The sequence below is a fragment of the Brienomyrus brachyistius genome, unplaced genomic scaffold (assembly GCF_023856365.1).
Source record: "Brienomyrus brachyistius isolate T26 unplaced genomic scaffold, BBRACH_0.4 scaffold41, whole genome shotgun sequence".
Lineage (NCBI taxonomy): Eukaryota > Metazoa > Chordata > Actinopteri > Osteoglossiformes > Mormyridae > Brienomyrus > Brienomyrus brachyistius.
This window is the reverse complement of record NW_026042316.1, coordinates 1,915,222-1,987,310: the sequence shown is the minus strand read 5'-3', so window position 1 is coordinate 1,987,310 and position 72,089 is coordinate 1,915,222. Positions and strand designations below refer to the sequence as shown.

The 72,089-nt window shown below is 43.7% G+C and overlaps 3 long non-coding RNA genes across 5 annotated transcripts; all 3 read right to left on the bottom strand.

Annotated features, from left to right (window-relative positions):
* Positions 1–26,045: 26,045 nt before the first annotated feature.
* Positions 26,046–26,996, bottom strand: LOC125722749 (uncharacterized). Its single transcript, XR_007386571.1, has 3 exons — positions 26,800–26,996; positions 26,265–26,311; positions 26,046–26,109 (listed from the first exon to the last, which is right to left on the bottom strand). It is a non-coding gene; the product is annotated as an uncharacterized LOC125722749 (long non-coding RNA).
* A 7,557-nt stretch (positions 26,997–34,553) lies between these two features.
* Positions 34,554–43,498, bottom strand: LOC125722731 (uncharacterized). 3 transcript variants are annotated; one of them, XR_007386550.1, is made up of 5 exons: positions 43,192–43,498; positions 42,338–42,403; positions 41,809–41,850; positions 35,505–37,031; positions 34,554–35,026 (listed from the first exon to the last, which is right to left on the bottom strand). It is a non-coding gene; the product is annotated as an uncharacterized LOC125722731 (long non-coding RNA). The 3 variants fall into 3 exon arrangements; XR_007386551.1 differs by lacking the exons at positions 34,554–35,026; positions 35,505–37,031 and adding exons at positions 40,333–40,959; positions 41,064–41,185 and having other exon boundaries at positions 41,370–41,850; XR_007386549.1 differs by lacking the exons at positions 34,554–35,026; positions 35,505–37,031 and adding an exon at positions 40,333–41,185 and having other exon boundaries at positions 41,370–41,850.
* An 8,272-nt stretch (positions 43,499–51,770) lies between these two features.
* Positions 51,771–53,104, bottom strand: LOC125722741 (uncharacterized). The gene is made up of 3 exons (XR_007386563.1): positions 52,968–53,104; positions 51,953–52,074; positions 51,771–51,790 (listed from the first exon to the last, which is right to left on the bottom strand). It is a non-coding gene; the product is annotated as an uncharacterized LOC125722741 (long non-coding RNA).
* Between the last annotated feature and the right edge of the window lie 18,985 nt (positions 53,105–72,089).

The window sequence follows — 72,089 nt, the reverse complement described above, 5'->3', positions numbered from 1 at the left end:
TGCTGTATAACGTATTGTGCTGTACAATATAGATGTATTGAAATAGATTCGACTGTACTCATATTTAAACCCTGCTGATCATACATGTCATGCCCGGCCCGTCCGCTCCTCATGTGTGCCACGCCCCCTGATTACCCACGTGTGCTTCCCTGATCGTCTCCAGCTTTGTCTGTTACTTTGATTAGTCTCTGTGTGTTTTAAGTCCTGGTCTGACCTGTTCCCCTTGTCCGTCATTGATGTAAGTTAGTGTCCTATGTTACCTGATGTTAGCGAATGTCCGTGCCTTCGTTTCCATTAAATCCCTCATTTGCCCTGATTTGCGGCTTCTAGCCTGTTTCTTGTTTGCCTGCCCGCACGATCGCCGTTCCGTCCGCCTTAGATCGTGACAATACACACATATACAGCAAATTTGCCAGTGTTAAATTAACACTGCATGGTGTTTAATTAATTTTCACCAAACCAGTGTTGTTGTATATTGTTAAATTGTATTAGCTGTTATAGTGTTCAGTTGACACCATAGACTGTTAGATCACTGCAACTCCACCTCTTCCTCAGATTCTAAGCCCATATAGGTGGCACACAGGTGCATAATAGGTGGCCCCTATCTGCCCCATTTTAATGTGCACACAAGAACTCATATGAGGATCATAAGAACTGTCCTTATTTACCAACCATCATGAGAAAGACTCTGACCAAAAAGGCCCCCTCAGCCTTTTCTTATTGTGCATCAAAGTCTTTATAGCTCAATGCTGATTGTTTTTGAAAACCAAAGACCCATGTGTTAATTAGTTAAGCGGCACCTTGCTTTTTATTGCGTATGGTTTTTACGTTAGTCTTTTGTCAGAAAAAAGTTTGTACTTGTATCTTTCAATTGTAGGTGTGGTGTATTTGTTGATCTAAGCCGATTTTGGTCACCCATTCTGACCTTGGTTGATTGGCTTTATATGTGGAAACATGTTACAAGAGTTGCGAAACCTTTGCTATGCAGCTCCTGGTACCACCCACTTCCCTGTAATGATGCTGGATGTTTATTTGCATACCATGGTATGGTACAGCCTTTCAACAGATTTGTATTTTTTTTATCCACCATGATGGTGTTCAATAAAGCAAGTATAAGAAATATTAGTAAAGCTTGTAGGGCAGTTATTAGAATTATTTTTCCTGGGGTCTGCTTTGGTAGGTTAGTGAGCGATTGATGCTCTCTGAAGAAGTGTTCTTGAGCTAGATAGAAATGCCATGATAAGGCAAATACTAATGGATGATAAATCTGAGTAAAACCATCTCCCAGGAAAAATGTCAGTATTGTATGTACTTGTCACATTGAACAGAATCCACATAAATTCCTCTGGGATCACACACCTATCATAAGTACTATACTATTCAGACCACCTGGCACACATCAATTCAAGCATAGGAAAAGGTCTAGATTTGTAACATTAAAATGTGGTAGAGACTAATATCCATGACATACCATCCTAAAACATGGTGTGTTCTAAAATTTAAGCCCAATAAACAATCTGAATATTAAATGAGCAAAATAATTTGATTTGTTCTTCTATCCAAAGTTGTGGTCTAAAAGTAGCAAGGCCACCACCCATTATATCTGCTTTAGGGAAAATGCACTCCTGTAGCCACTAGGGGAGCCCTCACCTTCTCTGAGCCCTGCTAATAATTATGTCATGCATTCTAACAAGCTTTATAATCTGTGTTAATAAGCATTACTTTTACACTAACACTCCTGCTGAGAGACTAATTTGATTACCAGTCTTGGCCTTATCATTAGGAACACATTTAGAGAATTTGCAGAGTGCTGTTTCACAGTGGATTCTCCCTGGTTTTCCCCAAGAATGGTACCATACATTTTATTCACTTGCATACTGCAGATGATTGCAAGAAAGCTTAATTAGTTTACTCTTATACCAGTGCAAGGAAATTGTTTAATACATGCTTAAAAAGGAAATTAATAATTACATTTTTAAAACATTCATTCTATAACCCAATCCCAACTTCATAGCACTTGTAAGGCAAGAATCAAGAAGAAGCATGTATTCAGCTTACCAAAACACAGTGTGCTGATCTTCAGAAAAATCAAAGTTAACATTATTTAAAGTTTACATACCAAGAGACCTTATTGCTTTTTTGCTCTTTTTCATGACGGTGGGTTAATCAAACACAGTACTTAGCTGCCCCAGACATAAGCCACCCATTATGCACCTGTGTGTCACTTATATGGGCTTGGATTCTGGGAAGAGGTGGAGTTTCAGTGATCTAACACTCTATAGTGTCAAATGAACACTATAAGAGCTAATAAAATGTAACACTATACAACAACACGCATTGCACTCTACAAAGTGTTAAATGTAACGCTGATTAGGTGAGAATTATAAAAACAGTATGCAGTGTTAATTTAACACTGGCAAATTTGCTGTGAAGTTCACACAGAGCTTTCGCACTAGCCACAAGTGGCTACCGCACACTCTCACACGCCCCATCCACCCCCAGCAGTCACTGCGACAGAGTGAGAGAGGGAAAGAGTGTTAATTGGAAGAGTGAAAACAGTGAAAAAGAGAAGGACAGAATGTTCCGCTTGTCATGTTAGATTTAGCAAAGCCTAACACACACTCGGCAGAAACTGCCCCTGTGTCAGTAACCCAGTAACCCTACCTTATCAATTACACAGCTGTGTCAATGACGCTTTTTAAGACTTATGTTTGATTAGAAGTGTAATCCACCAATCAGAGATATACATGCATGCACCAATCAGAAAGCTGCACTTCTGCTTGCCTTCAGTTACACATACATCACATATGCAATCTAACAAACCATTGCCACTTCTGTACATTAAACACGAGGGTTTAACCTTCTTCACTCTGATGTACCAAATTAAATACAGGAGAGACTTCATACTAATCTGTAGAAAATAATCTGAATAACCTATCAAGTCAAGAGCTTTAGGATGAATGATCTAAATAAAAAGGTGAAAGTGAAAGATTTTGCCTGACTTTCTCCAGCCTTGTCTGAAACTTTGTCTTTATCTTACAGAGGTGTTAAATGCCGTTATATCATTAAGGAAGGTTTACTGTTGATCACTTGAGATTACAGTCTTCATGTACGTCTTTTTATTCATACCTCTTATAATGTATAATCAGTTACGCACTTGTATGTGGGAAGCTGAAGTACAGCCTTGCAACATTCATTACAAGTTCATTACACCTATATGACCAGAACATTTTTCCCCCCATCATATTAATGTGGATTTTGATAAAAATGTCTTCCTTTTAAATTTATATTAATGTATATTTCAGTTAACCAAATGTCAGCCTCACTGTAGGTAACAAAGGAGAGACATTTTATACCCTCACAGACCAAAAACAAGGGGTTCAACATGTGACGACTACACAGTAATGACTGGCTAAGATGTTTCTGTGACTAATATAAACTCACCTTGTGTAGGGCAAGTACAGCAGTACGCATAGGACGTCAGGACTCACACTGAAATTCCCTACATTTGGATATATTATGTAACTCATGGTTTTGTAGGAATGTTGATACACACATATACAAAGATATCATATATGAATTTGGATTTGGGACTGGAGAGGCTTGTAGTACAAATTCTGCAAAATTTTTATAATGGTTGTTGCAAATATTATGTACAAACTGTGACAGAAACTTGAATGCAAACATGGGTTTTGTTGGGAAAATATCATGAAATACATTACTGAGGAAACTGCGGTTTCTTTTACTCCTATTTAATACTATTAAGCAGAGACATCACAAGGAAAAGAAACTTATTTATAATGATTTATACAGCAGACAATAACTACACATACAAATATAGCACAGAAAAATCCAATAATACTATCGGACAAAATGGCCATGGAAATGTAACAGAGAGCTGTGAGCTGGAGACCAGAGTCTTGACCTTAAGGAGTCAAATAAAATATTTAATTTCTCTGTTGTGCCACAAACCTTACAGATACACTACTTTTCAAAAAGAAAAGAACTTACTTCCTCACACATTTCTAAAAGGATGTATTTGTCAAATCCCTCCAGCTCACTGAGAAATAACACATCAAGAGCACATATGGCCTAAATAAAGATATAACATAGACATATAATACACTGGGCGACATTTTAAAATGTTTTGTTAGGTGATTTAACAAAAAACAAGTGCATGTTCTACAGTTTTTTCTGTAGTTTCAGAATATGGCTTCCAATTTGCCACCACATGTCTGGTTTTGTCACAATTTACAATTAAAGTTCAACATAAATTACACTAATGACATCAAATTTGGTGAATAATATCAAATGACATTTTTCAAACACCCTTCATAAACAAACGTTTTTAGTATATTTAGTTTTGCTCCAGTATGTCTGCTTTTTTGACGTAACTTTATTTCATATACAATGCATTGTATTCCTAGTAATGTCATATTAAATCACCAGTAACCTGTCATAGACTCTTGTACAAACAAGTCAGCAGGGTTTACAGGCAGCTTGCAGTTATGTAAACTTACAGGTATGCTGCTGCAGGTCCACTGACGCCGACCTTTGCATGCAGAACTGTGTTCCGCCTTCCGGTACTGAGTGACAGACCACCTTGAATTGTTGGACTATCTTCCAATTATCATGCCCCGCTTGTCCGCTCCTCCGGTGTGCCACGCTCCGTCGTTAACCTCGTGTGAAATCCCGATGTTATTAGCAGTTTCCACTTGTTTTCATTAGTCCTATGTATTTAACTCCACATCAAAGTATGTTTCCCCAGTCCTGTCATTGGAGTCACTACCTGTATTGCCCGACTTAAATATATAATTCATTGTACAATATAGGCCTACTATACATACGGTCAGGGGCGCATGGCGCATTCCCCGTACACGCGCGGCAATTCCTTGTTAGCAGCGCAAATGCGTATTTGTTTTATGTGCATTCACGTAACGACAAAAAAATTACCGTGCATGTTAACGTATGTGGCTAATTTGTACTTCGTTCTGGACATGAAGGCTAGAATGCACAGTGATTCTTTGTCATAACAGCGCGAATGCACATAACATAAATACGCATTTGCGCTGCTACAAGACATTTCTCATACCAGTTATGTGTCCCCTGCATATGATCTGACAGCCTGAGTCTCGCGCCAGATGCGTCAGAGTTCAACGATGCCTCATTGCAGATTGCAATACGGCCAGGTCATGGTCCCTGCCACGGCCAGCCCGAGCGACTCAAGTGTTGCTAATTTTCATGGAGAAATACATAGAGCAAATAGTCAACGAATCAGATCTGAGAGACAGTGTAATTTCTGACCAATCAGAAATGAGTGGGCCAGGCTGCCCGTGGGCCTGGCCGTCTTGCATCCTGTAACGAAGCACTCTTTGCTAGGTTTGCTAAAGCTAAACTTTAGCGGTGCGCCCTTACCCTACCTCCAACCTTGGATAAAGTGAGATGCTTTTATTGTCACTGAAAATACAATGAGATGTCATTTGGAGCAAGCCTGTAGACGCCATAGTAAGCATAAAACTATAGACTAACACTTATAGAGTATAAATACAGAAAAAAAACATTTAAAGGCTAAAGATACATACACCAAAAATAAAAAAGAATAAAAATGAAGAAAAAAATTCTGGTGCTGGAAGCAAAGAAACCAGTAGCACATTGTAGTGATGAGTCGGTTGCGAACAAAACGGCTCTCGGAGCCGGTTCTTCGAAGTGAACGATTGGAGCCGGCTCCTGCCTGTGAGCCGGAGTCAGAGCCGCTTTTTTTCTTTATTTTTTCCACCCGCTCGGATTGGTCAACTACACGATGTGTGTCTGCACTGAGCAGGAGGGGGAGGGGCGGTGCTACAGGGTGCGTTCGACTTGGGCTTTAAGTCTTAAGTCGTCTTGCTCTCGTGAGATTTTTGTACCATGTGACATGGTCACGGATGGTAACATTTTGCAGCGCCGGCTGAAGTCGGACAAAAAAATCTAACCATGATGCATTGCGTTGGGACCACAATGCACTGCTTTAAGCAAGCACTGCAAATAGCTGTGTGAAGTCGAACGCACCCATAGACAAATACAGCAATCACACGCACTGAGAGAGAAACAGGAAGGAAGGAGATGTGCGCGACAAAATGAGTGACTGTAGGAAACGGAAAGTAAAATTTGGATACATTTCAATTGCATTGATAATACAAAGGCAGAGTGTAGAGCTTGCAAGGTTAAAATCTCATATCGAACAGGTTCTACAAATAACCTGCATTGGCACATGAGAACTGTACATCCATCAGTGCAGTGGGAAGAAAAAAGACAAGCAAGTGAACCTGCTACTAAGGAAAGTGACAGTTTGTCTACTGCAGTTTGTCAATGTCTACACCGTCATCCAGTACAGCACCACAACCACCTAGACCTACAACCTAGAGCTCTATGAGTTTCTGCAAACAGAACACAATTGATGAGGAATTGTCTAAAATAATTGCATGTGATTTCCAACCATAGTAATTCATTTCACTAATAATTTTACATTATTTCTGGTAATAAATTCATTTAAGCACCAAAGAAAATCTGAAGAGTCACTTGGGAGTCGAAAGAGCCGGCTCTTTTAAGTGAGCCGAGCCAGAAGAGCCGGATCTCTTAAAAGAGCCGGAATTCCCATCACTAGCACATTGTTAGATATTACACAACAACAGCGTAGCATTGAAAAGCTCCGGGCCGCTGTTTCTGCATGCACTGCCATTTTGGTTTTTGACTCTGTTTACGTTGGAGTGGATGAGTCAGATGGCTGAAGATAGAAGACAACACTGCCATCTAGTGGTCAGGGGTTTAAATGCCAACAGAAAATGAAAAAGTCTGACAAATTTTTGAACTGATTAGCTGTGAATTTTGTAAAACAGCAGAGGCGGTTGGCTGGAGATGCACTAATGATCGGCTTGCAGGTAGTAGAACAATGACCAGCTGAGTCTTTCCTCAGTGTTTCTACTTTAAATAGCAAAGGGTATCATAACACACTTTAGAGTACTTGGTACTTCACTCATTCTTCTATCTTGGTGCCATGTTTCACCATCTCTATAAGTGTCATCAACATCAGTGAAAAGGTGTCTGGGATGCTGACCTTAGAAGCAGAGTTTCAAAGAAGAGCTGAGGAAAGGGGGGGAAAACACCCCCCTTTGAAAACCTCTGAACACTAGGGGATAAGAGCCTTAATGAAGGAAAGATCAGCAAGTTGGTGTGAAGCACTTAAACAAGTTAGTTAAACTTGGCATAAGAAAAGACAGACAACATAGCAGAGAATGGTTTCAATCCATCGACCTCTGGGTTATGGGCCCAGCTCACTTCCTCTGCGCCAAACTTTAAACAACAAAGGGCCTCTGGACACACATAATGGTACTTAGTGCTTCTTTTCAGAGACCCTAGGTTATAAAGCCCCCGTGAGGTGCAGCATGAGCCTTCCTCAAGCGATGCCTAATGTATGCATGACAAGCAGGTAAAAGCTGTTGGCCATAGACAAAGTGAGACCCAGCAGAGGACATGGCCGTTCTAAGCCTCAGACCTGGTATGGTGATGAAGCTTCCTGTTACACTTTCTACTGCCTTGGTTCATCGCAACAATCAATATGATAAAGAGAAGGAGTCATCCTAGATGGGACTCAAACCCACCCCTCCACTTTGGGATCCCCAGTACATAATGGGGAGCGGGGGGGGGGGGGCATAATGAATTCTGAAGGTCCCCGTAGCCCTCAGCCCACTGGGAAGATGCCCAGTACGGAAATGACAGATGCTAAAATAGATGCTAAAGACTCAAATGGCCTAATTGTCAGTGTTTGTTATAGACACCTAATGTAGCTGCAGAGGAAAGCAAAATGTTATATGACGACATCAGGATTATGAGTAATAAAAATGATGTGGTGGTTATGGGTGATTTTAATTTACCAGGGATACAGTGGGACACAGTCTCTGGCTCTTCTGTAAATGAACTCGAGATGGTGGAAGTGGTACAGGATTGTTTTTTTACTCAGTTTAATACCCCTACCAGGGGAGAAGCCATTCTTGATCTTCTTTTCTCTAATAACCAGGTTAGGATTGGAAAATTAGAGGTTTTAGAACCACTGGACAGTAATGAGCATAACATGGTTAAATTTCAGGCTAATTTTCGTGTCGGAAGAGCAAAATCCAAAAGAAAAAAATATATTGTGAGGAAGGCAAACTTTAATGGTATGAGACTGAAATTAGAAACTGTAAACAAGTTAAATAGCAAAACGGTTGAAGAGACATGGGAATTTTTTAAAAGGACATTGTTGCAAGTGCAAGAGGACTTCATACCTGTTTCCAGCAACACTAAATCTAGGAAACTACAACCAAGGTGGTTTACTAAGGAAATTAAGAATAAAGTCCGGAGGAGAAGGGCAAAATAAAGCAGGAGTCTACAGGTTGAGTTAAAAAATAACATTAGACTCAATAAGAGGAATGTAGAGAGGAAGATTGAATTGGAAGCTAAGAATGACATTAAAAGTTTCTCCCAATGTTTTATCTCCAAAAGAGTCTAAAAGCTGAAATCACTAATTTACAGGATAGTAAGGGCTTTATAATTGAAAATGAAATTGATATAGTAAATGAATTTAATGATTATTTTACACGGGTGTTCACAGTAGAGAACACAAATAACTCAGCACCATGTAGATTCATTGAATTATTAGATTTCCAGAAGTCCTTAAGCTCAAAGCTACAGGGTTTTTACAAACTGTATCAGCCTGGATTGAAAACTGGTTTACAGACAGGAAGCAGTGGGTAGTTAGTAGAGGCATAATGTCACAGTGGACCTGCGTTCATTGTGGGATACCATAGGGTTCAATTTTAGGACCACTATTGTTCCTAATTTGCGCCAATGATATTGACATCAGTACATACAGTAAAATGGTTAAATTTGCTGATGATACCAAGGTGAGTGATGTAGCAGATACTGATCTATCAGCGGAGAGACTACAATAGGATTTAATTAGCAACTGGGCTGATACATGGCAGACGAAATTTAAAGTAGATAAATGTAAGGCTATCCATGGAGGGAGCAGAAATATAAAGTACAGATATTTTATGGGTTCCACTGAAATAAAGTTAGCTGATTATGAGAATGACCTCGGTGCGTATGTTGATGCTTTCATGTTCCACTCTCGTCAGTGTGGGGAAGTAATTAAAAAGGCCAATTGTTCCAAGTAGAACTTGTGGCCGTAGTGGAAATTAGCTGGAGAACATTTTAAAATGAATCTGAGGAAGCACTTCAATTCAATTCAATTTTATTTATATAACGCTTTTAACAACATGCATTGTCACAAAGCACTTTACATTTAACCAGCCAGAACCCCACCAAGCAAGCCTGAGGCGACAGTGGCAAGGAAACTCCCTCTAGCAGGAAGAAACCTTGAGTGGAACCTAGACTCAGAAGGACCCCATCCTCCTCTGGGCGACCAGGGAGCATGAAACTGCATTTACATTGACATTCATTAGAGTTCATATAGTTATAAAGTCCCAGTTGGTTTCATGTAGTTATATCCAGGAGTCCAGGTGCGGGTTCACACGGTGTAGTCGGCTCGGTATCAGCTCGAAAAAGAGAAAATGGAGAAGAGTTATTGCCCTACACCTAACCGGCAGGACTAAAGCAACTATGACAGCCTGGCTAAAAGAGAGACCTGGAAGGAAGCACAGGCATGAGGGTTTACAGGGGTTTTGGCGTCAAGCCACCTCCCATCCACAGCTTAAGTGATCGGCGAGAGTGGCAGGACGACAGCACCAATCCCCCCTTTCCCCTTCAATCTCAAATAACTATGAACCTCCAGATTTCCCATTCACCTTAGAAAAGAAGATTTAACTATCCAAAAGACTGGCTAAAGAGGTACTTCTTAAGCCTTGACTTAAAAGCAGAGATTGTGTCTAAGTTCCGAACACTAATAGGAAGTTTATTCCATAGCTGTGGTGCTTTATGAGCAAATGCTCTTCCCCCAAAGGTAATGTTCTTTATTCTGGGTATGGATAGAATACCTCCATCTCGTCATCTAAGTGTATGATTCGGAACGCAAATGAGGTCACCCACATACTGCGGTGCAAGACCATTTACAGCTTTATAGGTTAAGAGCAGTGTTTTGTAGTCAACACGAAATCTAACTGGCAGCCAGTGCAGTGAAAATAAAATTGGGGTAATATGATCATATGTTTTGCTAGTAGCGGTTCAATCAATGCTGGGAGCATCTCTGAATAATTTTGATGGAACAGGGTCTAGCATACAAGTAGATGAATTTGAAGATAAAATTAAGTACATCGGTTCTGACTGGTTAACCCTGGTAAATGCTTCAAATAGGGTGATTGCAGCATTAGCACATGCCGTGTCAAGGCCAGAGAATGTAGTTATTGGAATATTCAAAATGTTCTGTCTAACTGAGCATATTTTTGGTCAAAAAATTTCATAAAGTCGTCACTGGAAAATAACCAGTGGTCAGTGGTTATTAGTCAGCTTGGACACCATAGTAAATAGGAATCTAGGATTATTTTTGTTTATTTCAATTAGTTCTGATAGATACTAGATGATTTGGCGGCACTAAGAGCCTTTTTGTAGCTACCCATAGCCTCTTTCCATGCTAGTTCGAACACCACTAGTTTAGTATGATGCCACTTACATTCTGTAAGGACATAAAACTTATAGGTCCTGCAGGCCCCAACTCTGATCAGCCTGCATCAGTCTATTTCAGAGCTCCGCTGGCCCAGGCAAGACTGGACTCAACTCGTCAAACCACCCCTTTTAAGGAAGGCAAAGGCCTGCCGGCTCCTGAGAGACTGGATAGGAATAACTGGAGCAACACAGAAAAAGCAAGACCTTTCACCCCCGGAGTGACCAGAGTTCCACAATCAATCCACAGCAACAACAGCTGTCAGCCTCCAGACACAGACACCTTTTCCACTATAAACAGGATAACTCAGCACACATAGATGTTAGGGACAAATACAAGCATGTTTGGTCTCGTTTGAATAGGCATGAGACGAGGAGTATTATATTCTCAGATTTAAGGCAGTATATCTTTTCCTAAGAGAAATACAGAAACTTCGGCTCAACCCACCAAACTGAGAGAGCCTCTCACATGGTAGAACAAGGGAATTACGACCACCCCCTAAAGTGATCTGATTGGCTGGGGACTTGAGAACCAAGGTCAGCAATGCCCCTAAAATTAACCATTGACCGAAATTGGTCAGTCTTCAGAGACATGCCATCACCTGGTCTGGATACTTAAGGAAGGGCTTCAGAAGTAGTCGGGGAGTCACTCTGTAATCAGAGCTCCCGCAGAGAACTGGGCGAAAGTCCATCTGTAGTCAGATACTTTCCACAGAACTTTGTTCACTCTCAGCTGAGGAATGTGATTGTTTAATATTGTATTTGTCCAAATGTATTTACAAGTATGTGTCCACATGTCAATAATTGTATATTGTAGTATGTTTAATACATGTTGTTTCGATTACTTTATGACTGTCTGATTTGCTAACTTCTTCATAAACTTTCCAGATTGGACTTCTATCCTTATTAGGACTATGGTGGTAAATACTATCTTGCAGCCTCTGGGTTAAATCCCATTTATCCGGGCCCCAAACTCGACTGCCCAAGTTAAGTTAGATGGATACCAAAACTACACCTCTGGAGTTCGCACACGCTCAGTTACGGGCTGACGTAACCTCTGAGGTCAACACATGCTGATGAAAGGTACCGGTCTACCCTCTGAGGGGCGTACACACTATGTTCCTAGGCACCGGGCATAGTCCCTGAGACGCTCACATGGTAAGACAATGGGTGGCATCGGCGGAGTACCTGAGACGAGCCAAAAGTAAACCTCGTACAAACTACCGCAACAGAAGGTGCGCCTTCACAGCCGCTGAGGTTGACACACGTTATGATATGGGCTGCCCCCGGCTGAGCCTCTGAGGTGGACGTACGTGAGGTTTGGGTAAACATTGGCTTAATCTCCGAGGCACCCACAAGCTCAGTAATTGGCAGACACTGAGCCTTTGGGAAATTATATAGGTCAAGGGACCCGAATAATCAGAGGCTGACATTATCTTAAATGGTGGCAATTTCCGTACCTTTAAGACAAACCCTGTGGAACAAGCCCACGGGTCACCCTGTCGGCCGAGGCGAATCTGGCGGACTCCTTCGTCAGGGGTAAAATGGAGTCAGATATGTGTCTAAAAGAATATTTTGCATATTAAAAAGGGTAAGTAATTCCTAGGAGCGCTTCGAAGGACCAACACGCATTCACAGCCTTCGGCTGCACCATTGGATTCCGCCATTGGGCCAGTGGGTGGCTCCCTACAGTTCTAATTTCCGTGTCTCCAGTTTTAAAGTACGCAAGTGGTCATTATACCAAGGAGCAGTTTTATTTACTCTGTTTTTTTTTTATTTTTAACGGAGCAATTTTCTCTAGTGGAATTAAGCATAGATGCTAAATAATCCGTAATGCTATCAAGTTCAGCAGAATTCGATATTAGTTTGGTTGAAAACGATAGCTCAGGGAGATTATCGATAAAGTTACTCGCTGTATTTGACGTGATTGTACGTTTGGGATATAGAAGCGAGTCGGGGGGCTAATATTTTGAGCAAGGGAAATATTGAACGCAATAAGATGATGGTCAAAGATAATACTGGACTGAGGCAGTAGAGTTACATTATCTATATGAAGACAACTGGATCACGGGGGAATCATAAGCAGGGAAGAACACACAGGCAAACAGCAGCAGCAACATTAATGGCAGGACTGAGAAGCACATTTATACAAGGCTAAGCAGGGAGCAAACTAGAGGCACCTGAAATGAGTAACACAAGGGCAGGAAGGAGAGGTAAAACAAACGCGGAACAGGCATGGCACGTTATACCACACTAGGGAGGAAACGGGAGGTTCAGGTGGGCAGGGTGTGGCAGGGATCCGTTTCAAAATTTAATTTTGGCTTGTACAAACCTTGGTAAAAGCTGCAAAAGATCGATCAACCACTTTCTGAGCTATTGTCTTAACAAACAAAGTATCTGTTGGGGTGGCGGTGTCTGGGGAATACCATGTGTAATACACCTTGTGAAGATTTATAGGTAAAACAAAATATTTTTTGATTCTATCACACATATAGAAATTATTTTAGGTTTAAATAGTGATTTAGCTGAGTAACTAGGCTGAAATTCTATATAGTTGCAATTTTAAGAATTATTACTATTATTCACAGCTTTTAAGCATGCAGTTGGATGACGGATGGATGGATATTCAGCCACCAGAAATGCCAATTGTTGTTAAGAGGATCAAAGTCTGCAAAGTAGTATGCAGGGTTTAAGGCCAGAACACAGAATACTCTCCGACAGAAAGCATAAAGTTCACTGGGGGAATTTCTGTGGCCACTGCCTGAACAGCATGTGTGGAGAATGTTTATGAGGGTCGAGCCATGCAGAGCTGCTGGCCCTGGCATGTAACGATGAATCACAAATCAGTTAAAAATCGGTGCAAATGTATGACGATTTAAACCGGCTGATGTGGAAAATAAATCACTATTGTAGGAGTACTTCACAGTACTTCAACAGAAAAACTGGTGTAATATTACATTTGATTTCACAATGTGAGTTTGACGTCAGATGTCACTACGTATCACGTCGACTGATACGAGTTTTTGGTTTTGACCAAACGCGAGATGGCGAATGAATTTGAAACGGAGGACGGCACAGTGGTTAGTGCTGGCTTCGGTCCTGGCTTCGGTCCAGGGCCCTTTCTGTGTGGAGTTCGCATGCTCTCCCCGTTTTCACCGGGGGCTCCGGCAGCATATTAGCTTTCCGGTGATCACAAACGACGAGGAAACGGCGAGAAAAGCACAGACAAGACATAAACTGCATGCAAACATTGTAAAAGACTGATAACATACACAAACAGGTCCACTGGCACCACCGTGAGCTGAGTGAAGATTATTAAAAGGGCAAAGCACGCTAAAAAGCTGCCATGCAAACCTTAGCTTATTTATTTGATTTTTTTTTTTTATTTACTTATTTTGATTTGGGATTTTTTCAACAGTATTTTATTCAAATTCAGTTGCACTGTTCACAACAGTGTCAACAGTTCAGAAAGATAAATATAAGAATATTTTTGAATATATTTGTCTGCAGCTCATTCTGCAAAAAATGAGAAAATCGTATCGTGAACTCAGAATCGTGAATTGTATCAAATGGTGAGTTGAATGTATCGTTACATCCCTGGTTCTAACAGTAGTACTATGGTATGGTGGAGCCACATAACAGGAAGGCAGTACATTGTGAAGTCTGTTAAGAACATCATTTGCACTGAACTGCCCTCCATTGACCAGCTGTACTTTAACTGCCACAGTAACAAGGTTCAGTCTATAATCCAGGACTCTGACCACCATCCACAAACACTGACTAGCAGATTCATGAACAGCTTCATCCATCCATCCATCCATTTTCCAAACCGCTTATCCTACTGGGTCGCGGGGGGTCCGGAGCCTATCCCGGAAGCAATGGGCACGAGGCAGGGAACAACCCAGGATGGGGGGCCAGCCCATCGCAGGGCACACTCACACACCATTCACTCACACACGCACACCCATGGGACAATTTAGCAATTAGCCTCAGCATGTTTTTGGACTGTGGGGGGAAACCGGAGTACCCGGAGGAAACCCCATGACGACATGGGGAGAACATGCAAACTCCGCACACATGTGACCCAGGCGGAGACTCGAACCCAGGTCCCAGAGGTGTGAGGCAACAGTGCTAACCACTGCACCACCATGCCACCCCGAACAGCTTCATTCGCCAAACAATTCAAACCTGCAGCTTTTGCATCCCCTGTAACAGTCATTTCCACGGCAGCTGCACTGTACAGCTGTTTCTGCACTTTATCCACCACTGACCACATATCATCAAGTTTTGTCCTGCTTTGTATCGCACTGTTTCTGCACCATGTTGTCGTGTACTCCCTTGTGTTGTTATGCACCATCTGTGTTGTTCTGAGCAGTGCCATGATGCAATATTACAAAAAGATCTTGAGGAAATGCAGAGTTCTGGAGGAGATTCTCACAGATGATGGCATGTGTTTATACTGAAGAAACTGTACAAATTGCTAGACATAAAACACAGGACTGGCAACTGTGGTACGTTTTAACACCTTGATAAAAAACTTAAAATCCATAGTAAGTAGGACAACCTCATAGAACCTTTACTAGTCATTGTTCAGAAGATTAACACGGATTAAAAACCATTACTATGAAAGAACGCTAATCAGTTAAGTTGATTATGTGGAGAGAGAGAAAAAAAACTGTATTTGAAAAAGATCAACCATAGAACGAAGCTGCAGCATTGACACCCCCTAGTGGTGATTTGAAGATAGTTCTGTCTGTAGCAGCTAAGCAGTAGATTTGGCGTCAGTTGACAAACTCAGTGCTGCTCGGTTTGAACGGCAGAAGCACAAAAAAAGGGGGCATCTACTGCACGCCCCCCACCCTTGAAAATGGTACAAATTATCATGCAACAGTTTTCTTAAGTAAGTCTTTTTGGGCGTCTGCATAAACGTCCACGATGCGATTGCCCTGATTAAGAAGTGCGCGGCGGATACAATTTGGGATGCATCGTTCATCCGATTTATTAATACATAATTATTAGTATGTCTTTATTATTTAGAAACGTTACCAACAATACTTGACAAATATTTTTCATTGAGATTGATTCCCCGTCTAAAATTTTGGTGACACTTCATATTTTTAAGAGAGACGGACAATTTGACGCATGCAATTTGCAGAAATATGTTGTGCCGCTATAAAGTACACAGGCAGCATGACAAACATAAGTACTCACTGAAGCCACGACATACGCCCGGCTGGCCCAAGCGGTACCCCTAAGAAGAAGGCTTTTTTCACAACCCACGACCATCACGACGGCAAAAAAAACTGAATAGCCTAGAATTTACTTGATTACAAGGCACATATTTATTGGAGCAAGAGCTCTAACATAAAACTACCTTGTAATTATAAAATATTGTGGCTGTGAACAATGTACAAACAAGCACAGAAAGTAAAATACTCCAAAAGTGCAAAGAACCTAAATATTTTTGTTTCCACCGATTCACTCTTGATGTGCTAGGAGTCGCAGTGCAGTAGCCCACTCTTCAGTATCTGCCTTTAAGACCACCAACTGCTCTTTCTCCTCCTTCGCTCGTCGCCTCAGAGTATTGGACTTGGTAAGTAATGTTGCCCTTTTGGTTCCAGCAGCACTCTCTGCTTCCTCTGCCATGTGCTCAGCATCCTTTTGTAAACTCTCACATACACTTTCCAGTGAGACTCTCTTCCTCTTGAGTTCCTCAAGTTTTCTTTTTTGCTTTTTGCTCATCTTTCACCTTTGGTCAGAGGCGCTTTGGTTGCTCCCCCACACACTCTGACATGGTCGCATATAAGCCTCTGTGCAACAACTGTTTCCTCTGATAAGTTGCAGGTCTCCACCTCTATTTGTGGAAAACCCTCGTTCCACTTCGGCTTGCCCATAGGACAGTAGCAGCAAGTTGTTGCAGAACATCCAGAGGTCAGGATAAGGCCCACTAACTTTCTGATGGAAAAAGACATCAACTTTGGATGGTGCTGAAGGAATGAAGGATATAAAATCCAAGCCTTTTGCCTCATTGTGCAGGTGATTATCAGACTGCTGGGATATTGCATCACCTGTAATTACAGTAGGTTAGATGCAGATCAACAATGTCAATACACAGAATCACATGTAGAATAGGAAAGTGATTTATAACCCAATTTTCCTATGATACCATAAATGTGCAATCATTTTAATTTAATCTTGAGATATCTCTAGGCTCATCAAAGAAAATATGTTAACTGGGCTGATGCTTCTTTTCAAACACCAAGAGTCGGTCTTCTAAATACTGCTAAAATCTACGTGTTAACACTATACGGTTCAGGGACGGATTATGGGTTGTGTGGGCCCCTGGGTAAAACGTTCGACAATTTCGTTCGACAAGCAGACAATTTCATGGCTTTAATAATGAGTGTATTTAGCAACTATAATAGCAAAAGATAACACAAAGCTTTCTGTATTAATGGTATTTTAATAACCATTAATAGACAACACATACGGTGGAGTTTTGCCTATTCTGATGGTCCATCATCCAGAATAGTGCCTGTGTGTTTTCCCTTCAGGTGCTCGTGTATAGCGCCAGTGCTGTGTGGTTTGCCATCGAAACTTTACACAGTGTAAAACCATCTTTTTGTTAAAATAATTAAAAATAACTTGAAATTAAAAATTACATTATTTTAATACGTAAACTGATATGTCAATTTAAAATATTGATGTTGACAGATTTTCAGTGGCAGCCCTAGTTGACATCATTATTTATTTCATCCTATTCCGTACCCAATAGCATCTACATGTCATACTGCTGACACTTTTAAGTGAATATATTTTATGTGTGTATTTATGTCATGTGTCAGGATTTACGCTGGTAATGCGGGTGAGCGCGCGGGCAGAGCAGCGGGCAAGGAGCAGGCAAGCAGGCGAAGTACGGGGAAAACGGGGATTTATTCAAGGAAAAGAGCAGGGCAGGACGGAACGCTGGTACTGACATTAACAAACATCAATGACGGACAAGAAACTAAGGCAAGACATGGACTAAATAGACAAGACAGAGCAAAACAACAGGGTGCAGCTGGGTACGATCGGGGAAGCACACGTGGATAATCAGGGGGGCGTGGCACACACGAGGGTCGTACGAGCCGGACGTGACATCATGTTTATGTACATTTTCATTTCTGCTACCTGATACTTGTATGTATTATCAAATAAGGCATCAGTCTTGGATTAAACACAAGTACAGATTTCATTGTATTTTGGTACATCCTGTACTTAATGACAATAAATCTTGAATCAGTTAAAATGACCTTTGTTCAGCTGTTTTAGGTGAACCCCATGATGTCCTGTAATAAAGCTGTTCAAAATAAAGGTTGTGATGAGATATTCCTCTTGTTTCTCCTTTTTATGCATAAAACATTCATGAAGGAATCTGAATATCTGCTTGATTACTTTTGCCATTGTTAATTTTTACAGTCTTCATAACTACATCAGCAACATCGTTTAATTTTACTGTTTGTACGTAGGAGCTGCACAGTGGTTAGGCCTGTTGCCTGACACATCTGGGAGGAGGGTTCAAGTCACGTCTGTGGATCTTGCATGTTCTCCAGGTGTCATGGGGTTTCTTCTGTTTCCCCCAACAGTCCAAAAATATGCTAAGATTAATTGGAGCTGCCAAATTGCCCATGTCTGAGTGGTGTGTGTGCCCTGTAACAGGTTGGCATCCCATCCTGCGTTATTCCCTGCTTTGTGCCCATATCATCCAGCATAGGCTCCAGACCCCCTGTGACCCTGCACAGGAAGTTCACCATCCCTGGCCAGTTGTGTGGAAGTTAACAACACTTTAGTCAAACAACAGACTAACCAAGTCTCAAGCTTCAAAAAGGGAGCTGCTCATTACCTGAAGAAAAGAGGAACATAAGAAGTAGACTATAGCTCAGCTGACAACGTATATCACTCCCATTCCTTGCTGATGATGGGAGGTCACTGAGACGAGGTGAGAGAACTATATAGAAAGTCAGTTGGCTCCTGCTGACACCCAACAGTGTGACACAAAACGAGTGGCATTGCAGACCTCACTGCTAAATATGGAAAGAGGAGAAATATTTATGTAAATAAAATGTAGAGCATCTATAATAAAAGCACAGCTATTAGGTGCTAATGATCCAGTTCACACCCAAGATGCCTAAGCTTGCTCAGGTCATTCCTGTGATGTAACATGGACCGGCAGGTGCAATGTACTCACTGTGTGCAGTATGAACAAGATGGTTCCATACAGACAGGTGACCCCATAGAAGCGCATCTCCAGGTTAACAAAATCCTTCACTCAGACACTTATGCTCAAATGCTGTTCATAGACTTCAGTTCAGCTTTCAACACAATCATTCCACAGCAGCTGACTAAGAAACTGAGCCTGCTGGGCCTGATCACCTCTCTTCGAAATCGGATCCTGCACTTCCTTACAGAGAGACCTCAGTCAGTGCGGATCGGGAGCAGCACTTCCAGCACCAGCACACTGGGCACTGGAGCCCCCCACTGCTGTTAACTCCGATGACTCACAACTGAGCAGCAATGCACATTTTGAATCACATCAGCAACATCAGGCTGATGACAAGACTGTGGGTCTAGTCAATAAAAACGATGACTTAGCATATAAAGAGGAAGTGCGATGACTATCGGACTGCTGCAGAGCCAACAACCTGTCTCTGAATGTTGACCAAAGAGATGGTTGTTGACTTTAGAAGAACACAAAACACAGAGTTACCACTCTCTGCTGCACATTGATGGCTCATCTGTGGAGATCGTAGAGAGTACCAGATTCCTTGTTGTCCATCTGGCGGAGAATCTCACCAGGTCCTTCAACATCAGCTCCATAGTAAGGAAAGCACAGCAGCACCTCTACTCTCCACGGAAGCTCAGAAAAGCCCATCTCCCATCCTCACACTCTATCAGGGAACTGTTGAAAGCACCCTGAGCAGCTGCATCACGGTCTACTTTGGGAACTGTGTCGCCTCAGATCGCAAGTCCCTACAACAGATAGTGATGACAGTTGAGAAGATCACTGGAGTATCTCTCCCCTCCATCACGGATATTCACACCACACACCGCATCCGCAAAGCCACCACCATTGTGGATGACCCCACCCACCCCTCACATTATCGTTTCACCCTCCTGCCTTCTGGAAATAGGTCCCGGAGCATTTGGGCCTTTACAGCCAGACTCAAACAGCTTTATCCCCCATGCCGTCAGACTACTGAACTCTCAGGCACTAATCTGATACCACACACAGATACACTCATTAACACACTTTATTATTTAACTACTATTTTTTATCTTATTGTAGCCATGTTTACAGTTACTTTTATTTATTTTTATTGCTACCTCATTGCACAACCAAACTGCACCTTATCAGTATTGGGTTTACTGTGCTGTTTGTGCTCATTGGTGTCAGTTGTCCTCTCTTTTTGCACTGTCCAGCAATGTTTGCACAGTTTTTGCTCATTATGCACCATACAGTATGTTGCTAGGCTGTTATGTGTTAGTCTTGTGTTAATTTAAGTAGCACCTTGGTCCGAGGGAAACAGTGTCTTTTGTAACTGTACTATACTCAACTGTGTAAAGTTAAAAATAACATTAAAGACCTACTTGACTTGACATTTACTAGTAACAGGTGCTAAAGTGAAATGACTTGCTTCTGGGAAAGATCTCCAGCTGAAATTCTCTACAACAATTATGGGAGAAATATGGGAAGGACGCGGCGTCAGACCTGCCCCAGTGGGACGAATGTGGTTTTCCTAGAAACAGCAGCTTCAGTCCCAATCAGATAAGCCAGATGCGTTTGAAATTAGAGGAACGGGATCAGACTGGTTGCTCAGGTATTAATGTGGTAGAACTAAAACGGAGACAAATTGGAAGGTGTTTCAATTGTGGGAAAATGAGACAAAGCAGGCAGAGGAGATGCGGGTGGCAAAGAAGCATGAGATAAGGAATGCAGAGAATGTGGATGAGGGTGAGACTCCTGTGAAAACTGTGTATTGAAAATTAGGGCCACAGTATTGTCATCCATCCTGTCAGGGTATGTGGAAATACACTGAGGGTAAATGGCCTAATGCAGGAAGTGTCTTAATCCTATAACATCCAGCTGATTCAGGCTGTGGGGACAGTGTGGGACTGCAGTCTTCTGGCTGGGACCTTGAATAAATGAATGAATGTTACATTTATACAGCCCTTTTCTAAGATACACAAAGCGCTTTACAGAAGCACTGGGGAGCCACTTCAACCCAAAGGTGAGGCAGCAGGAGAGGGGGCCCAGGCAGAGAGAACAGCCAACAAGAGGGGTGCTTCCACAGACAGGACGGGGGCCCCGGCAGACCAACGCTGACGACTCCTGGGACCAAGTCAACAGAGCAGCAGTCGTCATTGTGACTCACCCTCATACATCCATCCATCCATTGTCCAAACCGCTTATCCTACTGGGTAGCGGGGGGTCCGGAGCCTATCCTGGAAGGATATGGGCACGAGGCAGGGAATAACCCAGGACGGGGGGGCCAGCCCATCGCAAGGCACATTCACACACCATTCACACACACATGCACTCCTACGGCCAATTTAGCAAGAGAGAACATGCAAACTCCACACACATGTGACCCAGGCGGAGACTCGAACCTGAGTCCCAGTGGTGGGAGGTAACAGTGCTAATCATTGCACCACCAAGCAGCCCCACCCTCATACATGATTTCAGATTTTTGATTTTAATTCCCTTTTCTGTTTTTGGCAACATATAAAGTGCTGTGAATGTCACTGTCAGATTCTCACATCATCCTCCAGTTGTCCCTTGTCACCCTGGATGCACATTGAATGTTTGGTAAATATTTTATCTTGTAGTGTTCCTGATTTTTTCCTGTGTTTTAATTTGCAATTCTCAAATTTCATGACTGGCATCCGTGGGGACGATTTATTAAACCTGCTAACTCTGCACTTCAATTTCAAACTGTTGGTAACATGTGTACATATTTTTGTCTGATCTTTTCACCACCAGGTGGCGATATAGCAACTCCAGAGTTATTGATGGCTAGAACAAAAAAAACACAGTAACACAGAGGTGTAGCTAAAAATTCTGGGCCCCTGACAGAATGTCACCTTGTGCCCCTCTATCGAATTTTACATACTGGGAGAGAGATTTGTTGAGCCATCTTCCAATCTAATCCAATCCAGCTTTATTTGAAAAGCACTTTAAACAACCTTATGGACCAAAGTGCTGCACAAAGGAATAAATAAAAACATTCATACACTTAAAAACGAAGTAAAAGAAATTTAACAAAAACCAAAACATTAAATGTGAGTAAAAGGCCATTAATAAAATTTAAAAAAATCAATTAATAAATAAAAGGCTAAGATTAAGATAAAATTTACTATTAAAATTAACATCTCACAGCGTGTCAAAGGTGAAGGAGAAGAGATTAGAAGAGATTTAAAAACGGACAGAGAAGAGGCCTCTCTAATGTGAAAAGGCAAATCATTCCACAATTTAGGAGCTGCGACAGCAAAAGCTCGATCCCCTCTAAGCTCACGCTGAGTCTTAGGAACCGTCAGGAACAGCTGATCAGCTGACCTGAGAGAGCGGGTGGGGGTGTAAGGGTGAAGCAGCTCACAGAGGTCAGGTGGAGCAAGACCATTGAGGGTTTTAAAAGAAAATAACAGAATTTTAAAATGAATCCTAAAATGTACGGGCAGCCAGTGGAGTGAGGCTAAAATGGGGGAGACATCCTCATATTTCCATGTGCGGCAGCATTTTGAACCTTCTGGAGGTGAGCAATAGTGGAGCCTCTAACCCCAACATAGAGGGCGTTACAGTGGTCCAAACTAGTAGTGACAAAAGAGTGGATTACTGTCTCAAAGTGCTGCCTAGAAAGAATTGGCTTTATTTTGGCCAACTGCCTCAATTGTAAAAAGCTTGACTTGACAACTGACCTTATCTGAGTGTCAAACTTAAGGTTGGTGTCGACTTTAACCCCTAGGTGTGTGATGACTGGTTTACAATATTGTTCCAAGGAACCTAAAATTACAGTGGATGTCAGAGGAGTGGAGTTACCAAAAACCAACACTTCTGTCCATTATCTCCCCACTTCCTTGTTAGTTACAATATTTGTTCTGCATTACTGTACTGCTTTGGAGCCTTTTGATATTAAGGTGAATAACACAGTGAAAAAAGAGACAGATGCATTGACAGCAGTTGTGGCCACACTTTGGACTGGGAGTGTAAGAGCAAAGGAAACTGAATCCACTATGTTCTGTCCTGTAAATTTTTATTAAACAACACATGACACACATACGAGTCCTGTTTTAACTTTCAGGGCTGATGGTCTGCAGCCTGGCTTGTGGTCTACAGTGCAGCGCAGGTGCAGTCACTGTGCTGAGCCCGGCGTTATAGTAACGATGCAACCTTTCACACTGACCAGTGAGAAATAACCTTGAAAATGACTGTGCTCTTTGTGGTTCTCCTTTTTTCTTACCACCAAGCAAAAGACTAAACATATTTTCTACTTATCAGTTATCAGAAATCAGAAATGTCATGCAGTAATCAGAGGTTAGACAGCAAGAATGACTTTTGTATTTTTATCTTTTGTCATTCTTTTATCCAGCGACTACTACTTCTCGTCGCGCTCTGGAGAGGGTGGGACCTGTCCCAGGAAGCACAGAGCACAGTCCCTCATGGGATGCCATTCCACACAAACAAACACAATTAAGATGGTCAGATTTGCCTCACTGTGTGATTTTGACTGATAGATGAACTAAGTCTTGTGTGTATAAAAATGTGTAGATTCTTTTAACTTTAACAATGAGATTCAGCAACATGACCTTATAGTGTTAATGACCGGTATCTTACTGGTATTAACTGAATTATGCAAAATTCTACATTATTCTGTATTATTGCACCCAAATTGTTTATACTGACTAAATGTAATTACTGACATCCTGGACATACTGCTTTTTAGGTTTGAATTTAAAATGTTAGTAGACAAATTCATGCTGTCAACAACATCTCACTTGCTCACCCCCTTTTAGATAAAAATACCCTTTGTGGTTTTTCTAGTGAAGCAGAGGGTCTGAGCTGAGGACCTGACGGTTGTGTGGTTTTCGCTCACTGAGACGAGAGACACAAACACCCTGCTCTCAGTCGGTCAGTCTTCCTGTAAAATGCGGCGATGAGACTGCTAGTGGAAAATTACTGACTGCAGCGTCAGCAACACATCTAAACAGCAGCACAAACAAAATGTTCCACAAATGCAGGACATCTGTATGCTTACAGCACACATCAGACACGCTGACCCTCAGCACTGAGCTCCTCCAGGCTCTGTGCTCTCCCCCTTCTCGTCAGTCTCTACACAAATCACTGCTGCTCCAGTGAAGATCCTGAATTTTGCAGGTGATACTACTGTGTTTGCCATCATAACTGAAGGCGATGAGTCTGCCTACAGACTGGAAGTCGTACAGCTGACCATCCAGTTCTGAACTCACATTATCCCAAATGTCCACGGGCTTAGACTCCTCTCATCATCAGGGAGGAGCGTCCCTTGGCACTGTAGAGTAGATGGATGAGAGCAGGCTGATAACAAGGCTGTCATCAATTTTATGTGACACCTCTCACCCCCCCAGCAGACTATGGAGGCCCGGGGCAGCTCCTTCAGTAAGAGACTCAGACACCCAGCGTGTGACAGAACGGTACCGCAGGTCATTGGGCCCCACAGCAGTCAGGCTTTATAATCTGCACTCTGCTCATTGAACTTTTCCCCTGTTCACTGTCTTCTGATACAGTTTCTATCTGCTGCTGATCTGCAATATTGTTCCTCCTTATTCACTGATGTGCAGTGTTGCATTGAGCCAGTGCATTATTCCCTGTGTGGCAGCTTCCTTTGGGAGGCTAATATCTGGCACATGAGCAATAATGTTACATGCAATAGGATTCTGTATAAGTTAAGGATTGTGTATAAGTTAATTTTAATATTCCTATAATATTCCTCTGTATGTAATATATTCTTATTTTTTGTTTCTATTATTACCCTATATTTATATATACATACATTTCTTTTACATTCATAATGATGTTGTTTGTCGTTTTGTGCCCCACTGCTCTTGTAACAAGCCTCAGTCTTGACTCTCCCTTTTAAGGTCTTGGCCTTAAATCACACTCGATATAGGTGGTGTCGTCCCCATCACCCTGACCAGGATACATGCTGTAAGATTAATGGATGATGTTTATCTGTGTGATGAAAAAGAATGTGAATAAAACAAAAATGTACCATTATAAATGGGAACCCTAGGATGTGTGGTGGTTAGAGATGTGGACTGATGAGAATTTTGCTTTTCTAAAGTTCTGTTGTGAAAACTGTACAGTCTGTTCCATGTACAGGGTAGTGATATGTAGCAATCATGTGCTCCATTCAAATGTCCAGCTGTATGAATAATAATGGTGGCTTGTTTGGATAAAATAACTTAGGCTGAATACTTCAAAGCGTGACCTGGGTGAGGTAGAGAGGAAACAGGGTCTTACAAGCAGCAGGTATTGTTCTCTCTGTGTGGTTTTTACTCTTTGCAAAGTGAGCCCAGCACAGTGCAGTCAGTGGGTCAGTCTTCCTGAGCTGCATCTAACCAGTGGAAACATCTGCAGCACTGCAGAGAAGCACTCAGCAGACAAACAAACCAAAACAGCTTACAGCTGTATGTCACTTTTCAATTGCATGTTGGGAAATAGACTGTAGAGTAAGCAGTCTTGATAAATGAACAGTAATGGGAATTATGCTCCTACTTTTTGTGTTTATTGTGGGGGCAGCACAGTGGCTGCGTGTACATGTGTGCCCTGTCGATGCACTGGCACCCCCACCGGTGTGGAGTCTGGCCTTGTGCCCTGTGTGGCCCACCCACCTGCCAAACTATGCATGATAAGGGGCTGGAAGATAGATGGATTATATGAACTGTAAAGTGGTAATGTCACGATCCGGGTTGTGCGGGTAATGCGCACGGGCAGGCGAGCGAGCAAGAAGCAGGCAAGGAGCCGCAAGTCGGGGAAAACTGGGGATTTATTAACGAACGGGACGGACAGGACAGAACAGCGGCTCGAAGACTCACTAGCATCAATGACGGACAATGAACTGAGGCAAGACTGGGACTGAAATAGACAAGACAACAGAGTACAGCTGGGTACAATCAGGGAAGCACATGTGGATAATCAGGGGGGCGTGGCACACACGAGGATCGGGCTCCGTAAAATCCCGTGATTCAGTCTCAGAAGCACTGGCTCCCCTGCCCTCCTCTGAACATTATTAAAGCTACACCCTGAACCCTCTGTGTGACTGACATGAATGAGAAGCATCTTTATTCATAATCTCTGTACCGGAGGTCAGAATACAGAGTGTCATTATTCCCATCTTTCTTCTGTCTCCTGGGTTTTGGCTTCTTAAGGTTCAGGGCAGCGTAATTCAGTGTGTCCTCGTCATGGCACTGGGGAGAGAAAGATGGCAGAATTGGATGGATCAAATCGGTTTGCTATTACTTATTTTCACAAATAGCACTTAAATGCTGATCCCAGGATGGAAATCAGTCTGAGGTTCATTTGTTTTACTGACGATTTGTAATTTGAAATATTTATTACATACTTGCTTGCGTGACCATTCCACTTTTGATATATCACTGTTCTTTTCATCTGTTTAAAATATATAACACATCAATATATTATTTAATTTCACGCGGTATCACAGTGGTCAGATAAAATTCCGAATTTTCAAGCAATCAACATCCTTTTTGTCTCAAAAATGAAAGTAAAAATGACTTCTGTCAATGTAAGTGTGCATGTTTGGATATGTGTTATTTGTTCTCATATATCATATATAATAAAATTGCTATAAAGGAGATCTTGGTAATAAAAGTTATTGATATGCAACTTATTGCAACATGTATATTTCAATAGATTTTGCAAAATATGAAAGATATAATACAAAAATGTAAATCTTACAGTACAAAAAGGTTTATATAAATAAGGTGAGATTTAATAATGGATTTTTAAACTGTGTTACTTGCAAGAGTGGTTTTAATATGAAAATTTTATCTATCATAAAACAATTTTATATTTCTATAATTTGTTAAAAACTACATTTTGTCCTTCTTCTGAGTGTATAAAGCCGGGCAGCGTACCTGCACAGTGTGTACAGGGCAGTTTACATCTTATACAAATGAAAGCAACGTTCAGAATAATGCTGCAAGATAAAACTATCAGCAAGTCAGAGTGAAGAGGATCCAGCAGCTTCTGAAAGCCTGTAACAACGAGATAGATTTCAGCATAATGATATAGAGACACATTTCCCATTTGCTTACATTACATTAGTTAAAGATCAAATTGATAATAAATTAAAGTAGATTTCTTGTAAAGTTGTCAATTTTTAACACATTTTTTTAATATTTAGCATTTTAACATTTATTAATATATTATTTAAATAATTTATTATTATATTATTTATTATTAAAGATTATTTAATTAACAATTATGTAATTAAATGTAAGTGCATATACACTTAAATTAAGAATTACATTACTTTAAATAGTATAAGAAATAAATTTATGTCCAAATAGCAAAAAAAAAGCAAAACAGAAGCAGATATACTCCCCACACCGGGTGTTACCATCTATATCCAGTTGTGTGCTGTTCCCAAACATTATCTCCCCACACTGGGTGATACCATCTATATCCAGCTGTGTGCCGTTCCCAAACAGCATCTCCCCACACTGGGTGATACCATCTATATCCAGCTGTGTGCCGTTCCCAAACATTATCTCCCCACACTGGGTGTTACTGTCTATATCCAGCTGTGTGCCGTTCCCAAACATTATCTCCCCACGCTGGGTGTTACCATCTATATCCAGCTGTGTGCCGTTCCCAAACAGCATCTCCCCACGCTGGGTGTTACTGTCTATATCCAGCTGTGTGCCGTTCCCAAACAGCATCTCCCCACACTGGGGGTTACCGTCTATATCCAGTTGTGTGCCGTTCCCAAACAGCATCTCCCCACACTGGGTGTTACTGTCTATATCCAGTTGTGTGCTGTTCGCAAACAGCATCTCCCCACACTGGGTGTTATCGTCTATATCCAGCTGTGTGCCGTTCCCAAACAGCATCTCCCCATACTGGGTGATACCATCTATATCCAGCTGTGTGCCGTTCCCAAACAGCATCTCCCCACATTGGGTGTTACCGTCTATATCCAGCTGTGTGCCGTTCCCAAACAGCATCTCCCCACACTGGGTGTTACCGTCTATATCCAGCTGTGTGCCGTTCCCAAACAGCATCTCCCCACGCTGGGTGTTACCGTCTATATCCAGTTGTGTGCCGTTCCCAAACAGCATCTCCCACACTGGGTGTTACCGTCTATATCCAGCTGTGTGCCGTTCCCAAACAGCATCTCCCACACTGGGTGTTACCGTCTATATCCAGCTGTGTGCCGTTCCCAAACAGCATCTCCCAACACTGGGTGTTACCGTCTATATCTAGCTGTGTGCCGTTCGCAAACAGCATCTCCCCACACTGGGTGTTACCGTCTATATCCAGCTGTGTGCCGTTCCCAAACAGCATCTCCCCACGCTGGGTGTTACCGTCTATATCCAGCTGTGTGCCGTTCCCAAACAGCATCTCCCAACACTGGGTGTTACCGTCTATATCTAGCTGTGTGCCGTTCGCAAACAGCATCTCCCCACACTGGGTGTTACCGTCTATATCCAGCTGTGTGCCGTTCCCAAACAGCATCTCCCACACTGGGTGTTACCGTCTATATCCAGCTGTGTGCCGTTCCCAAACAGCATCTCCCACACTGGGTGTTACCGTCTATATCCAACTGTGTGCCGTTCCCAAACAGCATCTCCCACACTGGGTGTTACCGTCTATATCCAGCTGTGTGCCGTTCCCAAACAGCATCTCCCCACACTGGGTGTAACCGTGTATATCCAGCTGTGTGCCGTTCCCAAACAGCATCTCCCCACGTTGGGTGTTACCGTCTATATCCAGCTGTGTGCCGTTCCCAAACAGCATCTCCCACACTGGGTGTTACCGTCTATATCCAACTGTGTGCCGTTCCCAAACAGCATCTCCCACACTGGATGTTACCATAAATATCCAGCTGTGTGCCGTTCCCAAACAGCATCTCCCCTCACTGGGTGTTACCATCTATATCCAGCTGTGTGCCGTTCCCAAACAGCATCTCCCCTCACTGGGTGTTACCATCTATATCCAGCTGTGTGCCGTTCCCAAACAGCATCTCCCCACACTGGGTGTTACCATCTATATCCAGCTGTGTGCCGTTCCCAAACAGCATCTCCCCACACTGGGTGTTACCATCTATATCCAGCTGTGTGTCGTTCCCAAACAGCATCTCCCCACACTAGGTGTTACCGTCTATATCCAGCTGTGTGCCGTTCCCAAACAGCATCTCCCCACACTGGGTGTTACCATCTATATCCAGCTGTGTGTCGTTCCCAAACAGCATCTCCCCACGCTGGGTGTTACCATCTATATCCAGCTGTGTGCCGTTCCCAAACAGTATCTCCCCACGCTGGGTGTTACCGTCTATATCCAGCTGTGTGCCGTTCCTAAACAGCATCTCCCCATGTTAGGTGTTACCGTCTATATCCAGCTGTGTGTCGTTCCCAAACAGCATCTCCCCATGCTGGGTGTTACCATCTATATCCAGCTGTGTGTCGTTCCCAAACAGCATCTCCCCACGCTGGGTGTTACCATCTATATCCAGCTGTGTGCCGTTCCCAAACAGCATCTCCCCACACTGGGTGATACCATCTATATCCAGCTGTGTGCCGTTCCCAAACAGCATCTCCCCACGCTGGGTGTTACCGTCTATATCCAGCTGTGTGCCGTTCCTAAACAGCATCTCCCCATGTTAGGTGTTACCGTCTATATCCAGCTGTGTGTCGTTCCCAAACAGCATCTCCCCTCACTGGGTGTTACCATCTATATCCAGCTGTGTGCCGTTCCCAAACAGCATCTCCCCTCCCTGGGTGTTACCATCTATATCCAGCTGTGTGCCGTTCCCAAACAGCATCTCCCCACACTGGGTGTTGCCATCTATATCCGGCTGTGTGCCGTTCCCAAACAGCATCTCCCCTCACTGGGTGTTACCATCTATATCCAGCTGTGTGCCGTTCCCAAGCAGCATCTCCCCACACTGGGTGTTACCATCTATATCCAGCTGTGTGCCGTTCCCAAACAGCATCTCCCCTCACTGGGTGTTACCGTCTATATCCAGCTGTGTGCCGTTCCCAAACAGCATCTCCCCACGCTGGGTGTTACCATCTATATCCAGCTGTGTGCCGTTCCCAAACAGCATCTCCCCACACTGGGTGTTACCATCTATATCCGGCTGTGTGCCGTTCCCAAACAGCATCTCCCCACACATGGCCACGGCGCAGTAGTAAGTCCCAGCATCGGAGAGGCTGAGGTTCCCCTTGGGGAGGCTGTAGACGCAGCTCCGTGTAGGAGATCCAGCCTCAGGGCTCTTCTCACACTCATCACTGCTGTTTCCGTGGCTATAAATGACTCCTGGAAGGGATTCTCCTGATCCATGTCTGAACCAGTAAACACTGTGTTCTCCTGCACAGCTCCCAGTCTCTATCGTACACTGCAGGCTCACAGAGTCTCCTGGCTGCAATGTGTCAGACACAGGCTGCTGTACCACAGTCCTGCTGTTGGAGTATTTACCTGAAAAGCAAAATGTTGATGATGACAGCGCTTTGAGAGCCACAATGGAAAACACAGATCCTGAAAAATATTTCTTGCCGATTTTAGAAATATTTTGGAATGGATGTCATGTTGTTCTATCTATCCATAAAATAAGTAACTTCTTGGAGAATAGTTGACATTCTTGTCTCTTTTTGTTGTATAACTATGTATTAGTATATATTCAGTAACACTTTACATTAACTGCACCTACATTATACATTTACAATGCATTCATATAACATTCATAATCACCATGTAATTCGTATACCTTAATATCCTAACATACCTTAACAGCTTTAATATACATTGATAACATTATATGACAACAAAGATTATATTATAACTGTAACACTGGCCCAAGAAGTGGAACGGAGATCCAGATTTGCACGCAGCCAGAAGTTTTATTGGCAGCACTAGTACGTAGCAATGAAAGGGGCTAAGCGAGGAGAATGGTCGAGGGGCAAAAGCATGTGTCCGAAGCCGAAAGAGGAACAAACACGGGACACGACAACACAGGGAAAGAGTACCAGGAGAAGCCGGTCTCAGCGGGGCAGGAGGTTCAGGTTCGGGAACGGGTCTGGGAAGAGGAAGAGGAACAGACAAGGTAAGTACACTGGGCGGACGGAACATATAGGAAGCAACGGGGAGACGATAGACAATAGATTGCTCAGCATGGCTCAATAGCATGGCTCAATACTTCGCAATGTCCCGATGGAGCTCAGTGCTTAAATCCATTCCGTCATTAAGCGTTCTACGGAGCACCTGGCTGGTCCCGCCCATGTGGGCGTGATCGAGACGGGCTATTCGGTGGGTTCCGCCTGCATGGGCATGACAATAACAAACATTATATGATAAGAACAAACATTATAATTGTATAATCATATGTTTGATGTTAGTGCATGAAGGTAGATGAATTTAATTAATTTCAATGTAAAGAAATGAAGTGTGTTGTCACGCTCGGCGTCTGCGGGTGAGGCGCACGGACGGGGCGAGCGGGCAGGAAGCAGGCAAGCAGGCAGAATCAGGGCAAACGGGGATTTATTCGAATGACGCGGACTCGGGAACATGGCACGCCGACTAACATCAATGACAGACCAAGGACTCGGGTAAGACACGGACTGAAATACACAGGACTGATTGAAAATAAGCAGACACAGCTGGGTACAATCCGGGAAACACACGTGGGTAAGCAGGGGGCGTGGCACACAGGAGGAGCCGACGAGCAGGGCATGACAGAACCCCCCCCCCAAAGGCGCGCTTCACCGGGCGCGCCAGGGAGGAGGCGACAGACGGGACACGGGAACCGGGACCTGGAGCAAAAAAAAACAGAACCATCAACGAGAGACGGGAAACAGGACCGAGGCACAAAACAGGGCAAGCGACAGGACGTAAGACAGGAGCTGACAAAGGGATGGGAAGGCAGAGAGACAGATCAGGAAGGGAGAAACAGAGGGAACAGGAGGAACAAAAGGAGCGGGAGTGACGGGAGGGAACGACGGGAAACCAGGAGCGGAGCAGAACAAAGGGACCAAGAACAGAGGACAGCGGGACAGAGGCAGGAGGAGGGACAAACACAGGCGGGACCGGGGCATGAAAGGGAGAGAAGGAGGGGGAACCAAGGGGAGCCCGAGGGAAACCCAGCGGGCGACGGGCGGCAGCCGGAGGGGCCGCAGGCGGCCGGGAGGCCGGAGCCGGAGGGGACCGAGAAGGGGCCGAGGAGACAGGGCGAGGGACCCGCGGAGGGGCCAGGGAGGGAGCAGGAGGGAGCACCGGGGAAGGGGACGAGGGAGCTGGAAGGGGCCAGGGCGAAGGCAAGGCGAGGGGGGGAGCCGCAGTAGGCGGCGACGTCCTCCGACGGGCCGAAGGTGGGGGCCCCGCAGGCGACCGACCAGGACCCAGAGAGGGGAGCGAGGCAGGGCGACGAGGCACCGGAGGGGGGAGCGAGGCAGGGCGACGAGGCACCGGAGAGGGACCCGCAGGCGACAGCCGACCCGGAGGGCCAGGACCCGCAGGCGCCAACCGAGCCCCAGCGCAGGCGAGGCAGGGGGCAGGGAGGGCGGGACCCCAGCCCTGCGTCTGTGTCCCCTCCCTTTACGGGACACAGACATGATGGCCCCAGGTCGGGGTCGAGTTCGCCGGGGCGAGGGAGAAAAAGTCACTAGTGCGGTCCCCGAGGGGTCCCATTCAAGCTCCTCCACCTCTGAAGAGGTAGGAGCCAAGATGGAGTCCTCTGGGACCACCTCAGGGACTAGGGCGACAGGACTTGGAGCTGCAGCAGGGAGAGGGGGCGCCTCTGGAGCTGCAGCAGGGAGAGGCTGCGGGGGCGCCGGGACAGGAACACGGTCAGGCTGCGGGGGCATCAGCCCGGAAACTGCAGGCTGCTGCAGTGGGGGCGCCGGCCCGGGAGCTGCAGACAGGGGGGGCTGCGCAGGCGGCTGCGACGGCTGCACGGGCGGCGGCGGCTGCGTGGGCGGCAAGAGCAAAGGGAGCTCCTCAGGCTCGGCTATTGCCGCAAGTCGCGGAGGCGGCTGTCCCAGCTGTACCGCGACCCGGTGTGCTCTCCGGACCGAGGAAGCCGCTTGGGAAGGCAGATTAGCAGCTTAGCAGCTTAGCAGCGCTCATCCATGGCATCCATCAGGGCATGACATGTGTAAAGTGTATTTTATATTTTCATGATTTTCGTGACTATCAATATCCCTCTGGCTTATGTTGACCATTTTGTTTGTCTATTTTTTAAACATTAAATAAGAAGTGTGCACCGCAAAAGGAATTACTTGGTTTCATTCGGTTTCTACTATTTATTTTCTTATGTGTTGAAAAGTAAGTTTTTCCTTTCTACCATAGCACTACAGCAAAAAGCAAGACATCATGGCAAATGCAATTATGCTTTATTCAAATAAACATGATTACATTTATTATTATATTACAGTTGATTAGCATAATATCTTCAAAGGTTTCATGATTTAATCTGCAATCTTCTGGCCTGAAATCTTTTCCTGCTACACTGAAAACTCTCTCAGCCTGTGCAGAGAAAGCTGCAGCCAAAGGGTTGGCATCCTCTGATAAACATGGTTGGCTCAGGTATCGGTGACATTATGTGAAGCTTTCATGGCAGGAATAGGCACTAGTTTGACTTTTGATGCAGGAAAAGTGTTTGGGACGTTTCTTAGGTTAGAAACTGCAGTCACTGCAGCCAACACTGACTTCTAAGGAGAGACACTCAGCTCTTCCTATGAGCAGATCCACCATGGTGCACAAAATGACAGTATAATTATTGTTTTAGGTGACACTTCAAATGTTGCATTATTTCATTCTGAATAAAATTATAATAGTGATACACAACAATGTTAATGTGCTTATGTGTAATTCATATTTAAATATTTGGCTGTATAGCTAAAAGCTATATTGTAGCTACAGTAATGTATGTATATGAATTTATTTGAATTCAAATACGTATTCATTCTGCTTCCTTAAATTCAAAAATGAATTGTAATTCTGCATCCTGTTTTCAACAGCGATTCAACTTTATTTCAGATTAACAAAATTAATTGAAATTTAAGGTCCATTCTCAAACCAGTTCTGAATGGTGCATATCCGACTCTTATATTATAGCATGTCTTTCTGAGACAATATACACTGACTGTTGAGTTAAAAAATTTTAAGAATATATTTTCTTTGTCGCCTAAGACTTTTACGCAGTAATATATATATCAACTCAAAACTGAAATGTAAACATTTTCCTTTAATTTATTTGAAAGAGGCTGCAATGTGTAACATTTTTTCAAATCTGAAGATTCCATATGGCTGAAGATTTCTGACAGCAAGCAAAATGTAACAAACTGTGAAATAATGTGATGCAGCACATGTTCATGTATAAATGTAACAAACTGTATAATGATGTGATGCGGTGCATGTTCATGTATAAATGTAACATCAGGAGGGGTCCAACACATAACTATACACATAACTAAATCCACTTCACACAGGTAAGATGATACGTAATGCCTCCTATTAATTTGTATTCTTGTATACTTATTTTTACATATTTCAGCCATTTATGCGTGTAATAATAATAAAAAGTTTATAATTCTAATTGGAAAGCTTTTATAAATGTTTTTGTTTAATGCTGTTTAGAAAAACATTCAAGGACCAAAGCACGCAATCTACATCAACTATCTTTGTTAATTTTATATTGATACAGAGCTCAACTGTCAAAAATGTTTGTCAAAGGACAATATTACTGACACTTTAATAAAGCAAATATGAAAATAGTTGGAATCTCATTTATCTGTGATTATGACAAAGGTTCCATTTCCAAATGCGATTTCATTATATAACAGAGCAGCGCAATAATACACTGCAGAATCTGACGGCTCCACGTTAGAAATAGTGAGGTTAAAACTCCCCTCTGCATTCAGTAAGGAGTAACGTTTTATGTTTTTATATTCCTTGTAAAATTCACCAGGTACATAGAGAAGTGCTTTCGCCATGAGCTGGGGCTTCTGACCTGACCAACAGCTTGCTAAAACCAAACTGCAAAAGAAATATCTTCTGGACGGAAGCATGTCAGGGTCACACTGTCTCCATGCTGGACCCTCATCAGGTATCTGGGCTGAACAACATCCACAGCCAGTGAAGTGTCTGGAAAAAGAGAGAAACACAAATGAATAAACAAACAAACAAATAAATAAATAAACAAATATCATAATAATAATCAGAATACCTATTACATATGATGAAGATTAAATGGCCAAATACTTATTACACTAATCACATCGTACAGGATATATAAAAATCCCCCCAAAATATGATTTAATAGTATAGAACCCTACTAATGAAAATGAGAAGACCAAAGAGTCTGAACATCTTTGCGGTTCCACTGTTTAGAATAAACTGCTCTGCTGCTAAGTGAGAGATCATGGTCGTGGTCGGGATGAAAGGGCAGGAAACAGAGAGGAAACAGAGAGAGACACACATCAGGCTGATCTGATTGGCTGTTCACATGGGAACTTACGTAATAGTGAAAAAGCATCTTAATGTGCACTTATGTATTTGTACATAAGAAAAAACAGAAAGAATAAAACATAAGAAAATAAAGGAATCTTTTCTAATGTCTTACCTGCCTCTGCAGGCATCTGCTGTAATGTCCTCACATGCTGCATCCATGTCAGCCAGCAGGGCCATCTGAGCATGTGGCTGGCGATCGTAAGCCTTCTAACTCCATGCTGAGCAGAGCCCCTCGATCGGGTTAAGGAATGGGGAGTAGGGGTCCATGATGTTCTTTCATTGTCAGAAATTGCACCACTGTACTGTGCCCAGTCAATACATGCTTGGCAAATTAAGGTTCATGAGATGCACCTATGTAATATTACAAAAAAAATCTTGAGGAAATGCAGAGTTCTGGAGGAGATTCTCATACTGTAGATGATATGTGTTTATGTGCCATACTGAAGAAACTGTACAAATTGCTAGACATAAAACACAGGACTGGCAACTTTCAGCAGAAAATAGATGGTACGTTTTAACACCTTGATAAAAAACTTAAAATCCACAGTATGTGGGACAACCTTACAGAACCTTTAGTAGTCATTGTTCAGAACATTAACACAGATTAAAAACAATTACTATGAAAGTGCATTATTCAGTTAAGTTGTCCTTTTGTGAAGAGAAAAACTGTCTTTGAAAAAGAGAGACAATAGAACTAAGCTGCTCAGTTGGCGCCCCCTCGTGGTGAATTGAGGATAGTTCTGTCTGAACCAGCTCAGCAGGAGATTTGGTGTCAGCTGTCGTGACAAACTTCCTGCTTATTGAAGGAATCTAGCGGTTTGAAGGGCAGACATAAATAAATAGACGGTATGTACTTTTGATATATTGAGAGTCAGCCGAGACACATTTGGGGATGGCAAGAGGTTCAATATTTATTAACTTATCAGCTCCGGGAACAACGCACAAACACTCAACTTCCCTCTGTTGCCTTCTTCTACTTCCCTCCAACTATATGCTACTACTGCCATCTAATGGTTGAATCCAAGCTACTACAGTACTGCACAACATGCAACCCCGGAGGATGGTAGAGACACAGAAGGCAACGTACCGTACGGGGTTTATTGTTGGGAACACGCAAACAGAACTGGAATCAGCAAGTACAATCGGAGTCCAAAAGCCAGTTCTACAGGTGGCATGCGAGACGCGGGACAAGTACAAGAGAGAGGTCCGGGTGGATCAGGATGGTATGGGATGGAATGGCAGCAAAGCAGGCGGATGGACCGGATCGGGGTAGACAGGAGGAAGACCGCCCTGTACTTCTTATGAAAACCCTCAACAATACCTTGCATGTAATGCAGCGCCAAGCAGAACTAAACAGGGAGTTGACGTAACTCAGGTGTGGCTGCTGCCGCTGCATTCTCCCGAGGGGGGCGTGACAATACAATGAATAATGAACATCTTTAAATCGGTAAAATACGATTTACGGATATATCATTATTCGTACGCCATAATTATTTAGAAATTTGACCGACATTTTCTGACCAATAATTGTACATTTTGCTCGATTAACCCTCTCTTACCTGATAATTTCAAGTGCGCTCTCATCTCCACTGCTGTCAGTGTCTAATTCTCCTCAAGTCTCTCGGCCACGTCACGCGAGCTGGAGGCATGTTTGGCGAGTCAGATTATCATGAGAAGGAAGAGATACATTGTGTTGTTCATATGTCATTGAAGAGACCTTGTTTCATGAACAATGAACTTTTATTTAACCACCAACATCTTCCATGCAAACCCACAACCTGCTCTGTGCCGTCGGTCTCCCTACCCCTTGTCTTTACCTCCTCCCAACCCTCCAGGTCTCTCTGCTGGTCACCAAAGGTACTGCACTACATATCAACACATCCCCCTTTCTTTAAAGCAGAGAACAAACATGCCTTAACATACCAAAATATTATATTGGCATTGTCAACGTCAGTATTCCCATTTTCATCATATCATTACTGTTTTTTTTTTTACATTTCACAATGCTTTCAAATAACACAAAACTCTTTAAAAAAAATAAACGCCCTAATTTTCACACCCTGCCAGCTAACAGCTCGTTCTAAGGCAATAACCGACACCATTGCTGCCTTTATTTGTAAAAATATCCAGCCTTACGGTGTAATAGATAACTGCTCCACATCTTGGAGCTGAGGTATCACATACCACATAGGAAGTTTTTCACCAGGAAATGAATCCCTGTTCTGTATGACAAAGTGAGACCGATAGCTGAGTGCCTAAAGAGCCGCAGTAACATATGATGTCACTGCACACTACATAAAAGTCTTTATTCCTGAGCATGTGTTACTGCATTACCGAAACTGAATGTTTGGTGTACAAAACGGAGATGGGTTTTTTTTTTCTTCAATGAAGTTGATTGTAATGAAAGTTTTTATCCGTGTTTTGTTGCAATGTCTTAGCAAGTTCACCTCTTTTTCCGTCCATGGAATTTTCAATGTGGTGATGTAATCCATCTAGCAAGTTCAAATTGCCCAGCTGTCTTGGCCGCTTTTGGGACAGGTGTGCACCACAAAGTTGTTGTTGAAAGTGATTACAGTTGATCTTTTTCTGCGGAGAGGAGATGCTTGAACAGGGTCAGTCAGAAATGCCCTTTATTGACATGTTCTTTAGGGTGCTTGTGGCAAGTGCTACAAGATGACCGACCTTGAAAGTGGTGACACCTTTTGCTGTGATGGTCATACCTCCACATTCCTGGGGACTGGAGGAGGTATGTGGTATGGATTGTGCTTAATGTCATCCCTCTTTGCAGTTTATCTGCATTTCCCTGTTACAGTACTTGATGAGATGGTGTGTTTGATATTTCACTCAGGTGTGTCAAGAAGTGGAAATTTTGAAAAAAACCACGGCACAAGAACGTTGTGGGCTTCTCCCATTCTTTTGAAGACGATCTGTTCATGTATATTTTCATGGAGTTGTGCAGTAGGCAGGTGAGTCCCTGACTTTTGTAGACGTCTTACTAAGGCAAAGACTTTGTGATGGATCAGGTTGCCCCTGTTTCTCCCTGCCCAGACACTTGGTGACATCCTGAAAGCTCGCGGGACTCTGATTGACCCCGAAGTCCGCTATTAAATTCAACAGCTGATATCGGGGATAAAACACATCTACCGGCAATGTTATGTCCATAGGGAAATCTAGTTCGGTATGTGTACATGCACTCACGCTTTACTCAATTCTCTGTTTAATAATGCTGGCATTTCACATGGCATTGCGAGTGTAGCTCGTCTGGATTTCTGTGTAGTGTTCATTTATCAATTTGGTAAAGTCTGCAGTTTGGCAAAGTACACACGTGGACAAAATTGTTGGTACCCTTCAGTCAATGAAAGAAAAGCTCACAATGGTCACAGAAATAACTTTAATCTGACAAAAGTAATAATAAATTAAAATTCTATGAAATTTAACTAATAAAAGTCAGACATTGATTTTCAACCATGCTTCAACAGAATTAATAAAAAAAAAAAAACTCATGAAACAGGCCTGGACAAAAATGATGGTACCCCTAGAAAAGACTGAAAATAATGTGACCAAAGGGACATGTTAATCCAAGGTGTGTCCACTAATTAGCATCACAGGTGTCTACAATCTTGTAATCAGTCAGTGGACCTATATATAGGGCTCCAGGTAGTCACTGTGTTGTTTGGTGACATGGTGTGTACCACACTCAACATGGACCAGAGGAAGCGAAGGAAAGAGTTGTCTCAGGAGATTAGAAAGAAAATTATAGACAAGCATGTCAAAGGTAAAGGCTATAAGACCATCTCGAAGCAGCTTGATGTTCCTGTGACTACAGTTGCACATATTATTCAGAAATTTAAGATCCATGGGACTGTAGCCAACCTCCCTGGACGTGGCCGCAGGAGGAAAATTGATGACAAATCAAAGAGACGGATAATACGAATGGTAACAAAAGAGCCCAGAAAAACTTCTAAAGAGATCCAAGGTGAACTTCAAGCTCAAGGAACATCAGTGTCAGATCGCACCATCCGTCGTTGTTTGAGCCAAAGTGGACTTCATGGGAGACGACCAAGGAGGACACCATTGTTGAAAACAAGTCATAAAAAAGCCAGACTGGAATTTGCCAAACTACATGTGGACAAGCCACAAAGATTCTGGGAGAATGTCCTATGGACAGATGAGACAAAAATTGAACTTTTTGCCAAGGCACATCAGCTCTATGTTCACAGACAGAAAAATGAAGGATATCAAGAAAAGAACACTGTCCCTTCTGTGAAACATGGAGGAGGCTCTGTTATGTTCTGGGGCTGCTTTGCTGCATCTGGCACAGGGTGTCTTGAATCTGTGCAGGGTACAATGAAATCTCAAGACTATCAAGGGATTCTAGAGAGAAATGTGCTGGCCAGTGTCAGAAAGCTTGGTCTCAGTCGCAGGTCATGGGTCTTGCAACGGGACAATGACCCAAAACACACAGCTAAAAACACCCAAGAATGGCTACGAGGAAAACATTGGACTATTCTAAAGTGGCCTTCTATGAGCCCTGACCTCAATCCTATTGAGCATCTTTGGAAAGAGCTGAAACATGCCGTCTGGAAAAGGCACCCTTCAAACCTGAGACAACTGGAGCAGTTTGCTCATGAGGAGTGGGCCAAAATACCTGCTGAGAAGTGCAGAAGTCTCATTGACAGTTACAGGAATCGTTTGATTGCAGTGATTGCCTCAAAAGGTTGTGCAACAAAATATTAAGTTAGGGGTACCATCATTTTTGTCCAGGCCTGTTTCATGAGTTTTTTTTATTTTTTTATTATTAATTCTGTTGAAGCATGGTTAAAAATCAATGTCTGACTTTTATTAGTTAAATTTCATAGAATTTTTATTTATTATTACTTTTGTCAGATTAAAGTTATTTCTGTGACCATTGTGACTTTTTCTTTCATTGACTGAAGGGTACCAACAATTTTGTCCACGTGTGTATTTGAGTCTATCCTTAATGCAAATTTGTTTGTCTTTCAGAAAACTTATTTGTCAGTGACCAAATGAAACTGAAAATTGGGGATTTCGGACTGGCGATCAAGCTGGAGCCGAGGGACAAGTAGGTGTTTTTTGCAGAATTCCTGGCTAAGCTTTCAAATTTGTTTATACAGCAAGCTAAAGCACATGTGCGCTTAACGTTTTCCATTTGTGTGTGTTGTAGAAAAGTGTGTGGTACTCCATGTTACATGGCTCCAGAAGTGTGGAAACGAGAGGGACATGGAACGGAAGCAGAAGTCTGGGCACTGGGCTGTGTCATGTACGTATACCCTATCAACCCTCCTCCCGGCCAAAGATCAGCATGGCTAATAAAATCTGTCTAACATTTTAAGAAGACAAGCGTCTAACATGCATAAATATGTTTTTTTTTTTTCTACTTGAAATAGAAAAGAAAAATGAATACTGGCACACAGTTGAGAGGAATTGCTCTTTTGGAAGCACAGCATTTTTATGTCAAATGTGAAAGACCTCAAACACCTTTGCTGCCTTTCTTACTACAGGTACCAGCTTCTGGTTGGGGAAATCCCATTCGATCACGACGATCGCTGTGAAATGATAAAGAACATCAAAGAAGCTAAATTTATTCTACACCAGAACCTCGGTATTGAAGCTGGGAAACTGATGGGCAAAATATTTCAAATCGACCCACGGGATCGCCCGTCACCGCAGAATATCCGTGGCCACAAGTTCTTCACAAAGGTTGGTCCACTTGCAAACTGGTGGGATGTGGATGATTAGCTGGTCTGCTGAGGTCACTGGTATTTACCCTTCCTATAAAATTACAGTAACATAAGATGGATGGATGGATGGATGGGATTGGTTTGCTTAACTGATGCATGTTAAACCAACACCCTAGGGCTTCACTCCAAAGACACTGCCAGCTAGTAGCTGTGATTAAGCTGCGGCGCTTTAAGCAGTAAATCGATTTGTGAAGATTTTCAACTGGTTCATGCACCTGCTACAAAAGAAGCGATCCAGAGGTAAATTCCATCAGCATAAATCACACTAGTAGATCATCTCTCAGTTCCTCAGGCTCAGACGCTTGACCTGGCAAATCCATGCTTTCTCGCAGTTGAGCCTTTACTGGAGGATGCAAAGCAGAGCAGTCTTGAGATCCCCCAGCCTGTGGAGTCACGCCAAATTGACCTGGTCGAGTTGGTCAAAGCGGTTGAGGTAAAGATGTGCTATTCACAATAGTGAATCCTTGTCCTGTCCCATCTCTGTTACCATTCTGTAGCTTAAGCTTGTCTTGGTGTTTTGCATGGATAAAGCTGGGGTATACTGAATTAGTGTCGTCCTCCTTGGACCTTGTGAATGCCATGGTAACTGAAAACTCTATTTTTCTACACAGAGAGCTGTAGAGGAAGTACTGAGTAAGTGCAGTGAAGCCCTACCATTGAGTACCTCCCCCAACTTCCTGTCCACGCCAGTTCCAGCTTTATGGATAGGGATGAAAAATGGAAAGACATACACAGAAAATAAAATGCACAACCAAACATAATACACATTAACTGAATCTGTGAGCTTCAGTTTTATACCCTTAGTTTCTCTGATTAAAACTAGATTTAAATTCCTCTTTAACCAATTTACCCTATTTTAGGTTTAGTTACTGTATGTTTAGACTTTCATAGCTAAATTTAGAATCAATAACCAATTACGTCAAGATTAAATTGTAATTGGCCGTAGATTACACTTAGGGATGTTTTTAGATTTAGGTTCACCAGTTCCAATATGTTTTTTGATTACCCTTCTTAGTCCAACTCCACTCAGGTGAAGAAATGGTAAGTATATAACAACTTAAATGAAATACAAATTAGTTACGTAAACTGCATAAAACAATTTAACAGTCCTACCACAAATCCGGTAGTTAAATGAATATGAGTTGTCAACACAAGAATCGGTTTAGTTCCTTGGGTGACTCACCATCGACATCCAACGATATTCGAATGCAGCTCCAGGAAGTTTAGGTTCCCGCTAAAAGGACCTGACCTGCGTAAGCAAACAGGTATTATAATACACTACAATATTTACTATATCAGTCACTGTCTAATCATTACAGTTATAATTAATCAAATATATGACACTATATCAAAGAAAATACTTTTACACATAATGTCCTTTTTTTTGGAGGGGGTGGATCAGGGGGGGAGGGATTTTTTTTTTATTTGATTGATTGTTTGAACTTTCAAATATGTAAAATACATATTTGAAAATACATACCGAAGAGAGCAGACCTACTTAGTACGCATCCTCAGTTCTTCCAGTTTGTTGCATTTCAAATATATTAAATGTAAGAAAGTACAAGAATGTAAATTCCTTGATCCATGTGCATCTCATAAATGCCTTCCTAACCATGGATTTGGATACTTTATGCTGATGTTTTATTCGTGAATATAAAAATGATACTATTTGAAACCAATATTCTGTTTGTCATTTCCATTCTAAATGAACAACCAAGATTTTAAAATATATATCTAGAAAGAACGTGTATTAAAACATGTTGAAACACGAGGAATTTACAAAATGCAAATCTACAAACAAGTACGAGAACCATTTTTTTTTAAGTGGGCTAATCAACAAATAACCTTTCTTTAACAGGTACTCCGGAGAGATAAGTATTAGTTACCTTTCTTTTACAGCATAAAAGATTGTACATTCACTTCAATACCGAAATGTATTGAATTATATAATACACTCAAAATACAAATATTTCTAAACCAAATTACTAAATTGTGCCTCTTTACTGCACACACGTTTAGCGAATAAGGAAAATGTACCTCTGGTCAAAATGTGCTCACGCGGCTGCTCCGTGCCTCATGGGTGACTAGTAGCAGGAAAAAACGTTCAGCCATCACAACCAATGTTGTCTCGCTCTCTGAATATTTCTTTAATATTTCGGTGTATCTCCAAAAGAAAAAACTTTTTGCTCTTTGTAATACAGCTTGTTCACCGTCTAAGAAAACTACGTGACTACATTTTTTCAGGCAACCTGGAAAAACCGGAATATTCCTGTTCTTCACTTATGAGAGGGCGTGGCTTCACTCAAGCCAATTGAGTTTAACCTCTTAAATCCCAGATGGTTTTAACTACACTATTTTTCTGCATAAAACGCATGTTACATATTCAACTGTGTCTTTCTCATCTCTTTAGTGTTGTGTCTGTCTTTATTTGAAAAATGTGCATCGTTAATGTGTTTGGCACTCTCCTAAACGTCAATAACCAGAGACAGACAAATGGGAGGAAGTAAAAGACAAACAAAAAAAGTATCAAAATGACAGTGTTGCATTTTTTTAACACAGAAAGAGTCATTTCAACTTTACTGCCACCTATGAGTTAATGGCTGCCAATGTTTGTGTTAAGTGTCTGCAAATAAGTTTAACTCCGGTATCTTACTGAAAACGCGCCGCCTTCTGCCTGCTGTTATTCCGCTAAGATATAGGCGACTCTGGTAAGTAACAGGTAAAGTTGTCGTTTAAAGTAATGCAAATGTGCATTGCCGGTTAGTAATTGTTTTACTATATCACGTTACGTCATTTATAGTTGTAGTACAGTGCATTCTGAATCCATCCTAACTAGCCATCTAGCTCATGTGAACATGAAGCAGTACCGCCTTCCAGCTTGGTTTTGCAGAGGGGTTGGTTGCAAATGCAAACAATCCCTTAATGTCCGTGTGTTGTGTTCAGATGTGAAAATAAAAGATAACTGTCAAATTCACTGTTTATGTCCTATTGTACAAGATAGCACTGTAAAATAATTTGCTATGCATATGGATGCCCTGCATTGGTACTGGGATCCCGCGGGCCCCAACGGAAATCTCGCGGGAGCGGGCGGCTAAAAATAGACAGCGGATCCCAAGATTATTGGCAGGATGGAGAATGTAACTGATGTCATTTATTTTGTGTTATATATTCGTGTTTGTTCTGAGCCATTGTATTAAGTTGTGATGTTCAGCTAGTTTGAATGTATTTCTTTGAAATTGGGTTCAGGGTTATCTTTTGTTTTTAAGCTGATCTTGTTTGTTTATAATGATATTTAAACGTTTGTTGTATCAATTTGGTTATTGTTTTTTTTAATAACTGCAGATATTTGCACATTTGATTAGTTTTTGGGCTCAGTTTACATTTTTTCGTGATTTTTTGTTGAATTTGTTTTATTTATTCAGTTCTTGTTCTGCTGGAATAAGAATTGAATGCATATAAACTTATTTAATCATACAGTATATCCGTTAATGGATCTGCGGGTGCGGGCGGGATTGGACAGAAATATTGCGGGGGCGGGTGGGAGTGACAGAGACAGCCTGTGAGAGCGGGTTAAAAAAAAAACAGTCCTGCGCAGGGCTCTAACACTAGTGTTTGTTTTTAGTTCTTGATGCCCCCAGTCGGTAGCCCATGTATGTAAATATGTGGGTAGGATAACGGTTAAACCCCCCGATTCCCATGCAGCATTTGATCACAATTGATTGCATTCATGCTGGGAGGAGTCATCCTGTCTTAGCAGAGTCTCTCCTGAAGCTGTGTGTCAGCTTATTCTCCAGGTCTGACTAGTTTTTGTGTCGCTCCCCACACTTCTGTCACAGTAGATAGTCCTGCCTACCATGCGGCTTAATTAATGAAGCGGCTCTTTCCTTGCATCTAATAAATGTAGCAGCTATTTACTTGCATCTCTCACAGAAGCAGATGCTCCCTTACATTTGATCTACTACAGTTTTTTATAAGGTGTTTCCTTTGCTTTTGTCAGCCCTAATTCCCAAGTTTCTTTTGCAGTTTTTCCTGATATCTCTGCCACAGCTTCAGCTTCATTTTTTGCAGCCTCTCCTACACTGTCTGCTCTGGCTGCAGCTTTGGCTCCTTCAACCTCCCTCCTATAGCTCCTGCTGCAGCCAAAGCCCCCACAGCTACACCCACTATTCCTACTACTGCTCCTACACCTAATGCCCCAACCGCCTCAGCTTCTGCAGCTGCTGCCCCAAATGCCCCAGCTCACTCTCTCTTTCTCGTCTCTTGATCTCAGACTCCTCTGCTTTCTCTCCCCTCTCCTCCATCTCTTCTTTTGTCTTTTTTCACCTCCATCGCTATAGCGTCTGCTATTACCTGGAGTGATTTATTTGTGTAATGACAGGGAATCCTTATTCCCTGGCCTGCTATGTAGTTCAATGGGTTGTTTGAGCAGCTTAAAAGTTGACACCCTTCCAGTCATGGAAGAAGGCTGGACTTTGGTCTGTCTCACCTCTTTGTTTTAGGGTTTTATTTTATCATTGGTTTTTGGTGTATCCTGCTTGTGTCTTGTTTTTTCTGTGATAGCATAACATGGCACAGGCAAGGAAAAGAGTATAAAGTCTATATTCCTAGTATTTCGGTTTTGATTTTTTGTCAAGTGAAAGTCTTTATGACCATATATATGTGTGAGTAATTTGGTGATTATTGGTGGCTGTTTTGGTAATATGATGAAGACTGATGAAGTACCAGTACAGACTCTGTTTTGGAAAGGGGGGGGGGTTAATTGACGGAGACTGCTACATTCACTCACCTGGAGATAATGAGACTGAGGATTTAATGGGAATTCTGTCTTTTATCACGTGTGTATCTTCCTGGTCAGGATTGCAATGTTGATTGCTGTGTAGACTTTCTTATTGGTGCCGTGCTGTGATGAGCTGGAATGATTTATTGCTTTGAGAGCGTAACCTACCTTATTTCACGTGTGCTGTGCTGTTTTATCAGATGCCCTTAGTGTATGCGTGGGAATTGTGTGCTGCGAGGCATCCAACGTGAGCCCATTGATTAATGAAATAATTGAATAATAAAGTATTCTTATCGCCTCAGTTTCCCTGATTCTGAGTGGAGTATTCTGACCTACTGGACAAGACCGGGGTATAATTAAAGGTGGTGGCAGCTTAACCTGTTGTTTACCGAGGTTTAAATATCGCCCTCTAGTGGCAAGGAAAATCTATTACAGTACATTAAGTCACTTTAAGCCTTTTCCTTATAACATTTACATTTACAGTATTTGGCAGACACCCTTAGCCAGAGCGACTTACATAAGTGCTTCAAGACGCTGCGATGAATTTTTCCGATACTAGCTCAATAAGGACCCAAGCTATGAATACCATCTATCCGAACACTGTTAAGAAAGTGCAACAATTTTTTTTTTGTTTTGTACACATACACACACTCAAATGTGGGTTATAATGGGCGTCAATGGAGGGGAAAACGCTTAACGTAGTATAAAGTCCATATTCCTAGCATTTAATATTTTATTTCTTGTCAAGTGAAAGTATTTATGACCAGATATGTGTGTAAGAATTTTGGTGTCGCTATTTTGATACATTAGACCACATTAACCCTTTTCACATTAAGGAACAGAAAGTGGAAACGCTGCTGCTTTGAAGAAGTCTACTGCCTAGAAAAGTTAAAATAATTACGGTACATAAAATTCGCAGAAGGCACGTGCATGTGAACAGGAACCTTCATTCCCAATAACATGTGAAACAGCGCCCCTGAAGTCACACATTACGATGGTCACAAAATACGGTGCAACACCTGCAAGGAGCTACCCAGCTCCGCCTGGACCCTTTGGAAATGCCAGACGGCGTTTTGGCCAGAGCGCACCGCGTACATTCTTTGTTGCTCTCGCGATTTTCGTTCTGCTTCATATAAGTATCTGCTGCTCAATGGTTGCCCATCTTCTTGCCCGAAGCGGGGCGACGCTGCTACGCCCCCTGCTGGCCAAGACAAGCCAAGAAATATGAGCGCAGGACCAGTGTCACCGACAGAGCGGTATCACCACCATCCTGCGTAAAATGTCAACGTAGATAATGTGAGAATCCTCAGCACTACAGCTAAATATACGTTGGGACCTCATTCAGACCGTGCATGTGATATACACGTATGCTATACTTACACACTCAGTTTTCTGGCACAGAAAGGGAGGCAGGACGCCAAGAAACAGGAAAATGCAGGGTTTAATTAAAGCGAAAAGGAATGAACAAGCAGCAAACACAGATTGACAATATAATGACTAGTCTGGGGAAACAAACTGAAACGGGAACTAAATACATTGAACTAATGACAGGAATGAACATGTGGAATCCACACGGGGTAGATGAGGGGGCGTGGCCACATGGGAGGATCCGATGAGTGGTGAATGATACTTTCCCTCACAAAACGAATATGAAATTCTCTATTCTACTTTAAACAGGTGTCAGCTGAGGCCCAGCACTGTTTCAAAGTAAGAGATTTTTGTTGATCGTTTAATGATTAACAGTACTATAGTGCTTTTGAATAACAGTGATTGTTATGGCATCTGCTGCCAGGAAGGGTCTCAACGCACTGGGTCCAGTGTATAACCACCCCTTTTCTTCCAAATATAACCTTTTTCTGTTGCTGTGCTGTATTTGGTGCCAGTTAATCTTTGTCAAGAAGATACACACACTGGCCACACAGTTGCAGCACATTTGTCTGCTGTACCCTCATGATCCTGGGGGCGGCATGGTGGTGCAGTGGTTAGCACTGTTGCCTCACACCTCTGGGACCCAGGTTCGAGTCTCCGCCTGGGTTACATGTGTGTGGAGTTTGCATGTTCTCCCCATGTCGTCGTGGGGTTTCCTCCAGGTACTCCGGTTTCCCCCCCCAATCTAAAAACATGCTGAGGCTAATTGGAGTTACTAAATTGTCCATAGGTGTGCATGTGTGAGTGTATGGTGTGTGAGTCTGCCTTGCAATGGGCTGGCCCCCCATCCTGGGTTGTTCTCTGCCTCGTGCCCATTGCTTCCGGGATAGGCTCCGGACCCCCCGCGACCCAGTAGGATAAGCGGTTTGGAAAATGGATGGATGGAAGAAACCAGTCTGAGATGAACTGAGCTCTGAGACATGGCATGTTACCCTGCTGGAAGTTGAGTACCCTGCTGGAAGTAGCTATTAGAAGCTGGGTACACTGTGGTCATAAAGGATGGACATGGTCACCAACAATACTCAGGTATAGGCTGTGGCATTCAAACATTGCTCAGTTGGTACTAAGGGCTCCAAAGTGTGTGAATAAAATATTCTCCACACCATTATACCAAAACCAGTCTGAATTGTTGATACAAGGCAACATGGATCAATGGTTTTGTTTTGTTTACACCAAATTCTGAGCCTACCTTCTGGAGGTTGCAGCAGTGAATTGAGACTCATCTCACCAGGCAACCTCTTTCCAGTCTTCCATTGTCTAATTTCGGTGAACTTGTGCCCACTGTAGCCCCAGTTTCCTGTTTGTAGCTAACAGAAGTGGCATCTGGTGTGGTCTTCTGCTGCTGTAGCCCATCTGCTTCAAAGTCGGATGTCTTGTGCATTCACAAATGCTCTTCTGCATACCTTGGTGGTAACGAGTTGTTGAGTTACTGTTGCCTTTCTATCACCTTGAACCAGTCTCTCCCTGACCTCTGCCATCAACAAGGCGTTTTCTTTCCCTGAGAAACTCAGCTTACTGGATGTTTTTTCTTTTTCGGCCCATTCTCTGTAAACCCTAAAGATGGTGAAAACACCAGTTGATCAGCATTTTCTGAAATACTCATACCAGTCCAGCTAGCAGCAACAACAATGTGACCTTCAAAGTCACTTAAATCACCTTTCTTCCCCATTCTGGTGTTTGATATGGGCATTACTTTGATCTGCATGATTTTATACATTGTGCTGCTGACATACAAACAGGTGAACAGGTATACCTAATAAAGTGGCTAATGAGTGTATTTCCAGTCTGTAGTTGGTGGCGCAATCTGCCACGCTGCTTAATAATCAACCCAGTAACAGCACTTAGATCAACAGAGGAAGGTGCATGACACTTTGAGCCAGTGCTCCGTGGCCTGGGAGCACCAGCCTGTATCAAGGACATGGACAAGAAGCCTGAAGCTGGTGGAGATGCTGCTCCTGGCTGCAGTGGCCACTGCGCTTGCCACAAAGGGTAAGATATCCCTCACTGTATTTCTGCAGACTCATACACAGACTTGGCAAGAACTTGCTAAAACTTCAACCTTTAGAAGTTTGCAAGTCCAATCTTTAACATTGTGTGGATAAACTGGGTCTTCCCATCAGGATTTGTATCCATGATCTTTTGGTCTTCTGCTTTTTGGACCACAGATTCCTGCCTTGACTGCTGCGAGAATGGTTGCGACTTGTAAATGGGCTGCTAGTGTGACTCCATGTGGGCGTATTACGAGAGCTGCTGCACTGTCTACGAGTCCGTGTGCAGGGACAGAAGTGAGGGCCGTGCCTTGCTCACCAAGACAGCCATCTGCACTTCACATCAATCCCAAGCTGCATGAGACCAGTGATGCTTTGGCTCCTGTTAGCAGACCAACTCTGTTTCTTCAAATTCCAGTCATACCATGTGATGTCTTCTCAGGACAGTACTGAGACCTAAATCTTGTATGAATTTTGGTAATTCAAGGGAATGTTTCCTGCTCTGTCCTGTCCTGTCCCTTCAGAGTGCGGGGACACATTTGCATTTGCAGATGATGACGACTATGACGAGGAGCTTGACCCCATTGTTATGCCGTCGCTGGGTAGGAAGCTGGCCCATTCTTCCACACGGCCCCCATTAATTACCCAGCCTGACCTGAAAACATCGGAACCCCCTTTCCCTATCACAATCATGACCACCACCAGAGACCCCATGGAACTCACTGTCAACACCACGGAGACTCCAGACCCAGATGCCGATGTCTGCAGTGGTCGAACCTTTGATTCCTTCATGCAGCTCAAGAACGGCTCAAACTACGCTTTCAGGGGTATGTAGGCGGGCATTTGCTCCCCCCACTTGCTGTGAGAAAGTAGTGCTGCCTGGCTACCGGAAACACATCGGGGATGTGTGGGGCATTTTTGGTCCAATTAACGCTGCCTTCACCCGTATCAACTGCCAGGGGAAGACCTACATCTTCAAGGTCTATTGTGGTCCATGGTTGGGGAAAAGAGAGAAGCTATTTCCACCTCCACAGCAGTAATAACCACCACAGCACCTCCGGTCCATGCCAGGACTACTGTCTTATGAAATTCCACAGGGGAACATGTACTGGAGGTTTAAGGACAATGTTATGGATGAAGACTACCCAAGGAACATTTCTGTTGGGTTCGAAAAAATCCCAGACAACGTGGATGCTGCCTCTGCTGTCCCTGAAACAAATCACCCTGGCAAAGAGAAGGTGTAACCCATAAACCAAACACTCACATGCTGACATCTTCTAACCAAGAGGGGAGAGGGAAGTCTGGGTTTCCCTGCTGAGACTGCTGCCCCCGCGACCCGATCTCGGATAAGCGAAGGATAATGGATGGATGGATTTATGGTCAATGATGGTTGACCTTGCATATCCCTCATACCCAAGATCCACAGCGAAATACTGGCTGGGCTGTCAAAAAGCACCAAGGGCAGAGAAAAGGTGAAGACAGAAGGACTGATTTCATTCAGATTTCAGAGAGAAAGCACACAATCTGACCCCAACCATCAATGAATCAAAAGTGTAAAAAGCGATGTAACCAAATAAATGTACAAATGAAGGGGCGGCATGGTGGTGCAGTGGTTAGCACTGTTGCCTCACACTGCCACATGTGTGTGGAGTTTGCATGCTCTCCCCATGTCGTCGTGGGGTTTCCTCCGGGTACTCCGGTTTACCCCCACAGTCCAAAAACATGCTGAGGCTAATTGGAGTTACTAAATTGTCCATAGGTGTGTATGTGTGAGTGAATGGTGTGTGAGTGTGCCCTGCGATGGGCTGGCCCCCCATCCTGGGTTGTTCCCTGCCTCGTGCCCATTGATTCCGGGATAGGCTCTGGACCCCCTGCGACCCAGTAAGAAAAGCAGTTTGGAAAATGGATGGATGGATGGATGGATGTACAAATGAATTAAATTATTTTGGAAAATGAACAACAGAGAATAACAAGGTATTATCTGCATTTTACTGTGGTAGCTAGTGAACATGCGCTCATAGTCATGTGATCAAATCTGGCCAAACCTGGCAGCTTCCCATGATTGTCAATCAGATCTGAATCTGCTGCTCTGGATGATAACAGGCCAGAGGATCTTTAGCCAGAGTCATTTTGCATTTATGGTTGATCTATGCAGGGACCAAGTGAGTTCAATGCAATGCAAAAACATGAACATTACATTTTAAGAGCCATATAGACATTCAAAATGATGATCTTTAAGGCTGCAAGCCATTATCACTGAAACATCACTGCGCTTTTCAGTGAGTTGTGGCTCCTTTGCTCAGTGCCGAGATGGAGGGGGGCACTCAGGAGCACCTTGATGGGAGAACTCCAGGACTGGGGCTCCACAGGCTGACCCCAAAGGGCCCTGCTGTCCCTCAGAGCCGGGAAATGCTGAACGTGGCCCCTGCTCTCAGTCCATGAGCTGGGCACACACAGCATATGTCGCGTGAAACATACATGTGCATAAACACACATGTGGTGTTAAACACTTATGTGCATAAACATACACGTCATGTTAAACATACATATAAGCTCCTAAATATTCTGATATTCTGACAGCTGATATTTGGAGAGGCAATCTCACCTCCTCCGTCCATGAAGTCCTGCGCTCTGACTGGGAGGCTCACTCTGGATTTCAGTTTGGGCTGGATATTTCTCCCCACAGGCAACAGCCTGCAGGGCCCAGAGAGGAGGCAGTGCCACCAACTGGCAAAACAGAGGTATGGCAGAGATGAAAGGTGCATCAAATCTTACAGCAGTCCTGACCAGTCGTGAAGGTCATTAAATATTAAGTGTGTATTTCTCAGAAACTGGAATGGAAATTTCACTTGAACTGCTTAATTACACAGGTATCGCACAGGCTGGGGTGGTGTTATAAATGTTAGGGAAACACACACACAGAGACACACATAGATATCAATACATTTGTATTCATATCTTTATGGGGACTCTCCATTCATTTCTATTGGCAAAACCATAATCCTAACTATGACAACCTTAACCCCTACCCAGCCCTAACCTTAACCATAAGTAATACGGGACTTTTGGTATTTTAGTTCATCAATTGCATGGACAGACTTTTTATAACATTGAGTTTTCCATTGTGGGAACTGGAAAAATGTCCTCACAAGGTCAAAGTAACAGGTTTTCTCTCTCTCTCTCTCTCTCTCTCTCTCTCTCTCTCTCACACACACACACACACACACACAGTCTACTTAAAAGCTGAACTTACCTGTTAAATTACATTGGGACAGCTGACAGAATATTGATATTCTCAGAAACAGCACCTTAATCATTCTAGTAAAATGTCAAACAGTTTGGTGTCTGGGTGCTATGTGACCCAGATCATAACTGTAATACTCCTGTGTCCTGACATACAGACACTCACAGCACGGCATCTGTGCAGGGGGCTGATGACAGCCATTGGCAGCTGATGATGGACACACTGCAGGCTGCAGAGAGCAGCCCGCCCACACAGCGATGGACCCGAGCAGCAGCTGGTGGCGTGTGCGGTGCACGATATGAACCGGCACATGCAGCAGACACTTTTACAACATGTGGTTAGAGGTGAGACAACACAGATCACAGGCGTATCAAACCTTTGCAGTTCGTCCAGTTTGTGCAGCAACTGAGCATTTTCAAGTGACAGGAGCGCCCCCTGTTGCTTGGAGGACTGGGTGCGGTTGAGTAATGCTCCCTTTTCCACTCTCTGGTGCATATGTTAAGTATTGGTTAGGGGTCTGGTCGCAGTAACACAGGTAGGAAACTGAGTCAACTTTTTTTTTATTTGAGCTAACAGGTGTTAGTGAAACGCATGACGTAATATGCTACTGGAAAAACATTGATAAAGCAGATAAAACAACAGCGGCAAATGGACACACTCACTGCAGTCTTCTGTTTTCTTGCATGACCTCCTGCAGCAAGAGGACCCCTCTGTCAGAGGGTCAGTTTCAACCTTCCCTAGCAGCTCACTGCTGCCATCTACAGGTGGGAAGAGTCTTTAATGAATTAATTTATATAACAATCAATTCAGCTGCACAGTTTCACAAAAAAAATAAAAAAATTAAACATACAGCAGGCAGAAACGGGTACAGAAGTTCTTCTGGCTGATTCTTCCACTGAGGAAAGATGTTGTCGAAGCAGCATGTTCTCCCTGCGCAGCAAACAGCAGTAAATAGTGGCATTACTCGTGATTTGTGTATTCAGATACCATCCTTCACCCCAAAATCTGCCGATATTATACTTTGCCTTTTTTTTTTCAAGAGTGAATAACAAAATAAAATAAATCACATAAGCAGGTTCAGCTAAGCTCATAATGACCGATCCCAGGAACCAAACCTAAGCAGTCGCCAACACAACGCAGGTCCAATTTAGACTCACCAGTCAACCTATCCTTCACGCTTTTGGATTGTGGGAGGAAACTGGAGCCCCTGGCAAAAACCCCCACGCACATGGGGAGAGTGTGCAAACTCCACACAGAGAGGACCCGGGACCAAACCCAGAACCTTCTTGTTGTGAGGCAGAAGCACTAACCACCATGCTGCCCACGATCATTACATCGCATGTACAGTAATAATGCTGAGAGTTGTTTCTCCTTAATTACACTGCAGAGACGTAAACTGTGCCTTATTGGCCCTTAAGCTCATAATCTCTCGATTTTCCTTTGAGAAGAGGCTTGGTCAGGCACCTGACAACTTGTTGCAACAGTCTTCTACAGTATGTATTCCATACCTATTATATCAGCCATTAATGCCACATACGAGTATAATTCTGCATACACTGTTATGGTCCATATAAATAACTAGATAATTTTCAATAATTAACAATAAGAACCATATAGTATATAGTGTTGGCATGGTGGCCTCCCATTTCCAGGTATACAGGCCACTCGAACCCCAGCCATGTTCTGTGTGTGTGTGTGCCTCTGTGCCTGTCTGTATAGACTTTGCATGTCATGAATACATCACATTAGAGATGGATTTATACCAAAATTTTGACTTTGATACTGATACCAGCTTTGGGATCTTTCTATTAAAACTAAATCAATAATGTAAAATATTCCCATTTAAAAGTTATGTTGCCTTGAAATAAACAGGTTGATTTATCAATTGGGGTGGCATGGTGGTGCAGTGGTTAGCACTCTTGCCTCACACCTCTGGGACCCGGGTTCGAGTCTCCGCCTGGGTCACATGTGTGTGGAGTTTGCATGTTTTACCCATGGTGTCGTGGGGTTTCCTCCAGGTACTCTGGTTTCCCCGCATGGTCCAAAAACATGCTGAGGCTAATTGGAGTTGCTAAATTGCCTGTAGGAATGCATGTGAGAGTGAGTGTGCCCTGCAATGGGCTGGCCCCCCATCCCGGGTTGTTACCTGCCTCGTGCCCATTGCTTACGGGATAGGCTCCGGATCCCCCGCGACCCAGTAGGATAAGTTTGGGAAATGGATGGATAGATGGATATACAGACAAATTAAGTAGGTTTTTACATATATAATGACAGCATACAGTTTTTAAAAGATAGCAAAATTCTTCTTGTGTACATCCATCCATCACTTTTGTTATCCACAATGTTCAGAGATCGCATTGTGAGGGCAACTTATGCTCCTCCCTCCACTCAAAGTCAGCTATTTTTGAAATAAGAGACAGAACATTTGAATTCACAGCTTGTCTTTTTGCTCCTTTCTCCACCTTGAAGCCCCTTTCTGGGTTAATTTGGTGATTTACATATCTTTTCAAGCATGTAAATGCACTGTCACAAAAATGGCACTTAAATCCTGCAAACTTGACATCTCAAAATGTTGAAAGAACAGTTGCTCATTACAATGAACTTACTTTGACATTGAGACATTGACATTCATGATCATGAAATAAAAAGCTTGCTGTCAGAGGTAGGGGAAGAAGATGTGTAATTGTATTTCAGACAGCTGTACAATTTTAAAATAGTGTCTATAGCAATGTTTACATATTCTTTAGTGTCAGGTTCGCCGCGGACGCTGGGGAGCGGGTGATCGCTTAGGCGGGCAGAGGGAGCCCCTGCTCGGGAGCCGCGGGCAGAGGGAGCACCTGCTCGGGAGCCGCGGGCAGAGGGAGCGCCTGCTCGGGCTGCGCTGGAGCCGCGGGCAGAGGGAGCGCCTGCTCGGGCTGCGCTGGAGCCGCGGGCAGAGGGAGCACCTGCTCGGGAGCCGCGGGCAGAGGGAGCACCTGCTCGGGAGCCGCGGGCAGAGGGAGCGCCTGCTCGGGAGCCGCGGGCAGAGGGAGCCGCGGGCAGAGGGAGCGCCTGCTTGGGAGCCGCGGGCAGAGGGAGCGCCTGCTCGGGAGCCGTGGGCAGAGGGAGCGCCTGCTCGGGAGCAGCGGGCAGAGGGAGCGCCTGCTCGGGAGCCGCGGGCAGAGGGAGCGCCTGCTTGGGAGCCGCGGGCAGAGGGAGCGCCTGCTCGGGAGCCGCGGGCAGAGGGAGCCGCGGGCAGAGGGAGCGCCTGCTCGGGAGCCGCGGGCAGAGGGAGCGCCTGCTCGGGAGCCGCGGGCAGAGGGAGCCGCGGGCAGAGGGAGCGCCTGCTCGGGAGCGGCGGGCAGAGGGAGCGCCTGCTCGGGAGCGGCGGGCAGAGGGAGCGCCTGCTCGGGAGCGGCGGGCAGAGGGAGCGCCTGCTCGGGAGCGGCGGGCAGAGGGAGCGCCTGCTCGGGAGCCGCGGGCAGAGGGAGCGCCTGCTCGGGCTGCGCTGGAGCCGCGGGCACAGGAGGCGGCGGCTCGAGCTTCGTAGCAGGGGCCGGGGCTCTCCGGATCTGGATCAGCCTCCTGAGGCCCTCTACTAATCTCTCCAGATTCTCCTGCAGAGAGGCGGGAGGGAATGCAGCGAAGTCACGCTGTAGCTGCGCAGCGAGCTGGTTCTCCTCTGGGAGCCTTGTATGGCCGGCTCGTCCATCACCCTCCTATAAAGTCCCTGGAGGGTGAAGTATCGATTCGCGAGGGCCGCGTGCGTAACTGGAACCACCAGCGGAGGCGCAGCGGTTGCAGCTGGCAGAGGAGAAGGGAGTGCCTCGGGCTGGGCGGCTGCAGGCGGCGGGACCTCCAGGTCCCGCACAGGAGAGACGGGCGTGGCCCCTTTAAGGGTGCGGGGCACCCGCGGGATAGCGTCCCACACCACTCTGGCCCCTCTATTAGCCAGCCGCTCGGGCCGGAAGTAATACCGCTCGAGGGGCGGCTGCAGCTCCTCGGTGACCGGCTCCCGTTCATGGAGCAGGAGGAGTTCCTCCTCCTACTTGCTCCCAAAGCCTGGCGAGAGAGGAAGCTCCCAGGCTGATCGTCGGCTCATCGGGTCTCCTTCTCCTCTGCTTTCTCTTCTTGTGGTCCGTCATTCTGTCAGGATCGCCGGTTAACGGGTGCGGCGAACAGGTAGACAGACGGGCAGGAAACAGGCAAGGCAGGCAGGCAGGATACGGGGAAAAACGGGGATTTATTTCGGTAACGGGGACTTGGAAACATCTGACGCAGACTAACATCAGTGACAGACCAGGAACCAATGCAAGACACGGACTGAAATACACAAGGCTGGGCAAACATAATCAGACACAGCTGGGTACGATCAGGAAAGCACACGTGCGTGGCACACACGAGAATCGTACGAGCTGGGCGTGACAATTTAGTAAGTCTTGTCAGTTCTCCTTATGAGATATTCAGCTCGTGCGTTTTTGAAAAGCTTGATATTATATTAATGTTTGGATGAAGAAATAATTCACTGTAAAAATAAATGTTTTCAATCCAATATCAGATTGTGGCTTCAGAGTTTAAGGAAAACCTTGACAAAGCTGTTGAAAGATGTGAGAACCTCCTGATACTAGCTGGATGTCTGCAAAGCATCACTGTCAGCAATAAAAACGAACTGGTGCAAGACATCATTAATTGGTTTGTCCTTCAGCACAAGGACACACTTTGAAAGGTGTGTTCCTCATTATGTATTATCCATGTTCAAAGTTTTTAGGCCATTCAAAATTAGTGTTTTTTTTTCCCTATTTTATAGGTTCCAGGATGGTCTTTGTTGCCGTGGACTACTGGATGCTATCCAGAGCCATCCAGGCGTATTCAGAACAGTATTTACAAAGATCAATGAAAAGCTTGAGAGTATTGAACAGCTGTTTACAGAACAAAGGTCTGAGCGAGGGAGCGACACATACGAAAATGAAGCCATCTGCTATTGGAGAGACTATCTCTTGGATGCTAAGAGTAAGTATTCCTCAACCACAATTAGAACCAAACTTAGAAGGATGTGGAATTCTAAAGAATGATAATTCTTCATAATATCAGCACTCTATCCATCCATCCATCCATTTTCCAAACCGCTTATCCTACTGGATCGCGGGGGGCCCGGAGCCTATCCCGGAAACAATGGGCACGAGGCAGGGAACAACCCAGGATGGGGGGCCAGCCCATCGCAGGGCACACTCACACACCATTCACTCACACATGCACACCTATGGGTAATTTAGCAACTCCAATTAGCCTCAGCATGTTTTTGGACTGTGGGGGGAAACCCCACGACGACATGGGGAGAACATGCAAACTCCACACACATGTGACCCAGGCGGGGACTCGAACCCGGGTCCTATGGAATATTATTTAGTACTATATAACGTAGAATACAAGTATTATGATATTATTAAAAAGTATGCCAAATATCCATGATGTAATCATTACAATATAAACATTATAATGTAATCAACACAATGTAATCAACTGAGTATGTATTTGCACCTTTTGTTAGTCTGAGATTCTGTTAGCTACTTTATGTTAGTCCTGAATCTATGAATATTCACTTTTATTAGCGTATATTTTATCACTATGTTAAAGGACAAATATATTATCAACCTTTTAGTTAGACAATGTGTAAAAGGCTGAAACTGCCTAGGTTTACTACTGAAGGAAAGGATTCGCCTGAGTTCACCAGAAGTTCACGGCTGAGCATTTTTAAAAAACCAAGTGGAGCTGCTCACGCCACCATTATGTTCAGCCGAGAGACCAAACGGTAAAAGAAATGATGGACAAACTTATCACCCAGGGGTGTGGATTTAAGGGAAAAAACAGTTATTGTGAATGGCTGAAGGAATGATGATGCTTAAGTGACGAGATATTGTTAAATGATAAGAACTTATAAAAATTTGTGTAAAACAGTACTGGACACACTTTTACGTGTCTAGCCTTGGTTGTAACTTCATTGTTGCAATAAAGACTGAATTCTGGATACTGCACAAGCGGACCTCTGACTTCTGATTCGGCGGAGAAGGAGAAATAACCACGACAGTCCCAGAGGTGTGAGGCGACAGTGCTAACCACTGCACCACCATGCCGCCCCCTATCAGCACTCTAACCACATATATTTAAGTACCATTCAGCCTTATTTACTTTATACATGAAACCTGGCAAAAGCAGCCAGCCTTTACGGACACTGGAGGACATCCTTATTTTTGCCACCGGAAGTGACAGCATTCCAGCTCTTGGCTGTAACCCTGCACCTACACTTGATTTTCTTCATCATTCTTCAAGGTTCCCTCAAGCCAGCACTTGTTCAAACATCTTAAAAATATCATGCCATGCCTCATATGAAGATTTCAAATGCGACATGGACTTTGGAATTAAGAATTCGCCTGGTTTTGGAATGGCTTGTTTACGCGTAGTTGATGTTGCATTGTATGAAATTTTTACAGTTTAAAACCCAGCAGTATTCTTCACTAACACTACTGGTTCACAGATTCAAGAAAGTTTTTAATAACTGAGGCTTTGTTATTGGTGCCAGCTTTTAGATACATGATTTTTCTGCTGTATCCACCAATTCTGTCACGCCCGGCTCGTCCGCTCCTCGTGTGTGCCACGCCCCCTCATTATCCACGTGTGCTTCCCTGATCTTGCCCAGCTGTGTCGCCCAGTCCCGTCTATTTCAGTCCATGTCTTGTCCGTCATGGATGTTAGTCGATGTCAGATGTTTCCTGGTCCCTGTACCGTGAATAAATTCCTGTTTTTCCCCGTATTCCGTCTGCTTGCCTGCTTCCTGCCCGTCTGCCTGCCCGTGCGATCACCCCCTTCACCGGCGATCACAACAAATTCCTCCTTGGATTATAATCCTCCACCTATTAAAAAATAAAGAAATCATTTAATATATATATATTTTATATTAATTTTGTAACTATATTAAGATGATCTGGTCAAATTGAAGCAGCAGTTTGATTTTCAGTAATAGAAATGTTCATAATATTTATGTAAATTGTTTATTACTAACTTGATTAACTTGTGATTGCCATCAATGTGCCAGAGTGCCCATGGCGATGGTACACTATAGCCTCCTCACTTGATGGTGTTAATTGTCAGGCCCCTTAAGAAAACACCAATGGGATTGACAGCCCTCATAACTTCCCTTAGCCTCTTTTTCTGCACCCTAAATTTTGAAAGACATAAAAAAGATGAATTGGTAATTCAAATTACTACAGACATTAGTGAATGTACAGTATGTGCTGCAGTTACCTGCATATGTTCTGAGGCAAGCAAATATATATATATTTATAAAAAACTAAATTTGTTGTTTGATTATAGACAAATATGGTTGATGCTTAAGATTTATCTAAAACTTACCTCACTCCCATACTGCAAAGAAACCCTGACACGTTATTGTAGCCTGAATCTGGAAACTCTGTGATCACATTTGTCACCAGGTTATGCAGGTCTTCCTCAGATATTGATAAGTGCTATGGATTGAAAGTCCATGTTCTTCCATTCTTCTGTGGACAGTTCTTGTACTAATACCCAACATTTCTTCTATCTGTGGAACTGTGAAGTAATGGTCCAGGAAAAACTCCAGCTGATCTTTGGTGACATTAATTTTAGGTTGACCTCTAGTACCTGTATGACTTGGTGTTACAACAAAACCTGTGCAGACATTTTTGGGTTCACACTTCAGGAGCTGCTTGGCTCTTGACAAGTTTTCTAAAACTAAATCAGTTTCACGTTTCAGAAAACATCTGATTAGAGTAGTTTCTATCTGTTCTATTCTATAGTAAATAAAATCACTGTCGTCAAGGATTGGATTCTCAAGGTAGCGGACTGTGTTTTTAAGGACATCTGCAATACTGTCCAAATAATCTTGAGGAAGCCCTTGGAATCTGTAACAATATAGAACATATTATTAATTAACACCAGTATACCCCCACACTGCTTAATTACTGAATTTACGTCTCCAATCACCAAATGCTGCCAAATTATGGGAAATAGATTTTCCTGCTATTATTGGGAAACTATTCATTGATATAGCTTATACCAACATTCCAGATTAACGGTGTGAAATGAACTTAAGAATGCAAATCCTTTTCCCAGGAACAAAAAGTAGACTAGGCCAATGGGCGAAGAAAACAAAGACAAATATAAACCTAATGTCAGTGTATTGTCATTGAGGTTTTGTACTCAGGCACCTCGCTGTAGACAAAAACAGAGACAGAAGTAAACACTGAGGCTCAGAGAAATAATCCTTATTCTTAGATGGACATCAACAGAGTTTGCCTTTCAGCGGGTACAGATTTATTCATACTTTATCCAGCGATGTAAAATATCTGAGCTGTGTCTTCAGGTGCACATTCATCCAGATTCTAGCCACTTATGCTTGTCAGGGTTTTGAGGTGCTGGAGTCCATCCCAAGAGGCACAGCACTGGAGGACAGGATGCAGGTCCACTTCTAGGCTATTAAAGGTACCACGCAGCCTGTGTACATGCCATTGGACTGCCAGAGGAAACCCACGCCACGGTCAGCAGAGGTGGAATTTTAACCCTTTTAACTTGACTGGTGAGGCAACAGTGTTACTGTTGCCTAGTTTATATACAGACGAAGATAGAGATGCTTTATTGTCATTGTAAGTACAATGAGATTTAGTTTGGAACACGCCAGCAGATGCACAGTAAACTTACATTTAAATACACTGAACAAAAATATAAACGCAACACTTTTGTTTTTGCTCCCATTTTTCATGAGATGGACTTAAAGATCTAAAATGCATTCCAGATACACAATATTACCATTCCTCTCAAACATTTCTCACAAATCAGTCTAAATGTGTGATAGTGAGCACTTCTGCTTTGCTGAGATAATCCATCCCACCTCACAGGTGTGCCATATCAAAATGCTGATCTGACATCATGGGTAGTGCACAGGTGTACCTTATACTGCCCACAATAAAAGGCCACCCTGGAATGTGCAGTTTTGTCTCACAGCAAAATGCCACAGATGCCACAAGCATTGAGGGAGCGTGCAATTGGCATGCGGACAGCAGGAATGTCAACCAGATCTGTTGCTCGTGCATTGAATGTTCATTTCTCAACCATAAGCCGTCTCCAAAGGCGTTTCAGAGAATATGGCAGTACATCCAACCGGCCTCACAACCGCAGACCACGTGTAACCACACCAGCCCAGGACCTCCACATCCAGCAGGTTCACCTCCAAGATCGTCTGAGACCAGCCACTCAGACAGCTGCTGAAACAATTGGTTTGCATAACCAAACACTTTCTGCACAAACTGTCAGAAACCGTCTCAGGGAAGCTCAACTGCATGCTCGTCGTCCTCATCGGGGTCTTGACCTGACTCCAACTCGTCGCCGTAACAGACTTGAGTGGGCAAATGCGCACATTCGATGGCGTCTGGCACGTTGGAGAGGTGTTCTCTTCACGGATGAATCTCGGTTTGCATTGTTCAGGGCAGATGGCAGACAGCGTGTGTGGCGTCGTGTGGGTGAGCGCTTTGCTGATGTCAATGTTGTGGATCGAGTGGCCCATGGTGGTGGTGGGGTTATGGTATGGGCAGGCATCTGTTATGGACGAAGAACACGGGTGCATTTTATTGATGGCATTTTGAATGCACAGAGATACCGTGATGAGATCCTGAGGCCCATTGTTGTGCCATACATCCATGAACATCACCTCAGGTTTCAGCAAGATAATGCACGGCCCCATGTTGCAAGGATCTGTACACAGTTCTTGGAAGCTGAAAATGTCCCAGTTCTTGCATGGCCAGTATACTCACCGGACATGTCACCCGTTGAGCATGTTTGGGATGTGCTTGACCGGCGTATACGACAGCGTGTACCAGTTCCCACTAATATCCAACAACTTCGCACAGCCATTGAAGAGGAGTGGACCAACATTCCACAGGCCACAATTGACAATCTGATAAACTCTATGCGAAGAAGATGTGTTGCATTGCATGAGGCAAATGGTGGTCACACCAGATACTGACCGGTTCTGAGTCCCCAGACCCCCAATAAAGCAAAAAACTGCACATTCCAGGGTGGCCTTTTATTGTGGGCAGTATAAGGTACACCTGTGCACTACCCATGATGTCAGATCAGCATCTTGATGTGGCACACCTGTGAGGTGGGATGGATTATCTCAGCAAAGCAGAAGTGCTCACTATCACACATTTAGACTGATTTGTGAGAAATGTTTGAGAGAAATGGTAATATTGTGTATCTGGAATGAATTGTAGATCTTTAAGTCCATCTCATGAAAAATGGGAGCAGAAACAAGAGTGTTGCATTTATATTTTTGTTCAGTGTAGAATCCGAGGCATAAAACAGAATCAGAAAATAAATGATGTACAGACACTGTACATGTATAGAATCATACACACACACAATACGATGCTGGTAAGTTGGTGGGTGAGCAATTCACAGAAGTAGAGCTTATCAAGTGTTTTAAATGCACATAAATATGGATATTGCACATGTGAGGTATTGCATCAGAATGTTTGAGATCAGTGCTGTGAGTTCAGAAGTGTGATGGATGTGAGGTAAAAACTGTTCCTCAGCCAGTTTGTGTCTGCGTACAGGGTTCTGCAGCATCTGTAACTGCAGCAGGTGTAACAAGTTTGTGTCCAAGGTGGGTTGGGTCGAAATTGTATTGATTTTCTCAACTTTGTGGTATTTATGAGAGCATCGAACAGGATAGTGAAACCCAGCTCTGTAGTTACCGTGATACCACCACTCTTTGTCTTAGAGGCATGCAGGTAAAGGTTCTGTTTTAGAGGTAGATGGAGGCTCTCTGATTTATAGGAAGGCGGAGGCTGTTTTATAAATGGATGGAGGCTCTCTGATTTATAGGAAGGTGGAGGCTCTGTTTTATAAATGGATGGAGGCTCTCTGATTTATAGGAAGGCGGAGGCTCTGTTTTATAAATGGATGGAGGCTCTCTGATTTATAGGAAGGCGGAGGCTCTGTTTTATAAATGGATGGAGGCTCCCCGTTTTAGACGCAGGTTGAGGCTCTCTGTCTCAGAACCTGACTCTCTTTTACCTGACAGTCACGCTGGCTTCCATCTCACCAGGAAGCAGAGTGACAGAGTGACACCCACTATATAAGTGACCCACAATCGGAGCCCGATGCCAGGGTGACACAGCCAAAAAGGGATGTGTCAGTAGAGGCAGAAATCAAATTAAAAATGAGCAAATTGTGTGCCGTGCGACACAGTGCTGCCGGCAAGCTTATGTTTCCGGTTTCATAGGAATTTTCATTTCTATTTATAAGCTTCATAATTATTTTGTGCTAGTCTAATACATCATACATAGACAGGTGCAGTAAAAGATGGTCTTAGAAACTCGATTAAGTGACAAACTTCTGATATTTGTTGATAAAAAAGTTTGTGAGAGAAAGCATTTTTTGTGCTTCCGGATCAAGGCGTCACTTAACTGTAATAAATCAACAAATATTTTAACCAGTAAGGTATAATTTAAAGCCGTATACGTAAATGTTAGTGAACACCTTAGTAAGTAACTGTTAATTAGGTAATACTTGCTGTTATATGTGTACAGTAGCTTTGTAGCTTGTGTAGCTGTACTTAGCTGTCCCAGTAAGATTACACAGTAAGACATGAATGTTCATGCGATGTTCCAGTGAAGTAAAAGGGCATCTTAATTTACGTAGCAAATTATTTTATACAAAATAACAGCTTTTTCTGAGTTAGCAAGGGCAGCCCGTCCCTGAGCAGTACGGGGTTAAGGGTGAAGTCATTTTGCCAGCAGTGAGAGTTGAACCAACAACCTTCTGATCACAGGCATAGCATCTTGACCCACTGAGGTGCACAGCAGCACACCCCTCGACGGTCACCTTTCACACCAAGAGTTTGTGCTGTGACTTCATATCACTGGAGGAAAATTGTCCCTCTGTTCTCCTCACTCTGAGATCTGAGATGTACGGTAATCACATGAAGCTCACTGCCGCTGTCCTCCTGACCCACCATTAATCAGCACACATAAGAAATTAGGAAAAAATGAGGATTTGCCTTTAAAAGGCTTGTGATGAGATACTATTTGACGGACAGATAATTGACAATAATGACTTTCAATGTCTTTTTTATTGATTTTGAAGACAAAAAAAATCTAGAATTTAATGTATTATCTCTTGCTCTATTTTCACACTATACTCTCTCATATTGGCACATTAGTGATACACACACACAAACACTGTTTCCCGTTCCTTTTGAAGGTTACTTGATGTCTTCCTACGATTCATGAGAACCTGTCGGATAAGTTGACGGTCATCTCTGCCATTAGAATGTCGCTTCCGCCCTTTACCTGGCTGGTTTCTGGTCGTTCCCAGTGTCTCCTCAAATTGTTCCTGGGTACTGCTGTCTCAGAAATTTTGAACCTGGAAGCAACCTACTGCTCAGCGTAGCCAAATCACACAGATGTTACAGCACGTTCTTCGCCACTGCAACAGAAAGGAAAGTCCACTCACCTCTCTCGTGGCCCTTCTTGCCTTCAGAGTCAGTATTGAGTGATATGTCTGCTGTCTGAGGTTGGCCTTTTTGGGTTGCTGAGTAGTAAATACTTTGGAGGGCAGGGGGTGGTTTTTGTGTGTGGGGGTGGGGGAGCATACACATGATTCTGCAGTTTGAGTATGCTTCCCATCACAATGCCAACACTGTAATAAAGCTTACTGCCGTTACACTGCATTGATGTGATTGAGGAGCAGGGGGCCAGTGGGCATGGGGGAATTTATTTTTATCTGGCATTATTTGAAAATGAACCGCTGGCTTTAACTCAAAGCCCAGGGTTCCCTAGGAAAGTTCACAGAAAGCACAGTGTCTTTGTTGAGAGTTCAAGTCTAAGACTGGGTCTGTTTTAAGGACTAGTAACTCAGGTGGCTCAACTGCATTTTATTTATCTATGTCTTAAAATATCACGTTTATATGTCTCTATTTATATTCTATTTATCATTCCATTTGCTCTATAACCAACGAGAACGATATTTCACCTCAGTGGATCATACAGCTGAAGAACAGAATAAAAATACTTTGCTGGGTGTTTGTTTTATCAATGACTGTAGTGACTGAAATCCCACTGTGGAGAGAAATGCAATCCTGAGGCCCCGCCCCCGATCATGTGACCCAGTAAAATCAGTTAAATGTGACTGAAATGTCAGGCCTAGTCACTGAAAACCTGTAAACTTTGACAGGTAATAGCACTGCTGCATTCGTGTGGCAACATTTGAAAAACCCATGAAAGCCACGTTTCGCTTTGACCTCACAGTAAGGCAGCTGGGGCCTCCATAATTACAACATGAATGAAAAGTGACACCTCGACAGTGAATATTACACCTGTGCCATTCCGCAGGCTTCAGGCATCGTTCGTCTGAGAATAACAATGTCAGGTTTATGTGTCGTGTCAGAAGGGTGAAGGTTATAATGAAATGGAATGTTAAATCCCTATGCTCTACTGTTTAACCTTCAGGCAGAAAGTGTGCAGCATCTATAAAATGTCTGAAATATGCATTTGTGTAACGACCAAACAACAACAACAACAAAAGATCAGTTTATTGATAGCAAAAGTTTTTGCATATAATTAGCTTACATATAAATCCCATGGGGGCAGCATGCTGGTGCAGTGGTTAGCACTGTTGCCTCACACCTCTGGGACCCAGATTCGAATCTCCACCTGGGTCACCTGTGTGTGGAGTTTGCATGTTCTCCCCATGTCGTCGTGGGGTTTCCTCCGGGTTCTCCGGTTTCCCCCCACAGTCCAAAGACATGCAGAGGCTGATTGGACTTACTAAATTGCCTGTAGGTGTGCGTGTGAGAGTGAATGGTGTGTGAGTGTGCCCTGAGATGGGCTGGTCCCCCCATCCTGGGTTGTTCCCTGCCTCGTGCCCATTGCTTCTGGGATAGGCTCCGGACCCCCCACGACCCAATGGGATAAGCGGTTTGGAAAATGGATGGATGGATAAAACCCATACTTATGGAATGATTAAAAGATGAGGTTCTGTATGTTTTCATTAGACTAATGCTGTTTGACTTTCCACACTTGGCAGCAGCCTTTGCAGGGAATATGCACACACTATCCTGGGCAAAGTGGAGACATCATCACCATCCTCACCATCATCATCATCACCATCACCATCAAAGGCTGTGTTTGAAATGTCCACTCGTCCACTATATAGTTAGTCACTTTGAAATGCTGCTCAAATTCTCAACTATATATTTCACCCACTTTACAGTGCACTGCAAAACAGTGTGAGGCACACCAAAATGCAGTGTATAGAAACTGTACCCTACGTCTGTCGACTTAGACCATCATGCATCATGCCTGTCACGTGAGTGTTGAAACCATATTTGAGAAACTTTTCACGGTCTGAATTATAACCATTAACCGTTGTTAAGTAGCTTGCACATTAAATACTTGCATGTGTGCTTACATAGTGGTAGGGCTACCACTGCCTTAAAAACTCATTTTATTGTATTTGATTGCTTTACATGGGCAAAGCTAACACACAATAAATATAGTGTTGAATATTAATATAAAATACCATAGTTACAGCTGCAGTCCCCATCGTGCTTGTGTAGGTGGATACAGTGCAGTCAAGTACATTAATAACAGAGTTACATGTACAAATTTGCATTATAAAGTTTTGTTTTATTTTTACTTAAGCGTTGTGAATGAATGTCAATTACAATGAGGACTTGTCCAAAAATAGCAACGTTGGTGCCCATGTTCTGGTGTGTTTTGTATTACAATTAGTACAACTAGTACTATCACAAAATATATAACAAATCAACAAGTACATTTTTCAGCGTTGTAGTTTCACACTATATATTGGGATATTCTGGCATTTGTTTCTGTGACAGAGATAGCAATTACAAATTTCTGGTGCATAATTATGTAGCAAAATTACAAAATAACATCCCCCTAGTGTACGAAGTACATCCACCGTTATCTGCCTTTATCCTCTAGCGAATGTTCTATGTAGCGAAAACTATAGAGTGAGTGAATGAGCAAACAAGCGGACGTTTTGAACACAGCCGAAGTCCAATTTGAGTATTTTCTGGAAAGAGGCTCTTGTAGTTCTTCTTGTTCTTTAAAGTGGATCATTAATTAAAATCATTTAGAAATTGTGTCTGACAATAACTCATTTTATTTAATGGCTCTCCCCCATGACATAGCTATGACATAAACACTGTCTTGCGGAGCGTGACTCCCTGGACGGCCAAGGTGCATATTTTAGGTCCTGGAATGAGACACTGGGTACTTCACACATGACCATGGGGTCAATGCGTTGAATTGGGGAGGCGGGGGGTTAGACTTGGCCAAGTATAGGAAGAACAGAACAGAGATTCTTGTCATACCAGCCACTATGTCACCAAGGAGGGTCGGGGTCAAGGGCCGTGAGTCTAGTACAGACATTGTCACCAGGCAAGTCGTTACAGCCAGTACTACACGCATGCAGCTGACACGCATGGCAATGGTTTGGGCTTGGTGGGGGGGGGGGGGGGGCTTCTGTATATCAGAATCAGAAGGCTCAGGATTCGTAGCTCTGTTACATACAGTGTTCAAAAGTTTGGACACACCTCTTGTTCTTTGTTAATCAACAGGACAGTGACCCAAAACACGTCTCCTGGCTATGTGAGGAGAGTGATGGAACCAGCCAGCACAGTCACCTGGGCCAAACCCAGCTGACACAGTTTGGGAAAAGCATCCAAAGAGTGTCCAGAATGTTCTGGTGGCTGCCAATCCTGGGTTGTTCCCAGCCTCGTGCCCATTGCTTCTGGGATAGGCTCCGGACCCCCGGCGACCCAGTAGGATAAGTGGTTTGGAAAATGGATGGATGGTTCTGACTGACACCAGGTGAAGTGGGAGGTACGACCCGCTTTGGTTTCAAATGAGACGGCAGAACGAGTGCAGACACAGACGGATGGATTTTTTTGGCCATTGTACCATTTTGGGTATGAACTGCTTTCCAATCACAGCTTGCTTTATATATGTATTTAGAACCCTGTTAAAAGTAAGACACTGAATTTATCACTGTTAAGTACTTGCTTACCTTTCACCAGTGATGCACATTTCTATCAATTAAATGAATGTTAGATTTAACAGACAATTTCATAAAAAGCGACATTTTTGAGAAAGCAGGGCCAAACAGTGCCTGGAGTAACGGGGGGTTAAGGGCCTTACGGAGGGGCCCAGTAGTGACATTGAACAGGTGACCTTCCCATCATAGACATAGCATCCAAACTCAATGAGCCAAACAGCGCCCCCACTGGATTGCTATGTGTTTTGCAGCTCAGGTGATTTTTTTTCCTACATGTTGATTTAAATGTGGCTGGTATTACTACACCATGAAGCTTCTCCTCTTCCTCAACACCCTCTTCATGGCATCAGGATGCTGGTTACCCATGGAGACCCTAGAAGTTTGGATCAGGAAGGAGGCAAAGGGCCAAGCATCCTATGGCATATGCAAATCACTGCGTGCAGTGTGCAGAGGTTAGGTGACATATACCATCCTGTAGCTCAGAGATGGAGGAAGGGAGAGAGCTCTTTGGTCCTGGAGAGGAAATACATAAAACCTCACAGGAAGCAGGAGTATTTATCAGGGTCTCACAGCCTCATTCTGCCCTCCTAGACATGTCTATCTACCTGCCTGTCTGTCTGCCTGCCTGTCTATCTGCCTTCCTGTCTCTCTATTTCTCTACCTGCTTGCCTGCCTGCCTCTCCATCTGTCTGTCTATCTATCTGCTTGCCAGTCAGTCTGTCTGTGTACCTGCCTGCCTGTTACACTGTGGACACCTGCTGCATTCACAGCCAGAGCGCAAATACCAGAGTAAACGACTTTAATATCTAAGAATGTTCCTTGCTGATCATGACTATTGACACAACATTGGATAGTGAAGTTGACTGAAGGGTAACAGCTTCCCGCTGTTACCCTTCAGTTACCAATAAGGGTACACTCACTCAGTGTGGTCTTTTCCAGTGCAGACCTCCTCACGTTGACCTCCAAGAGACGAGCTCATGTCTTTACCACTAAATTAGCTTCAGCCCCCAGGCCTGTTTCATAAAACATTTACATTTTCACTTACAGCACATATGTCCCCGTTATATAATTTCCATTTTTCCATTTTCATTTAGTCTACATGTATATATCATTAATCATTACTCCATCCGGGAATTTTACATGTCATATACTAACATACACTGTACATATGCGCATCAAAATAATTTTTTCACCAGCTTCTGGGAAAAACAAAATATATAAATAGATAGATTATCATAACTAAGACTGAAATAACAAAAAACCCATAAAATATTACAGTAAAACGAAAGTGATGACGATGATGATGATGAAAACCCTTTATTGCTGTTGCAATATACCATGTCACTAGTCACGAGTACCAGCGAAAAACAGGCCATCAACCGACCATACATATACACAAACATCACAGCAGGGGGTAGACAGGTCGGGAGACAGGGGCAAACAGAGAGAAGAAAAGAAACAGAATAACGTGAGGAGAGAGGAGGAGAATAAAAAAACAGCCCCCAGACTGTACTCCAGTGGGGAGGACATTGTAGGAACCGAAAAAAACACCTCAGCAACATAAGCACATGGTCACTACACCTTACAACATAAAATGACACAACTTGCAACAGGTGAGGGAAATGGGGAGGTGGAGGTAGTCCAGCACAGACAGACAGCCATCCAGTCCTGCAGCCACGAGGGCGCTGGTCACAGACCCGCCTGTTCACACTGGGGGTATGAAGCGGCGAAAGCGTGGGATGGGGGGAGGGTGCGGTCAGTCCGTGGGATTGGGGGAGAGGAATGCAAGAGAGTCTCACTGTCTGGTTCTTCTGGGGGAGTTGTTAGTTGGGGGGAGCCAAAACCTGATAGAATAGGGTTGTTTGGGTTTCCGGGCGAGAAGCTGTAATCTCCAACTCCCCTAATGTCCACGCTGGTCTCCGCCATCCAATAATTTTTGCAAAGCTGTGAGCTTCTCCATGATGTTATCCAGTTTCACAGTCTGAGTGCTAACAGCTCTGCCCACTCCATCAATCATTCCAGCCAGCCTAGTGGGGCTTTGAGCGGCTGTCACCGTCTTCTTCAATCTTTGATAAACCAGGGCAATGCTTAATCCAATCAGCATAATACCTGTAATCATGGTTCCGAATAGGTAGATGTCTTCAATGTCCTCCACGGAAAGAGCTGCCAGGCACACGACCCTCCACCGCTCCCATCCGTCCATCGTGTAGCCAGCAGCATACGTTCCTGCCAGACAGGTTCCCCCGAACCTAGGCTTCTCATCGAGAAGATGGTGTCAATTGCGTTGAGAGACCAGCTGATCAAATCCATCGTTTTACGTAGTTTGGAGAGCAGGGCTGAGAGAGTCTCTCAAGTATAAGACAGTAGACTAGACGAGACGAGAGGAGCGAAGCAGGGAAGATAAGGGGAGGGAGAGGGAGAGAAGTGCGACCGCCTCCGCTGAGAGCCATGCATGTTCTCCCCATGTCGCCGTGGGGTTTCCTCCAGGTACTCCGGTTTCCCCCCATAGTCCAAAAACATGCTGAGGCTAACTGCACTTGCTAAATTGCCCATAGGAATGCATGTGAGAGTGCATGGTGTGTGAGTGTGCCCTGCGATGGGCTGGCCCCCCAACCTGGGTTGTTCCCAGCCTCGTGCCCATTGCTTCCGGGATAGGCTCCGGACCTCCCGCGACCCAGTAGGATAAGCGGTTTGGAAAATGGATGGATGGATGGATGGAATGTGTATACATAATATTTAGTGTAGTAACTGCTTCTGGCCAACAGGGGGCCACAGGCAAACGTGTGATTTGAGTGGTGACAAATGCTGCTGCTACAGGTCATGGTCGGGCTCCTGCAATCATCCATCCATCCATGCATGGAGGAGAGCACCAACTTTTATGGAGGAATAAGAATCATTTCCTCTCTGCCCGCTTGACTGGGCTTGATAACTGGTCACTAGAACTGGCATTGAGGAGGTACCACGGCTCATCTGACATGCCCCTGCACCCTTCTGTGCCATCTGTGCAAGGCTGCGTTTTTTTATAACCTCTATGCAATATTTCTGAAGCCTAACCAAACCCCACTTCTTCCTTCCTACCACGGAATACAGTGCAGCACTACACACTGGACTACAGTCTATCAGGCAACACAGGGCACAAAGCTGGGTTCACCCGGGACCATCATGGGGCAAACCACCCTCCAGGCACTTTGGAGATACCCATCAGCCTCACTGTATGTCTTTGGACTGCAGGTGGAATCTAGAACTGCCAGATCCGTGCGTGAGAGAGAGAACATGCAAACTAGGAACACACAGGTCAGAAACAGGAACCAAGGTTCCTAAAATAAACTGGAGAAATGGCTCAGTGATTTCTTCCATCAGTAACTGGCATGCTGTATAGACAGTCCTCTGTATCGAAACTCAACCA